The sequence below is a fragment of the Glycine max genome, chromosome 14, assembly GCF_000004515.6.
Source record: "Glycine max cultivar Williams 82 chromosome 14, Glycine_max_v4.0, whole genome shotgun sequence".
Lineage (NCBI taxonomy): Eukaryota > Viridiplantae > Streptophyta > Magnoliopsida > Fabales > Fabaceae > Glycine > Glycine max.
In genome coordinates this window covers 3,625,048-3,697,136 of record NC_038250.2, presented here as the reverse complement: position 1 = coordinate 3,697,136, position 72,089 = coordinate 3,625,048, and the positions used below count along the sequence as shown (strand labels likewise).

At 33.8% G+C, this 72,089-nt stretch overlaps 3 protein-coding genes and 1 long non-coding RNA gene across 11 annotated transcripts; 2 read left to right on the top strand and 2 right to left on the bottom strand.

Annotated features, from left to right (window-relative positions):
- The first annotated feature begins 4,153 nt into the window (after positions 1-4,153).
- On the top strand, positions 4,154-4,413 carry LOC121173477 (uncharacterized). The gene is made up of 2 exons (XR_005888434.1): positions 4,154-4,216; positions 4,314-4,413. It is a non-coding gene; the product is annotated as an uncharacterized lncRNA (long non-coding RNA).
- Positions 4,414-32,974: 28,561 nt separating this feature from the next.
- Positions 32,975-36,038, top strand: LOC100305449 (receptor protein kinase-like protein). Its single transcript, NM_001248625.1, has 2 exons — positions 32,975-35,579; positions 35,692-36,038. The coding sequence occupies exons 1-2, from the start codon at positions 32,975-32,977 to the stop codon at positions 36,036-36,038; spliced, it is 2,952 nt and encodes a 983-aa protein (NP_001235554.1).
- Positions 36,039-45,525: 9,487 nt separating this feature from the next.
- On the bottom strand, positions 45,526-54,225 carry LOC100794135 (subtilisin-like protease Glyma18g48580). The gene is made up of 11 exons (XM_003545144.5): positions 54,073-54,225; positions 53,841-53,950; positions 53,456-53,553; positions 53,177-53,341; positions 52,298-52,421; positions 51,267-51,810; positions 47,682-47,776; positions 47,310-47,585; positions 46,961-47,075; positions 46,669-46,882; positions 45,526-46,219 (listed from the first exon to the last, which is right to left on the bottom strand). Exons 1-11 carry the CDS (start codon positions 54,157-54,159, stop codon positions 45,684-45,686), a joined length of 2,364 nt encoding a protein of 787 aa, XP_003545192.1. The 5' UTR covers positions 54,160-54,225; the 3' UTR covers positions 45,526-45,683.
- Positions 54,226-61,194: 6,969 nt separating this feature from the next.
- LOC100801589 (nucleobase-ascorbate transporter 1) lies at positions 61,195-69,902 on the bottom strand. Of its 8 annotated transcripts, none has more exons than XM_041009239.1 (14): positions 69,534-69,902; positions 69,011-69,182; positions 66,146-66,243; positions 65,867-66,046; positions 64,324-64,424; positions 64,160-64,235; positions 63,624-63,683; positions 63,175-63,540; positions 62,821-62,907; positions 62,595-62,653; positions 62,400-62,491; positions 62,157-62,234; positions 61,910-62,070; positions 61,195-61,702 (listed from the first exon to the last, which is right to left on the bottom strand). In XM_041009239.1, the coding sequence occupies exons 2-14, from the start codon at positions 69,084-69,086 to the stop codon at positions 61,490-61,492; spliced, it is 1,647 nt and encodes a 548-aa protein (XP_040865173.1). In that variant the 5' UTR covers positions 69,087-69,182; positions 69,534-69,902; the 3' UTR covers positions 61,195-61,489. The 8 variants fall into 8 exon arrangements, with proteins under 8 accessions (XP_040865173.1, XP_003545573.2, XP_006595823.1 ...); XM_003545525.5 differs by lacking the exon at positions 69,534-69,902 and having other exon boundaries at positions 63,175-63,271; positions 63,353-63,540; positions 69,011-69,321; XM_006595760.4 differs by lacking the exon at positions 69,534-69,902 and having other exon boundaries at positions 69,011-69,324.
- Positions 69,903-72,089: the final 2,187 nt, after the last annotated feature.

The window sequence follows — 72,089 nt, the reverse complement described above, 5'->3', positions numbered from 1 at the left end:
ATCATACATTAACGTCTACCTAATTCGTAACAATTTTAATTCATAACAATTTTAATTAGAGCATGGAAATAAAGAGAACTAATTAATAATGGATCATCATACGAGTACTTATAAGAAACAAGATGCATACTTTATCGGATATATTTGGGAGTTGCTACGTGCACCCAGCATTATTGCTGGGGCACCCAGCAAACAGTGAAGTGGCAAAATTGCCCTTCAATAATTCTTCTTCCGGAAGAAGTATTTCCGTAAACTTTTCGGAACAAGCTTTTCCGGAAAGTTTCCGGAAAAAGACTTCTTCCGGAAAAAGAATTTGGGAATTCCGGAAGTACTCACAAACTTCGTCCGGAAGATCGTCATCCGGAAGTTTCCGGAAGAACCTTATTCCGGAAACTTCCGGAAGAACCTTCTTCCGGAACTGAACTTTTTTTAAAAAAAAAATTAAATAATATTTAATGCGTATGTAATGACGATTTTGCCCTTGTGTAATTTTCTTTAAATTAACGCGTAAACGCTTCTTTCTACTGCGCTTTCGCTTTCTTCGCTTCTTTTTACTGCCTTTCGCTTTCTTCTGCTTTGTTTCTTCCGGATGCTTTGTTTCTTCCGGTGCGCTTTCGCTATTTTGGTGTCTTACGGCGGTGCTTTCGCTATTTTGGTGGTGCACCCGTGAAGTATTTAGAGCTTCGGTGGTCCCGTGTTCGGTATTTGAAGTTTTGTTAGTGGCTGTTCTTCCTATTTTGTCGGAGGTACGCTTTTATGGGTATTTTTTTTCTTTTCCGGAAGAAAAGTAGTTTTGTTAGTGGCTGTTCTTCCTATTTTGTCGGAGGTACGCTTTTATGGGTATTTTTTTTCTTTTCCGGAAGAAAAGTAGTAAAAAAAATGTGTATGCGGAAGAAATTTTAGGCACTGACGCCTTTTCCGGATGAAGTGTTGCCGGAAAACACATCCGGAAGACGGTCTTCCGGATGTGTTAAATTATTAGATTTTTTTTTATTTATGTTTTATAATTTATATATATATATATATATATTTGTTTAATAATGGATTATTTGTTTAATTAGGTATAATGGTATATATTGTGGACATTAAAATTTATAACAATAAAATTCATTTAATAATTTTTTTGTTTTATATATATATATATATATATATATATATATATATATATATATATATATTTCTGTTTTATAATTTTTTGTATTTCTGTTTTATATATGTTGTGGATAATTTAATTAGGTATAATGGTATAATATTAAATGATTTAGGTAACTTAAATGTATAATGGTACAAAAATGTTTTATTAGTTGTTTATTATAGTGATAAGTTTAGTTTAAGTAAATAATGCAGTTATAAATTTAGAATATAGTGATAATTTTAATATAGTCGTGTATGATGCATATGTCCTATTAATATGTTTGTTATTTAAGGTGTAGTAAATTTTTGGATGTGGTTATATGATAATTTGAATGTACTTGTGTATGATGCATATGTCCTTAAGATGGACGAAGATTAATGGAGGTATGACTTTGCGATGTCACAAGAAGTTCATATGGATTATGATTATGATAATCAAGAAGAATGTGGAGTGAATGAACCACATGTCGATTGTTCAAATGCTTTTAATACATCTCAGGTAATCATAGATAATTTGAGTCATTGGTTGAATTGATGGTTTGTATGAAAATTAATGTGTTAGGGTTGCGTTGTAGGTATTCGCTACTCGAGATGATGTTTTGCAATGAGCTCGAACAGTTGCCCATGAAAATGGATTTGTTGCAGTGATTATGAGATCTGACACAGAGACCGGTAGCAGAGGAAGAAGTTCATTTGTGTTAATTGGGTGTGAAAGGAGTGGTACGTACAAGTGTAGAAATAAAGAATTCGTTAGAAAAGACACCGGGAGTAGGAAATGTGGTTGTCCCTTCAGGCTTCGTGGGAAACCAGTGCGTGGAGGGGAAGGTTGGATGGTGAAGTTGATCTGTGGGATTCATAATCATGAATTGGCGAAGTCCTTAGTTGGACATCCATACGCCGGGCGATTGACTAAGGAAGAAAAGAAAATTATTGCTGATATGACAAAGTCGATGGTGAAACCGAAAAACATCTTGCTAACGTTGAAGGAACACAATGCCGACAGTTACACCACGATAAAGCAAATTTACAATGCAAGAAGTGCATATCGTTCTTCAATAAGAGGAGCTGATACCGAAATGCAGCATCTGATGAAGCTTCTCGAACGTGATCAATACATTCATTGGCATAGATTGAAGGATGAAGTTGTGGTGCGTGATCTGTTTTGGTGTCACCCAGATGCAGTAAAGTTATGCAATGCATGTCATCTGGTGTTTTTTATAGACAGTACCTACAAAACAAACAGGTACAGACTCCCACTACTTGACTTTGTTGGAGTGACACCAACGGCGATGACATTCTCTACTGGGTTTGCATATCTGGAGGCTGAGCGTGTTAATAATATTGTATGGGCTTTGGAACGATTTCGAGGCCTATTTTTAAGACACGATCGCCTCCCTCTTGTTATTGTCACTGATAGAGACCTAGCACTGATGAATGCAGTGAAAACTGTGTTTCCCGAGTCTACTAATTTGTTGTGCAGGTTTCATATCGATAAGAATGTGAAGGCGAAGTGCAAATCTTTAATCGGGGAAAAAAATGCGTGGGACTATGTAATGGATAACTGGGGTACTTTGGTTGATTGTCCGTCCGAATACGAGTTCCATGAGTCACATCAAAAGTTTCAAGTTGCTTGTTCGCCTTGGCCGATGTTCGTTGACTATGTTAACGACACATGGATTATCCTCCACAAGGAAAAATTTATTACAGCATGGACGAATAAGGTCATGCACCTAGGCAACACAACAACAAACAGGTATTAACAACTGATTTTATTTGTTAGTAACGATTAATATTAAATGGTATTTAATTGTTGTATATTTTCATGTTTGTTGTGTATTTTAAATGTAGGGTTGAATCAGCTCATTGGGCTCTCAAAAGAGTACTACAAAATAGCGTTGGAGACCTATGTAGTGTTTGGGATGCCATGAACAACATGATCACGCTGCAACACGTCGAAATTAAAGCATCCTTTGAAACCAGTACGCATGTGGTTGGCCATGTATATAAAAAAACCTTATACAAGAGGCTTCTTGGGATGGTTTCGAGGGATGCTTTAAATCAGATTGCTTCTGAGATTGATCGTCTACGTTATCTCGGCAACAATCTCTCTTCTTGTGGTTGTGTGATGAGAAGCACGCACGGGCTTCCTTGTGCATGTGAGCTTTCTAGGTATACTGCTAGCAGCATCCCATTAGAGTCAGTCCATCTTTTTTGGAGGAGACTTTGCTTTTCAGACCAAGGGTTATGTGAGACGGAAGTCACCATCAAGGAAGAAATAGAGGTCATATCTAAAAGGTTTGATGAACTTGATGTGGCTGGCAAAGTAAATCTGAAGAGTAAACTTCGAGAAATCGCATACCCTGATCATAACTCTATGTGTCCTCCTCCATCAAAGGTGAACACTAAAGGTGCACCGAAGAAACCGATGAAAAGAAGTCAAACATCCACAAAGCGTGATCCGTCTTACTGGGAGTATGTTGATGCTTTTCATTCTGTTCAAAGCAGCAACTCTCCAGTGAAACGAAGTGCATCATGTTCTCAACCGCGTCAGCCAACAAGGATCATCCCGATGTTGGATCAATTTGCGTCATTCTTTCAAGGTTTCATTCGTGACGTTGTGGATGTGAAAGCGGACGGTAACTGTGGATATTGGTCCATTGGCGCTTTATTAGGTATGGGGGAAGATTCGTGGCCGTTAGTGCGTAATGAATTGCTTAAAGAACTTGGCAGGTGGTCGCATGAGTACGTGAACCTCTTCGGTGGCACAGAGAGATTTGAACAATTAAAGTTGTCCCTACTTGTTGATGGATTTTCAAAGGTATGTTTTTAGGTTAATTTTTTTTAATAACAATGTTTAAATTACTTACATGTGTATGTTTGGTTCATTCAGGTTAGTGTGGACAAGTGGATGGATATAACAGACATAGGATATGTGATTGCTTCACGGTATAACGTAATCCTTGTATCGTTGTCCCAACAACAAAGCATGACATTTTTCCCTCTTAGAAGTCAACCACCACCTGACTCTTCTGGCCACCGCATCATATGTGTCGGTCACGTGTTTGGAAATCATTTTGTTCAGGTACATTGAATATAGTTAGTGTAACAATTATGCAATGACTTCGCTTGTTCGTTTGGCACGGTCAGCGCATGATATAATGTTTGTTCATGTACAACAGGTTTATTTGAAAGACCATTGTCCGTTGCCGCCCCCAGCGCTGTTGTGGTCAACCAATTGTTATTCTCAGGCAAAGCAATGGGCAATTCCATATATTAGTAGAATGCAGGAATACACAAGCTTGATGTCATTCAAAACACACTATGTAGACCTAAATGAAGACTAAACATTCATTGTTTATTTATTTGTATTCATTATGCGATATAATTCGTTGTAACCCGTCACTAACCAATTAATATTATCAACTACTCGTTTGGTTAAGCAAGGAAATTGTTGGTCCAACAAAAATCATTTACGCGTACAGCATACATCATTGTCATAATTGACAACACATAATGACATGCATGCGTGTTACAGTTTGAGCGTGACAACACATTGGTTGACTTCAGTACACATTTTGAAACTAGCAGTCGCTCAACAACACATTGGTTGACTTGACTACACATTAGCGACAACACATTGGCTGACTTGACTACACATTTACGCGTGTCTATTTTTTTGTAAACAAAGTTAAACAAAGGCTCGGTCACAACCATCTATATATATGGCAGACTAGGCTACTAAATCACACATTATCTTGCTTTCAAATAATCTCCCAACTGATACACAAACTATGGCATTTCTAGGAGAAACTAGCAGTCAGACGATTGTCAACTCAAGGTTGGCTTTCATTTATCCAAATGGATCGATTATTCACAATGATACTGGGGTTTACTTCCAAACTTCAACTCCGATGCCCATTCGAGTACCAAATAGGTGTGATTTTGCAAGCCTAAAAACCAGAATACACAATACCCTTCAGCTATCCGACAAACAATTTTTGGATGAAATTCACTATCGGAAGCCATTCACCGATACAGGTAACCAAATTCGCTTTGAGTGTATCAAATTGATAAATGATGACGATGTCAACACAATGTTAATGTGTAATGATCAATTTTCTTGTGTTGGTCCGATTGAGTTATTATGCACCGTTGGAAGAACACCAGATGGAATAATAAACTTACTTGAACGCACTATGCCTCGTATTCATGACGCGATCCTGTATTACAACGGCAAATGGAACATGCCACCGCAGAACAAATTTGTTGGTTGTGCGTTCAGAGGAAAAAATCCTAAGAAATTTCAAATTCCTTCAACATGTACCATCGACGAACTGAAGAATTTAATCAAGCAAGTTGCACCTAAAGGGATCCCCCCTCTTGGAATTCACGAATCACAAACGGTAAGACGATTGTTTTTCCGCCAACCAGCTCGGTTTGAGTATTCAGATACGGTTATAAAATATGAAATAAATGAGCTGATCACCAACGAAGAACTGCTGAAGGTGTTAGTACAATCTAACTACTGGAAAAAATATGGACCAATATAAATTTTAGCTGTCTTTACTAAATATGTTGAAGACGAGGTCAGTGGGACGTCGCTAAACAACTGAATGTCATGTTTAATTTTTTGTTTTTTTGTTGATGTAACCTTTATATGTTTACGGCGTGTTTAATTCCCATAATAAAGTTGAATGCGTTGTTTCAGTGGTCCAAAAATTTAATTGTTAAAAGGGTTCATTTCGTAGTTTTTTGGATTTTGAGACTTTGTTTTGACGTGTTAGTTGACGGAACTGGGGAACGGGACTATTTTTTTTGGATTCTTTGACGTCCAAACATGAGAAATGGCCGCCCTCCATTGTCTCAGGGCACAGGCACACCCACGCAAAAAAATCCCAAACATGGGTACTTGAACATGGAAAAAGGGTTCATTTCCTATTTTTTTGGATTTTGAGGCTTTGTTTTGACGTGTTAGTTGACGGAACTGGGGAACGAGACTATTTTTTTTGGATTCTTTAACGTCCAAACATGAGAAATGGCCGCCCTCCATTGTCTCAGGGCACAGACACAGCCACGCAAAAAAATTCCAAACATGGGTACTTGAACATGGAAAAAAGATTCATTTATGTAATTCTTACAAACAAAACTCATGATTCTAAAAACTTATGTTTTTTATGTAATTCTTACAAACATGGAAAAAGGGTTCATTTATGTAATTCTTACAAACATGGGTACTTGAACATGGAAAAAGGGTTCACTTATGAATTATTAATCATTTTAAAAACTTTTATTTTTTATGTAATTCTTACAAACAAAACTCATGATTCTAGGTTCCCTTTTTTTAAAAATAAATTTAAAACAACCGTAAACTTCGCTTAAGGGCCACAAACAATCGGAATAACAAATTATATTATAAAATAATAAACTGTGCAAAACACGTCAACTATATTAAACAAAAACTGTAATAATTACAAATATTCATGTCAACTACAACACAACAAAATAAATACAATGATCAATGGTCCGTGCGGCGTCTCTGATGAGCCCTGACCGTCCCATCAGCACTGCGTCCCCCTCTCGCGATCGTCAGGCAGTCCTGCATAATGTCATATAACTCTGTGCCTGCAGTGACTATCCTAAGGTTGAGCACACGCTCCAACCTCTGTGCAATCGCCTCATATCCCTCGTAATCATCCTGTCAAAGTCAGTAAAAACATTTATTATGAAATTCAAAATAAACAACAACTCATAAAACATTAAACGCGCAAATAATCTTACCACATATGGAGGGGGTCAAATGCCACTGGAACCTGGGGGCTGGGCGGCTGTATGTAGTCCTCAGGGTCTGCAGCTGGTGCATCCCTCTGCTGGTCAGCTGCCTGGGTCGGTGTCATGAAAGGGTGAGATATGCGAAAAAACCACTCAATGTAATCCGCAGATACCTGCCCAGGCACTAAACAAGGCTGACCCGCAGGTAGTAAGTGATCCGCAAACTCCATCCACCTGTCATCTATCTGCTCCTGTGACAATCGTGCACTAACAGACGGCGGAGGGATGCTCTGGATGTAACCGAACTGGCGTACCACCCTCTCCGGTCGAACTGCGACGATCATAGGACCCCATCTGAGCTGACCCTGGAACGATGAAATCTCCTGAAACGCCCTAACACCCCGATGCTCCGTGTACGGCAACCAGGACACATCTGTGACGGTCAAACCATCACAACGTGCCCTGTAGGGTGCTCCTGTGATGCCCTTCATGTGCGCCTTCGACGTCAACCACCGGGAAGCACGTGGGGACGTCTCCTGGTATGTGTCGTCAGTCACGCACTGATGCACACTAGGGAAGTGCTCATAGATCCAGCACTACACAATAATTGAGGTTAACATAACATAAAAACATGTTTAAATCATAATCGAACCTAACATATTAATAAACACAAAATTTACCTGAAATAGCGTCAAGTACCCCGCAAGCTGTCTGGTGGTGGTCCTACAAGCCTCATCTAACTGGTCGTACATATGAACCAGCGCGGCAACCCCCAAGCGTAACCACCACTATGAGCGAGGTCCCGGAAAGCGTCAAGATGGACCACATGCACGTATGTTGCACTCTTATTAGCAAAAAGAGTGCAACCGACAAGGTGCAGCAAATAAGCGCGAGCTGCGACAATCCACCGCCGGGCCTGACATCTGGTCTCATAAATGTCACGAACCCATCCTAATCGTACATATGCTCCACGTGTGAGCGCTGTCTCGGCTCTGGCCTCCTCCGCAGACACTTCCAGCAACTCCGTGAGCAAGAATCTGGCCTCCTCCGTAGAAAGAGCGTGGAAACTGTGCAAGGCGCCAGTGATGGGCAAATGTAGAATGGACGACACATCATCCAATGTGATCGTCAGCTCTCCTACTGGAAGGTGGAAGGTGCTAGTCTCACTGTGCCACCTCTCCACAAATGCGGATATAAGTCCAGGATCGCCAGTAATAACTGAACAATCTATCAGTGGACTTAATCCTGTGGCAGCCACCAGGCCTTCAATCTCAGGCACTGGCCTCCCAATCAGTGTCAGCTTCCTCCCATGTGACACTAACTTCAAATCAGGACGTTCCTGATTTGAAGTACAAATTATACAATTATTAAAAAAAATTAATCATAAACAAATAAATAAACAATGACAAATAATTAACAAATTAAAATACCTGTCCACTCCACACGGCATGTGCAACATGCTCGGCAAATGATGTGAGCACTGACGGGTCACGTGGACCACCAGGGAATCCCTCTGCAGCATCATCACCATCTGACCCCTCACCACTATCAGCACCCTGTGCGTCCGCACGCATCTCAGGTGCCTCCGTAGGCTGCTCAGGGACATCATCAGTCATGTCAGCGACGTCCTCAGCCATATCACGTCCCTCCGTAGTCATCTGATGAACGCGTAGCCTACGGGCTGAGGCAGTAGGCCTACGCCTCTCGGGAACATCGCCAGCATCCTCGCCAGCAGCTCTATCTCTGCCTACAAATCTACCTATGGCACGACCTAAACCTCGTGTTCTGGCCATGATCTGTAAATCATGTCGAACACGTTTTTTTTCGGTCAAAATATACACAATTTTCTTTATAAAAAATCAACTTTATTTATAAACAAATAAGACTAACTTAAATCAAATCATTTTCACACATACACGACCTAATTTTAAAAAAAAAAATTAAACAACTTCATTTATATAAAAAAAAACAACTAATGTAAAATAAAATTATTAATAAACATGCACAACTTAATTTTTTTTAAAAAAAATTAAACAACTTCATTTATAAAAAAAAAAAAACACAACTAATATAAAAATAATTCATTACTAAACATCCACAACTTAATTTTTTAAAAAAAATAAACAACTTCATTTATAAAAAAAAACACAACTAAATTACTTAGTAAACATCAACAACTTAATTTTTTTAAAAAAAAAATAAACAACTTCATTTATAAAAACAAAACACAACTAATATAAAAATAATTCATTACTAAACATCCACAACTTAATTTTTTAAAAAAATTAAACAACTAATGTAAAAAAAAAATTATTTAGTAAACATCCACAATTTTTTTAGTAAATAAAATACTTCATTTATAATAAAATAAACTAATTAATTATAAAAAATTAGTATTTTTATAAAACTTCCAAAACACACAACTTTAATTATAAAAATAGACAACTTCATTTTTAAAGAAAAAACACTAATTTAAAAAAAAACAATAAACAAAAACAAACACAACTACTTTTATAAAAAAAAATTAATTTACAAATTAATATTTAGTAAAAATACACAATTTAAATTATAAAAAAAATATGACATCAAAAACCCAAACTTCATTTTTCATAAAATCTAAAAAACAAAATAACCAAAATAAATAAAATAATTCATTTAAAAAAAAACAAAACAATTTCTGTTTAAAAAAAATTTTAAAAAAAAAACACAAAAAAAAAACAAAAAAACCACTTCCGGAAGAAGTGGTTCTTCCGGAAACACTCCGAAGAAGGGTTCTTCCGGAAAGGTCTTCCGGAACTTTGAAACTTCTTCCGGAAGTGCGCGTCTTCCGGAAGAAGTGTTCTTCCGGAAGACGTTTGGTTACTTCCGGAAGAACACTTCTTCCGGAAACTTTCCGGAAAACGTTCTTCCGGAACTTCCGGAAGAACCCCTAACGGGTCTTCCGGAAGATTCCTCCGTCAGCCATTTTCGCCATTTTTTCCGGCGTACTCTCGTCTTGTCCCCTCTCGTCTTCTACCCTAAGGTTCCATTGCTATGCTAAGGTTCCATTGCTATGCTAACAGTGATGCACATTACAAGCTAAGGGTAAGGGGAAGGGGAACTAACCTGTTCGCGGAGAAGAAGAAGAAAGCCTTGGCGCGCCTCGCGGAGAAGAAGCTTCACGGAGAAGAGAAGAAGCAGGTTCCGGGAGAAGAAGAAGCTGTTCCGGGAGAGAAGAAGCTGTGTTCCGGGACGGGAGAGAAGAAGAATTTGTTCGAAAAAAAGTGTTCCGGAAATGATTTGCGTTTTTTATAATTTTATTTTAAAGGGCAAAATGGTACTTTCAATCAATTGCTGGGTGCACCAGCAATATTGCTGGGTGCACCTAGCAACTCCCGATATATTTTCTCACTATAGACAAATGGCCCAAAAGAAATTAACAAGCCAGCTACAAATAATTGTGAATCCAAGCCATCATCACTGGGTCAAAGACCATAAGTGTTACTCCTACAGTTACAAACGTTGGGCCTCCAAGCACGTATGTAGTGAATACTCACGGGCCAAAGGGGATTAAGGTTCTTGTTCAACCATGTCCGTTGACTTTTAAGAGAAGGGTCATGCTAGGTGCACCCAGCAATTCATTGAAAGGTCAATTTTGCCCTTCATTTAAAAAAATAAAAAGCTTTTTTTCCCCTCTTTCGGAAGCATTCTCTCTTTTCACTTCTCTCTTCTGCGAAAGCTTCTTCCCTTCTCTCTTCCGCGACGAGCTTCTTCTCCGTGAGGCTTCTCCGGCAGCCCTTGGACCCATTTGCATTCGAGGTAGGTGGCCTTCTTCTTAGCTTTGGTTTTGTTATGCACTACATTTGTAGCATTTAGGGTAGGTTAGTGGAACCTTAGGTTAGTTGAACCTTAGGGTAGAAGACGCCGGAAAAAATGGCGACAGCGTGGTGACGGTGGCGCCTTCCGGAAGACCCGTTAGAGATTCTTCCAAAACTTCCGAAACCACTGAAACGTCTTCCAGAAGTACTGGTCTTCCGGAAAGGTTCCGGAAGAAGTGGTTCTTCCGGAAACATTCTGGAAGAAGGGTTCTTCCGGATGACCTTTCAGTGGTTCCGGAAGCACTTTCTAGAAGACCCCTTCTTCCGGAATGTTTCCGGAAGAACCACTTCTGCCGGAAGTGTTTTTTTTTTTTTAAAATATTGTTTTTGTTATTTAAGTTTGTTATTTTTGTTAATTGTTTCAGTTTATTTTTTATATCATTTTAGTTGAGTATTTTACTAATTATTTAATTTTAAATTACTTATGTATTTTTTATGAATGAAGTTGTTAATTTTTATAAATAAAGTTGTGTATGTTTGGAATTTTTTTTCCCATTTTTGTTTTATTGTTATATATAATTTAAGTTGTGTATGTTTACTAATTATATATTTTGAAATTAGTTGTGTTTTTTTGGTCTATAAATAAACTTTTTTATTTTATTATAAATAAAGTTGTTTATTTTATTATAAATGAAGTTGTTTAATTTTTTTTTTAAATTAAGTTGTGTATGTTTAATAATTAATTATTTGTATATTAGTTGTGGTTTTTTAGAAATGAAGTTTTTTTTAAATTAAGTTGTGGATGTTTAGTAATTAATTATTTTTATATTAGTTGTGTTTTTTTTTATAAATGAAGTTGTTTATTTTTTTAAAAAAATTAAGTTGTGGATGTTTATTAATTCATTATTTTTATATGAGTTGTGTTTTTTTTTTATAAATGAAGTTGTTTATTTTTTTTAAAATTAAGTTGTGGATATTTAGTAATTAAGTATTTTTATATTAGTTATGTTTTTTTTATAATTGAAGTTGTTAATTTTTTTTAAACATTAAGTTGTGGATGTTTACTAAATAATTGAGTTGTGTTTTATTTATAAATGAATTTTTTTAAATTTTTTTTTAAATTAAGTTGTGGATGTTTACTAATTAATTTTTTTTACATTAGTTGTAGTTTTTTATAAATGAAGTTTTTTTTTAAAATTAAGTTGTGGATGTTTAGTAATGAATTATTTTTATATTAGTTTTTTTTTATAAATGAAGTTGTTTATTTTTTAAAAAAATTAAGTTGTGGATGTTTACTAAATAATTTAGTTGTGTTTTTTTTAGAAATGAAGTTTCTTATTTTTTTTTTAAATTAAGTTGTGGATGTTTACTAATTAATTTTTTTTTACATTAGTTGTGTTTTTTTTTTTAAATGAAGTTGTTTAATTTTTTTAAAAAAAATTATGTTGTGTATGTTTTAAAATAATTTGATTTAAGTTAGTTTTATTTGTTTATAAATAAAGTTGTTTTTTTTATAAATAAAATTGTGTATATTTTGACCGAAAAAAATACGTGTTCGACATGATTTGCAGATCATGGCCAGAACACGAGGTTTAGGTCGTGCCATAGGTAGAGTTGTAGGCAGAGATAGACCTGCTGACCAGGATGCTGCTGATGTTCCCGAGAGGCGTAGGCCTACTGCCTCAGCCCGTAGGCTACGCATTCATCAGATGACTATGGAGGGACGTGATATGGCTGACGACGTCGCTGACATGACTGACGATGTCCTTGAGCAGGCTGCGGAGGCACCTGAGATGCGTGCAGACGCATAGGGTGCTGATAATGGTGAGGGGTTAGATGGTGATGATGCTGCTGAGGGATTCCCTGGTGGTCCACGTGACCCGTCAGTGCTCACATCATTTTCCGAGCATGTTGCACATGCTGTTTGGAGTGGACAGGTATTTTAATTTGTTAATTATTTATCATTGTTGATTTATTTGTTTGTGATTTTTTTTAATAATTGTATAATTTGTACTTCAAATCAGGAACGTCCTGATTTGAAGTTAATGTCACATGGGAGGAAGGTGACACTGATTGGAAGGCCAGTGCTGAGATTGAAGGCCTGGTGGGTGCCACAGGATTAAGTCCACTGATCGATTGTTCAGTTACTACTGGCGATCCTGGACTGATATCCGCATTCGTGGAGAGGTGGCACGATGAGACTAGCACATTCCACCTTCCGGTAGGAGAGCTGACGATCACATTGGATGATGTGTCGTCACTCCTTTATTTGTCCATCTCTGGCGCCTTGCACAGTTTCCATGCTCTTTTTACGGAGGAGGCCAGATTTTTGCTGATAGAGTTGCTGGAGGTGTCTGCCGAGGAGGCCAGAGCGGAGACAACACTAACACGTGGGGCACATGTACGACTAGGATGGGTTCGAGACATTTATGAGACGAGATGTCAGGCCCAGCGGTGGATTGTCGCAGCTCGCGCTTATCTGCTGCACCTTGTTGGTTGCACTCTTTTTGCTAATAAGAGTGCAACATACGTGCATGTGGTTCACCTTGACGCTTTCCGGGACCTTGCTCAGAGTGGTGGTTACACTTGGGGAGTTTCCGCGCTGGTTCATATGTATGACCAGTTAGATGAGGCTTATAGGACCCTCACCCGACAGCTTGCGGGGTACTTGACGCTACTTCAGGTAAATTTTGTGTTTTTTAATATGTTACATTCGATTATGATTTAAACATGTTTTTATGTTATGTTAACCTCAATTATTGTGTAGTGCTGGATCTATGAGCACTTCCCTAGTGTGCACCAGTGTGTGACAGACGATACCTACCAGGAGACGTCCCCACGTGCTTCCCGGTGGTTGACGTCCAAGGCGCACATGAAGGGAATCACAGGAGCACCTTACAGGGCACGTTATGATGGTTTGACCGTCACAGATGTGTCCTGGATGCCATACACGGAGCATCGAGGGGTTAGGGCCTTTCAGGAGATTTCATCTTTCCAGGGTCAGCTGCGATGGGGTCCTATGGTGGTCACAGCTCGATCGGAAAGGGTGGTACGCCAGTTTGGTTACATCCAGAGCATCCCTCCGCCGCCTGTTAGTGCACGATTGTCACACGATCAGATAGATGACAGGTGGATGCAGTTTGAGGAGCACTTACTACCTGCGGGTCAGCTTTGTGTAGTGCCTGGGCAGGTATCTGCGGATTACATGGAGTGGTTTTTCCGCATATCTCACCCATTCATGATACCGACCCAAGCAGGTGACCAGCCGAGAGATGCACCAGCTGCAAACCCTGAGGACTACATACAGCCGCCCAGCCCCCAGGTTCCAGTAGCATTCGACCCCCCTCCATATGTGGTAAGATTCTTTGCGCGTTTAATGTTTTATGAGTTGTTATTTATTTTAAATTTCATAATAAATGTTTTTAATGACTTTGACAGGATGATTACGACGGATATGAGGCGATTGCACAGAGGTTGGAGCGAGTGCTCAACCTTAGGATAGTCACTGCAGGCACAGAGTTATATGACATTATGCAGGACTGTCTGACGATCGCGAGAGTGGGACCCAGTGCTGATGGGACTGTCAGGGCTCGTCAAAGACGCCGCACGGACCATTGATGATTGTATTTATTTTTTGTGTTGTAGTTGACATGAATATTTGTAATTATTACAGTTTTTTGTTTAATATAGTTGGCGTGTTTTGCACAGTTTATTATTTTATAATATAGTTTATTATTCCGATTGTGGTCCTTAAGCGAAGTTTACGAATATTTTAAATTTATTTTTAAAAAAAGTGAACCTAAAATCATGAGTTTTGTTTGTAAGAATTACATAAAAAATAAATGTTTTCAAAATCATTCATAATTCATAATTATGTATTAAAAAAAATTACATGACAATGAAATGGCCATATAAGATACTACAAAGATGACTTTAAAAAAAAATCATGTTTAAGTACCCATGTTTTGGGTTTTTTTGCGTGGATGTGCCAGTGTCGTGACACAATGGAGGGCAGCCATTTTTCATGTTTGGACATCAAAGAACCCCAAAAAAATAGTCTCGTTCCCCGGTTTCGTCAAATAACAACTAAAAACAAAGGCTGAAAATCCAAAAAAAATAGGAAATCGACCCTTTTTCATGTTCAAGTACCCATGTTTGGGATTTTTTTGCCTGGGTGTGCCATTGTCGTGAGACAATGGAGGGCGGCCATTTCTCATGTTTGGACGTCAAAGAACCCAAAAAAAATAGTCCTGTTCCCCGGTTCCATCAAATAACAACTAAAAACAAAGCCTGAAAATCCAAAAAAATAGGAAATCGACCCTTTTTCATGTTCAAGTACCCATGTTTGGGATTTTTTTGCCTGGGTGTGTCATTGCCGTGAGACAATGGAAGGCGGCCATTTCTCATGTTTGGACGTCAAGGAACCCAAAAAAAAATAGTCCCGTTCCCCGGTTTCGTCAAATAACAACTAAAAACAAAGCCTGGAAATTCAAAAAAATAGGAAATCGACCCTTTTTCATGTTCAAGTACCCATGTTTGGGATTTTTTTGCCTGGGTGTGCCATTGTCGTGAGACAATGGAGGGCAGCCATTTCTCATGTTTGGACGTCAAAGAACCCAAAAAAAATAGTCCCGTTCCCCGGTTCCATCAAATAACAACTAAAAACAAAGCCTGAAAATAAAAAAAAAATAGGAAATCGACCCTTTTTCATGTTCAAGTACCCATGTTTGGGATTTTTTTGCCTGGGTGTGCAACACATTCAACTTTATTATGGGAATTAAACACGTCGTAAATAGATAAAGGTTAATTCAACGAAAAGCAAAATAATAAACATCACATTCACTTGTTTAGCGACGTCCCAGTGACCTCGTATTCGCTTTTCACAACATATTTAGTAAAGACAGCTAAAATTTCTATTGGTCCATATTTTTTCCAGTAGTTAGATTGTACTAACACCTTCAACAGTTCTTCGTTGCTCATCAGCTCATTTATTTCATATTTTATAAGCGTATCTGAATACTCAAAGCGAGCAGGTTGGCGGAAAAATAATCGTCTTACCATTTGTGATTCGTGAATTCCAAAAGGGGGAATCCCTTTAGGTGCAACTTGCTTTATTAAATTCTTCAGTTCATCGATGGTACATGTTGAAGGAATTTGAAATTTCTTAGGATTTTTTCCTGTGAACGCGCATCCAACAAATTTGTTCTGCGGTGGCATGTTCCATTTCCCGTTGTAATACAGGATCGCGTCATGAGTACGGGGCATAATGCGTTCAAGTAAGTTTATTATTTCATCTGGTGTTCTTCCAACGGTGCATAATAACTCAATCGGACCAACACAGCAAAATTCATCATTACACATTAACATTGTGTTGACATCGTCATCATTTATCAATTTCATACACTGAAAGCGATTTTGGTTACCTGTATCGGTGAATGGCTTCCGGTAGTAAATTTCATCCAAAAATTGTTTGTCGGATAGCTGAAGGGTATTGTGTATTCTGGTTTTTAGGCTTGCAAAATCACAGCTATTTGGTACTCGAATGGGCACCGGAGTTGAAGTTTGGAAGTAAACGCCAGTATCATTGTGAATAATTGATCCATTTGGAAAAATGAAAGCCAACCTTGAGTTGATAATCGTCTGACTGCTAGTTTCTCCTAAAAATGACATACTTTGTGTATCAATTGGGAGACTATTTGAAAGCAAGATAATGTGTGATTTGTTAGCCGTGTCTGCCATATATATAGATGGTTGTGACCGAGCGATTGCTTAACTTTGTTTAGAAAAAAATAGACACACGTGAAAATGTTTCGTGATTATGTTTCCTTTAAAATGTGTAGTCAAGTCAGCCAATGTGTTGTCGCGCTCAAACTGTAACACGCATGCATGTCATTATGTGTTGTCAATTATGACAATGATGTATGCTGCACGCGTAAATGATTTTTGTTGGACCAACAATTTCCTTGCTTAACCAAACGAGTACTTGATAATATTAATTGGTTAGTAACGGGTTACAACAAATTATATCGCATAATGAATACAATTACATAAACAATGCATGTTTAGTCTTCATTTAGGTCTACATAGTGTGTTTTGAATGACATCAAGCTTGTGTATTGCTGCATTCTACTAATATATGGAATTGTTCACTGCTTTGCCTAAGAATAACAATTGCTTGACCACAACAGCGCTGAAGGCGGCAAGGGACAATGGTCTTTCAAATAAACCTGTTGTACATGAACAAACATTATATCATACGTTGTCCGTGCCAAACGAACCAGCGAAGTCATTGCATAATTGTTATACTAACTATATTCAATGTACCTGAACAAAATGATTTCCAAACACGTGACTGACACATATGATGCGGTGGCCAGAAGAATCAGGTGGTAGTTGACTTCTAAGAGGGAAAAATGTCATGTTTTGTTGTCGGGACAACGATACAAGGATTACGTTATACCGTGAAGCAATCACATATCCCATGTCCGTTATATCCATCCACTTGTCCACACTATCCTGAATGAACCAAACATACACATGTAAGTAATTTAAACATTGTTATTAAAAAAAATTAACCTAAAAACATACCTTTGAAAAGCCATCAACAAGTAGGGACAACTTTAATTGTTCAAATCTCTTTGTCACACCGAAGAGGTTCATGTACTCATGCGACCACCTGCCAAGTTCTTTAATCAATTCATTATGCACTAACGGCCACGAATCTTCCCCTATACCTAATAAAGCGGAAATGGACCGATATCCACAGTTACCGTCCACTTTGACATCCACAATGTCACGAATGAAACCTTGAAAGAATGACGTAAATTGATCCAACATCGGGATGATCCTTGTTGGCTGAGGCGGTTGAGAACATGATGCACTTTGTTTCACTGGAGAGTTGCTACTTTGAACAGAATGAAAAGCATCAACATACTCCCAGTAAGACGGATCACGCTTTGTGGATCTTTGACTTCTTTTCATCGGTTTCTTCGGTGCACCTTTAGTGTTGACCTTTGACGGAGGAGGGCACATAGAGTTATGATCAGGGTATGCAATTTCTCGAAGTTTACTCTTCAGAGTTACTTTGCTAGCCACATCAAGTTCATCAAACCTTTTAGATATGATCTCTATCTCTTCCTTGATGGTGACTTCCGTCTCACATAACCCTTGGTCTGAAAAGCAAAGTCTCCTCCAGAAAAGATGGACTGACTCCAATGGGATGCTGCCAGCAGTATACCTAGAAAGCTCACATGCACAAGGAAGACCGTGCGTGCTTCTCATCACACAACCACAAGAAGAGAGATTGTTGTTGAGATAACGTAGACGGTCAACCTCAGAAGCAATCTGATTTAAAGCATCCCTTGAAACCATCCCAAGAAGCCTCTTATATAAGGTTTTTTTATATACATGCCCAACCACATGCGTACTTGTTTCAAAGGATGCTTTAATTTCGACGTGTTACAGCGTGATCATGTTGTTCATGGCATCCCAAACACTACATAGGTCTCCAACGCTATTTTGTAGTACTCTTTTGAGATCCCAATGAGCCGATTCAACCCTACATTTAAAATACACAACAAACATGAAAATATACAACAATTAAATACCATTTAATACTAATCCTTACTATTAAATAAAATCAGTTCTTAATACTTGTTTGTTGTTGTGTTGCCTAGGTGCATGACCTTATTCGTCCATGCTGTAATAAATTTTTCCTTGTGGGGGATAATCCATGTGTCGTTAACATAGTCAATGAACATCGGCCAAGGCGAACAAGCAACTTGAAACTTTTGATGTGACTCATGGAACTCGTGTTCGGACGGACAATCAACCAAAGTACCCCAGTTATCCATTACATAGTCCCACACATTTTTTTCCCCGATTAAAGATTTGCACTTCGCCTTCACATTCTTATCGATATGAAACCTGCACAACAAATTAGTAGACTCGGGAAACACAGTTTTCACTGCATTCATCAGTGCTAGGTCTCTGTCAGTGACAATAACAAGAGGGAGACGATCGTTTCTTAAAAATAGGCCTCGAAATCATTCCAAAGCCCATACAATATTATTAACACGCTCAGCCTCCAGATATGCAAACCCAGTAGAGAATGTCATCGCCGTTGGTGTCACTCCAGCAAAGTCAAGTAGTGAGAGTCTGTACCTGTTTGTTTTGTAGGTACTGTCTATAAAAAACACCAGATGACATGCATTGCATAACTTTACTGCATCTGGGTGACACCAAAACAGATCACGCACCACAACTTCATCCTTCAATCTATGCCAATGAATGTATTGATCACGTTCGAGAAGCTTCATCAAATGCTGCATTTCGGTATCAGCTCCTCTTATTGAAGAACGATATGCACTTCTTGCATTGTAAATTTGCTTTATCGTGGTGCAACTGTCGGCATTGTGTTCCTTCAACGTTAGCAAGATGTTTTTCGGTTTCACCATCGACTTTGTCATATCAGCAATAATTTTCTTTTCTTCCTTAGTCAATCGCCCGGCGTATGGATGTCCAACTAAGGACTTCGCCAATTCATGATTGTGAATCCCACAGATCAACTTCACCATCCAACCTTCCCCTCCATGCACTGGTTTCCCACGAAGCCTGAAGGAACAACCACATTTCCTACTCCCGGTGTCTTTTCTAATGAATTCTTTATTTCTACACTTGTACGTACCACTCCTTTCACACCCAATTAAGGCAAATGAACTTCTTCCTCTGCTACCGGTCTTTGTGTCAGACCTCATAATCACTACAACAAATCCATTTTCATGGGCAACTGTTCGAGCCCATTGCAAAACATCATCTCGAGTAGCGAATACATACAACACAACCCTAACATATTAATTTTCATTCAAAATATCAATTCAACCAAATGACTCAAATTATCTATGATTACCTGAGACGTATTAAAAGCATTTGAACAATCCACATGTGGTTCATTCACCACACATTCTTCTTGATTATCATAATCATAATCCATATGAACTTCTTGTGACATCGCAAAGTCATACCTCCATTGATCTTCGTCCATCTTAAAGACATATGCATCATACACAAGTACATTCAAATTATCATATAACCACATCCAAAAATTTACTACACCTTAAATAACAAACATATTAACAGCACATATGCATCATACACAAGTATATTCAAATTATCATATAACCACATCCATAAATTGACTACTTATTAACTAACAAACATACTAACAACTAATACAAATATATTCTAAATTTATAACTACATTATTTACTTAAACTAAACTTATCACTATAATAAACAACTAATAAAACATTTTTCTACTACAACAAAATACAATTAAGTTACCTAAATCATTTAATTTAATATTATACCATTATACCTAATTAAACCAATAATCCACAACATATATATATATATATATATATATATATATATATATATATATATATATATATATATATATATAAATATAAATTTTAAAACAGAAATAAAAAAATATGTTAGTAATGTAACTTCCAGAAGAAGTTCTTCCGGAAGTTACTAAGGGTCATTCCGAAAGAAGTACTTCCGGAAGTGTTTTCCGGAAGACCTTCTTCCTGAATGACCCTTAGTAACTTTCGGAAGTTACTAACATTCTCATTCCGGAACTTCTTCCTGCTGTCCCTAAAATTTCTTCCGGATACAATTTTTTTTACTGTTCTTCTTCTCTAAAAACTAGCCGGAAAACGCAAAAAATACTCATAAATGCGTACCTCCGACGAAATAGGAAGAACAGCGACTACCAAAACTTCAAATACGGAACACCTGTTTCACGGGAACCACCAAATCTTCAAATACTTCACGGGACCACCAATGGAAAGCGCAAAAGGGACCACCGAAAGCAACACAAGATAGAAAGAAACCAGACAAGGAAGAAGTAAGAAGGCGCAGTAAGAAAAGTAAGAAACACAAGCGTGAAATGGAAGCGTGCAGCGCAGTAAATTTAAAGAAAATTACACAGGGGCAAAATCGTCATTACATATGCATTAAATATTATTTTATTTTTACTTATTATTATAAAATGAAAATTATTTTTTGTTGACATTGTTATAAAATAATAATCATTTTTTTATTATATATTAACTTTTGTAATAGAAATTAAATGTTATCATAATAAAAATTTTATATTTTTAATGAAATATACGAATTAATTAATTTTTATGGTTTAAATTATACTAAATTGTCGTACAAATTAATATTTACAATTACATGCGCGTAAAAAACAAATTATAAATATTAGTCATAATTACGTTCACTAATTATTTAATTATTTATGTATAATAATATTAATTATTCATTAAAAGTAAATTATTACAAAATAAATCATTTTAAAAAAAAACTAACTTCTGGAAGACCCTTCTTCCGGAAGTAAAAGTATATCTTCTGGAAGAAGCTTCTTCCGGAAAAATTTCGGATGACGTTCTTCCGGAAATAGTGTCTGAGTACTTCCGGAAACAATATTTCTTCTTCCGGAAGAAGGTTCTTCCGGAAGGTTTTCGGAAGCAGAGTCTTCCGGAATGATTCCGGAATAAGGCTCTTCCGGATACGTGTTTCCCGGAAGGGCATTTTCGCCACTTCGCTGTTTGTTGGGTGCCCCAGCAATAATGCTGGGTGCACGTAGCAACTCCCTTAAGAGAACCGGAGAAAAGAAGAAGTTTCTGGTTATTTTGTTGGCAATTAATGATGCACTCCATCATGGGTTACCTTTATTTGGGAATTTGCCTTGGACAGATGGCAAGCACAGAGTAACCAGTCCTATCACCTGATAGCAATACCATACAGAGGGGTGTAGATAGCAGCCATAGGCCCATAATCAGACTAGCTTTGCCTTGGTATTATCTTGTCAGGAGTTTGTTATAACTAATAGGATAATTTCAAAAATTCTGTTATATTCTTGTCCCCCACTATCAAGTGTATCAGCCATTATAAATACCATGAATGAATGAAATAAAGGAAGGGAAAAGTGTTATCAGTATAGTCTCATAGCAGTAGCAGTAGAAATTAGCTAAGTATAGAAGTCTATTCCTAACAATTGGTCTGACCTGCCATCCATGACCGCCTTCCATGGTTGCCTCTACCTGCCGGAACCACTACCTTCCACCATACGCACTCCTTACAGCCACCTATCGCCTATGGCTGCCTCTCATGGCTGCCTCTACCCCTACTCCTGCCATGCTATAACACACCACCCGCAACTACCCCTACAGGAGCCATCTCTTTCGTCTCAGCACCCACCTTCTCTTTATGTACATCCAGCTCAATCCCTTGGGATTGATTTTGAGAGTACCTGGATCCGCTTGCTAGCCTTGTGCGATACTCGGATCTGCCTTAGAAATTAATCTCGATCAGCATTGTTATGTTATCATTGTAGTCTTTTGAGTGTGTTTGCATTTGTTGTTTTTTAGGATGTAATATAAGTGTGTTTCCTACTCCTATTGCATTAAGCTTTGTTTTTTTTATATATAAAACTTTGTCATAAATAAGGTATTTTTAGAATGCTGATGGAATTGGAGCTATCATCAAAGAACTAGTAATGATTGGAGGGAAATCAAGCAAATTTAAACCACGTTTTTTTCTTTACTCTTTAATAAAGGAACCACACAACATCCTACGCGAACATCAAGCAAAAATAGTATCACTTCATATGACCGTCATCCATCTAAAAGCTTATCATTTAAACACAACTAGCAAACGAGAAAAAGAAATATTAAATAAATAAGATTTTGGTTTGGTGTCTGTCACAGTTCAAGATTTTGAGGTAGCCACCCTGATATTAATGGTACCCAAACATGCAGTAACTACTAGAAAAAGTCATTAAAGACCAACCAATTCGGTCTCTAAATTGGGTAATAGGTCTACATATATTAGAGACCGAAGAGGAGTAGTCTGAACAACCCAAGTCGATACGTGTGTTTGATTTGCATTTTCATTTTCTGTTTTCATTTCTTGTTTTAATTTTCTGAAAATTGTTTTCATTTTCAAAAGATTAAAATTCTGAAAATATGTTTGGTTTGATTTCTTATTTTTTGTTTTCAGAAAATAAAAACACTGAAAATTTATGATATATTGACTTCTTGTCTTTTTTTATTTTTATATTTGCTTAAAATTACATTCTTTGTCACCGCGTTTGCATTTTACCCAAAATGAGGTTCTATTTACAACTGAAAACGATATTTTATTGTTTTCATTTTCTGGTTATTTCCTGTTTTCATTTTCACTGAAAATGTTTTCAAAAATCCAACCAAACACATTTTTATCATCATTTTCTGTTTTCAGTGAAAATGAAAACCGAAAACAACCAAATCAAACACCTCCTAAATCCTTATTGTAAGAAATTTATTTCTAGTGAAACAGAGACCAAAACACAAATCCGTCGCTATGTAACAAATTCTTTTATCTAGCAACCGGACCTCTTTCGGTCGCCAAGGATAACATCATTAACTGTTAGGAACGAAAATTGTTCGTTGTGTCAATTTCGAAGGTAATTGCAAATTCAACCACTAGAATTTCTAGAGCAGAATTTTCATTATTTAAACAACGCTGCGGCTGAATTAGCGAGGAATTTTGTTGCCACCGAAAACTTGAGTTGCAAAAGTGGTCACTGTTTTGTGCAAATGACAAAGGTTACCATCCATGGGTAAATCTATCGCAGTTTGTGACTAATAATATTCAGTCACTAATTATAGTAGCTAATATGCGTTTTTCCTAGTATTGGAAACACACACTTATACAACCTTTCCCGTACCATGTTATTTCCTAAATAATTGCGGAAGTGTGAAAACCTTAAACAAAAATCAGATATGTATCCAAAATTAGCGTGATATCTGCTTAGCATCCTAAGATCAATTAAAAAACAAACACAAAAATATAAAGGGCCTTGGGGATCAAGCGTTCGGTTAAACATGTTTTTTGGGAAAACAAAACAAAGAGATGTAATAGATGATACATTAACGTCTACCTAATTCATAACCATTTTAGCCCCCTGCAATTTTATTTTTTTTGGGATAAAATTGATTTTTGGTTCTTGTATTTCATGTCAAGGTTGATTTTAGTCCCTGCAATTTTAAATCGATTAATTTTGTTTCTATAGTTTAAAAAAATAGGTGGATTTAATTATCCCTCAATCATCACTGAGCATGGACTAATATTTTTTAAAGTATACATAGGAATCAAACTGGTGGATTTAAAACTACAAAGACTAAAATCAAGTTTGATAATAAGTACAAAGACTAAGATACATATTTTAACTTAAATTTAAATTATAATGTACACATGAATCAACAAAATTTTGTATATGGAATTATTAAATATAGAGTCAAACTATTATTTTGTAATAAATATATTAACTAATTAGATTTAAATTATTATTTAAGATACAAATTTCAATCTCATAAAATAAATATTAGTCAACAAAATATTTATTTATGAAATTATTTAAAATTATTTTAAAATAATTTATAGGTAAAAATGATTTTATGGGATTTAAACTTAAAAAATATATTGTTGACTCTTAGGTATGTAGATCTATTCAATACTCAAACTTAGAAATTTGTCACTTATAATGGTTTTACCTTAATCTAATATTACTGTTTCTCGTGAATGAAACTTGTGGTTTCAACTATAAAAGAAAAATTAAAACTAACTCAATTTATAATTGTATTGATGAAGTAATTTAAAATTATTTTTTAATAATAATGTTTTTTTATGAATTTAAAAATATTTATAAAAAACAATATTATTATATAAATATTAACAAAAATTATCGTTATATATGAAGTTTTTCAAAATATAGTCAAAATATTATTTTATAATAAATATATTAACGGATTAGATTTAAATTAATATTTAGTACAAAAATTTCAACTTCATAATATAAATATTATTCAACAAAAATATTATTTTAATTTAAAACTATTTTTAATAAAAATATATTTTTTAGATGAATTTTAAAATATTTATTATATATTTATATAAAAAATTAACATTATTATATAAATATTCATGAACAGATTTTTGTATGTGAGGTTATTAGAAATAGAGTCAAAATATTATTTTACAATAAAGATGTTAACTAATTAGATTTAAATTAATATTTAGTACAAAGTTTAAACTTTATAATATAAATATTATTCAACAAAATATTCATTTATGAAATTACCTATAATCATTTTATACAATTTCTTAGTAAAATTGATATTTTTGTAACATTTCAAAGTAAAAACAAATATTGTTTAGTTTGGAATATGTAGTTGTATTAAATATTCACAGAAAGAGTTTTGTTTCCTAAATTGATCTCACCTAACTCGATTATGATTGTCTTCCGTAAACGATATTTGTAATTTCTATCATAAAAAATAAAAATAATTTAATTTATGATATTACTGATGAAATAATATAAAATTATTTTGTAGCAAAATTGTCATTAGCAATTTTATTTTAATATATTTATGTAATATATATATATATATATATATATATATATATATATAAAAGGAGGGATCAAATTATAACGGTATATTTTTTACAACTATTTCACCATTCTATAACTTTTAATTTAATAATATTTTCTTAAAATTCACCGTTTGATTGGAAGTTCCTTTTACATAGGTCAGATATGCAAAATTTGATATTAATCTAAAATCAGTTGATGCCTTGTTCATATAGATTAAAATCAACATAATATAAACATTTTAAAATATATTAAAATATAAATCATTTAATTATCTTTTTCTTGTTGTTCAACTTTGACAAAATTTGATATAGACAATCTTGATAATATGTAGATATAATTCAATAAATAAAGAAAAAATAAAGAAAAGAATTAAATGAAAAAGAAATAAACTTTAGAAGAAAAAAACTGAGAAAGAATAAAGAAAAAAAAAAGAGTAGAATAGATAACAAAAAGAAATTTATTTTCCTATATAAAATAGATAAATAAAGAAAAGATAACTAAAAAGGAATATAGAGATTTTTTGAAGGGATTTTTTTGTTGGATGGCCACATGTGTCCCACAAGGAACCAAATTTTCTTATATTAAATAATAGATTTGGTTAAAAGACAAAAAAAAAGGATACGTCTTAAAATGAAAAAGGATTAGTACTGTCTTTTTGTTAGCCAAAAGATTTCTTATATAGATAGTAGACTAGATACCAAAATGGAATTATTTCAAAATTTAATAGAGTTTGTGACTTGTGTCATGTGAGGGATAACATTGTTTATGAATATTTTAATGACTTTTCTGTCAAGTTAAATTTGTTAACCAAATTATTTAGTCTGTTAACCATCCACACACATATATATATATATAAACTCTTGAGAGTATCTTCAATGGAGAACCTCTTGAGCATCGTTTATATGACATTGTTTATCTATACTCTTTTTCGATGTAAGCACCTCATAAATACCTAATATCTCAAACCCAACACATTTTGTTGGGTGTTTAAATAGACTTCACCAAAAACCTCATATCCTTGCAATTTATCAATGATTTTTATGTGCTATTGAGGTGCTGACATTATAGATGACCTAGTAGTTTGACATATATGTCGACATGACATTGATAATTTGTTAACATGATAATAAGAAAAATTTTAAAATTTCAATGTCACATAAGCATGTGCAGATATCAAATTGCCACACCATTTATCATGTTAGTATGTGAGTGTGATGTGTTAACTCGTTGACAAGTGCACCAATTTGTCACAAATAGTAAAGTACTCGAAAGTCCGAGTGTCAAATCCACACGGACTTTGTTTGTACTTAGAAAGATAAAAGATAAGATAAAGATTTAAAAGGAAAGATAAGAGATAAAAGATAGATAAGATAAGAAAAGATAAGAAAAATAAAAGATAAAAATAGAAGATAAAGGAAATTAAATCAGGACGTGATAATGTTGGGACTTGGCCTGCCTTGTTTACCTAGGATATATGATTTTATGATTTTTCTTTATCAATTTAGGTGATTCTATTTTACTCACATTTGTTCATTTACTTGTCCCTGATTTCTCACGATGACAAGCCTATTTTATTTATATTTATCTCCCAACTTCCTTTGCAAAGACTCAACAAATAAAATGCATGAAGTATGAATTCTAGATGTTTGCAAGAATGCATGGGCATAAAATGATCATTCTATGTCTAGCAATGACTTTCTTATGAAATCCTTTCTTTTTGTCCTATTAGAAGTTACCCTCTCCCAAGTTTCTAACCCCCAAAACTAATTCATGCATACTTTCTTTAAATCTTATTTAGAAGTCACCCTCTCTCGAGTGTCTAACCCCTAAAAATAAAGAAGAATAATGTAACATAAAAGCAGAAAAGATAATAGTGTTACAGATTTATCATTCAAAAGTTAAGAAACAAAATGTGCAACCTTTTAGCCCACAAGGAAGAAGAAGAATAGGAAGTCAGAAGAAACGAACACAGCTTGGTGAAAATAGGGAGTTTTTCACTTATTTTATCAGATGCAATGAATACAGAGTTCAAAATCTATCTTTGCAGCTAGTTATAATGCCCTATATATACACAGGCAGACCCTAACTAACTAACTCTAATAGTTACAACAGAAAATAATAGAAATGCAGAGAGAATGCTTGCCATCTCTACAAATCTCCACCTTGGCAAGTATCCTTTCTAGACACAAACGCCTAATCCTTCCAGCAGTCCACATTGAGTAATTCAAGACAATGCATGAACTTACTCTTTGGAACAGGCTTGGTGAACATATCAGCTGGGTTGTCCTTGGTATCAACCTTTTGCACTTCTATCCTCTTCTCTGTTCGAATGAAATGATAATGGACGTCAATGTGCTTGGTCCTCTCATGGTGGACGTTGTCTTTGGCCAAGCAGATTGCACTCAGGCTGTCATAGAAGATGATAGCCTCCTTCTATGGAAACCCTAGTTCAGAAATCAGACCCTTCATCCAAATCCCTTCCTTTGCAGCCTCAGTCAAAGCCATGTACTCAGCTTCAGCAGTTACAGAGCAACTGTAGGTTGGAGTGTTGCTTTCCAACTAACAAGAGAGTTGCCAATTGTGAAAGCATATCCAGTCACAGAACGCCTCGCATCCAGATCAGCAACAAAGTCAAAATCTGAGTATCCAGTAAGTGAACAAGAGTTGTCACCTCTGTATACTAGCCCGATGTCAGGCGTACCCTTAAGGTACCTGAGGATACGCTTCACAGCAAACCAATGCTTTTTTCTCGGATTGCTCATAAATCTACTCACCACACCAACTGCTTGTGCTAGGTCCGGTCTAGTGCACACCATAGCATACATTAGACTACCCACAACACTAGTATAAGGAATACGAGCCATGTATTCCTTCTCTGCTTCAGATTGAGTATGATTGAGCTTAGACAGACGAATGGATGATGTCAAAGGTGTAGAGATAGGTTTTGACGCGTTCATTCCAAACCTCTTCAGCACCTTCAGAATATACCCCTCCTGACATAAGAACAACTTCCTTTGAACTCGATCCCTCCTGATCTCTATGCCAAAAATCTTCTCAGCTGCTCCCAAATCCTTCATCTTAAATTCACTACCAAGTAGTGACTTCGGCGTCTGGACCTTAGCCTTGTTTTTGGACGCAACTAGCATGTCGTCCATATACAAAAGGAGGTAGATGCGAGAACCATCCTCCACCTTCTTATAATAGACGCATGAGTCATAAGGACTTTGAATGTACCCTTGAGCGATGATGAAAGCATCAAACCTCTTGTACCACTGTCTTGAGGACTGCTTCAAGCCATAAAGAGACTTCTTCAACCTGCACACCCAAGTGTCCTTGCCAGACTCTACAAAACCTTCTGGTTGGTCCATGTAAATCTCTTCCTCCTAATGCCCATGGAGAAAGGCAGTTTTGACATCAAGTTGCACTAGTGCCATGTCCAATGTTGCTACTAGAACAAGTAAGACCCTAATGGACGTGTGTCTTACTACAGGAGAGAAGATCTCATTGTAGTCCACCCTCTTTTTCTGACTGTAGCCCTTAGCTACCAGGCGAGCCTTATACTTGACATCTACAGGTTCAGTTTGTCCAAGAATGGATGACATATCATTGGACGCACCAGGCCTGGAAACTCCACTATTGGACGAACCAGCAGTGGATGACCCAAATTCAGACGACATTGAATTTGTATGTCTAACCTTCTTCTTGTAGATCCACTTGCATCCAACGGTCCTTCTGCCTTCAGGTAGCTTCACAAGATCCCATGTCTCGTTCTTCTGAAGGGACTCCATCTCCTTGTTCATAGCCACAATCCACTTATCAGACTCAACACAAGTGATTGCCTCTCGAATAGAGGTTGGCTCGAATGTGTCAACTTCCTCAGCTACTTGTAATGCATAAGCCACCATGTCCTCGAAACCATATCTTACGGGGGCTCTAATTTGCCTCTCAGACCTCCGAATTACAGAGTTTCCTGGTTGAGGAGTAGTCTGGCTAGACCCAGCACCAGACTCTCCATGGATTTGCTGTTGGATGCACTCCTAAGGGTATCGTCCAGCCCCACTGGACCCATCAGACTGAGGTTGCTCCTGGCGTTTGCTGATAGTGGTCTCCACCTTCACCTGTTGAGTAACCTCCTGGGACTTCCTTTTATCCTCTTCAGATTCTGTTGAACGCAGCAGAGACTTTTCATCAAAAGTAACGTCTCTGCTCAGAATTACCTTACCTTCAGATGGTGACCATATTCTGAATCCCTTGAGTCCTCGTCCATAGCCCACGAAAATACCCTTCTTGGCTCTAGGCTCCAACTTACCCTACATCACATGATTGTAGGCTAGACATCCAAACACCTTCAGTATTGAGTAGTCACCTAGTTGATCAGACCAGACCTCAACAGGGGTTTTGAATCCATTAACAGTGGACGGAGACAAGTTCACCAGATAGCAAGCAGTGTTAACTACTTCAGCCCAGAAGCTGGCATCCAGATGCGCGTTAGACAACATGCACCTTGCCCTCTCAAGCAGGGTTCTGTTCATCCTTTTAGCTACTTCATTCTGCTGTGGAGTATGACGAATAGTGTGTTGTCTAGCAATGCCTTCCTCATTGTAGAAGTTATTAAACTCCTTAGAGCAGAATTCCAAGCCATTATCTGTCCGCAAACGCTTCACCTTTTTACCCGTCTGGTTCTGCATAAGCACCGTCCAGTGCTTGAAGTTCTGGAAGGCTTCAGATTTTTGCTTCATCATGAATACCCTAGTCTTCCTTGAGTAGTCATCAATGAAAGATAGGAAATATCTAACTCCTCCTAGAGATGGAACTTTCGAAGGCCCACAACAATCAGCATGGACGAGGTCCAAGGTTGCCTTCGCTGTGTGTACTCCCTTTGGGAACTTGAGTCTGTGCTGCTTCCCATACACACAATGCTCACAGAACTTAAGAGCTTCCATCTTGAGGTTGCCTAGCAAACCTCTCTTGCATAGAATTTCCATACCTCTCTCACTCATATGGCCCAGACGCATGTGCCATAGAGGATTATTAGAGGCTTCAGATTGTGACACGGATGAGGAATTTCCTATCATTGTGGCCCCTTGCAAGATATAGAGATTACCTTGTCTCGTTCTCTGCATTACTACAGGCTTCACCTTTTTGACTTGCAACATCCCTCCTTCAACACAATAGACGAACCCTTTTGCATCCAAAGCACCCACAGAAATGAGGTTCTTCTTCAGATCAGGGACGTGACGAACATTGGTCAATGTTCTCACCACACCATCATGCATCCTGATCTTTACAGACCCAATGCTAACGGTCTTGCAGGGAGCATCATTGCCCATCAACACATTACCACCTGCCTTCTCCTCATAGTCGTCCAACCACTCCTTGTGTGGGCACATATGAAAAGAACAGCCTGAGTCCAGAACCTACTGTTCAGAATGACGCTGCTGGTGTGAATTAGCAGCTAACACCAAACCTTCATCTAATGAATCATCCTGGACGATGGCAGTTGAAGAATTCTTGTTCCTCTTCTTGGGGTAGTCCTTCTTCCAGTGACCCGACTCCTTGCAGTAATTGCATATGTCCCTATGATCAATCTTGCCTTTCTTGACCTTCTTCTTCTTTTGTTTGTCCTTCTGAGAGGCTATTAATCCAGAGGCAGACTCATCACCATTCCTAGACGCCTTGTGTTGGAGCTCCCTCGAGAAGAGACTGGACTTCACTTCCTCGAGGATGATGCATTCCTTTCCAACTGTTAGAGAACTCACAAAATTCTCGAACGAGGGAAGGAGAGAGGCTAACAGAATCATTGCGACATCTTCGTCTTCCATCTTCACGTCTATGTCGTGCAGCTCCATCAATATTGAATTAAGCTCATCCAAATGCTCTTCAGAGATGCACCTTCCTTCATGTGAAGTCCGAAGAGTCGTTTCTTTAATAGCAACTTGTTGCAGATGGACTTCGTCATGTAGAGTTTCTCCAGCTTCAGCCACAACCCAACAACAGTTTGTTCTTCAGCCACCTCGTAGAGAACTTCATCTGAGAGAGACAGAAGAATCAGCGAGTGAGCCTTTTCTTCTTGTTGCTCCAGAAAGGATGCTTCTAGGTTGGAGGATCTGCTGGAGAGTGGTGCCCAGATGCCCTGTTCCTTCAACAGAGCTCGCATCTTGATTTGCCACTGATTGAAATTGTTCTTCCTTGTGAACTTCTCGATCTTGATTGTGCTGGCCATCTTTCAAGAATAGTGAAACTTGAATAGGAAACTAAACACAATGATAGAGCAATCGAATGCGGAAGCCGGATCAGAGCAAGCTTTGATACCAGTTTGTTACAGATTTATCATTCAAAAGTTAAGAAACAGAATGTGCAGCCTTTTAGCCCACAAGGGAGAAGAAGAATAGGAAGTCAGAAGAAACGAGCACAACTTGGTGAAAATAGGGAGTTTTTCACTTATTTTATCAGATGCAATGAATACAGAGTTCAAAATCTATCTTTACAGCTAGTTACAAGGCCCTATATATACACATGCAGACTCTAACTAACTAACTCTAATAGTTACAACAGAAAATAACAGAAATGCAGAGAGAATGCTTGCCATCTCTACAAATAGAATAGTAAAACTTGGAAAAAGATCATGTTGCATTGATAAATATGAAGTACACTATATCGCTTTGGCTTGTTAGGCCTGCCAGGCCACTCATAGCCATTGAGGGGGATTTACAATGAGAGGGGATGAAAGAAAGTAAGGGAGTAAATGAAACCCATACTAGAAGGGGGTTCTGTGTTAGTTCTTCTTCTTGACTTGACTCCCTCCTTATAGTTGTTGGAGTGGACTTGAGCCTGATGCTGAAAATCTTTCTTATTCGTATTTTTGATATTTTTTCGATCTTTTTCTCTACAAGTCATAAATAATAAAAATATCAATTTTTATCATTTAAGCCAAAAATAATTGCTAAATAAATATTTTTAAAGATATTTTTAATATATTTTTGTTATCAAAATAGCTCATATTTAGTTGTTATCATGATGTCATCACTTAGATGTTACATTAATAATTTTTGCTAAAAAAATTGATAACAAACTAAAAGTTTACTAAATTGCTAAAATTAAAAAACGTAGACAACCAAATGTGTAATAAAAATTTTCAAAGGACTAAAATTGTACCATCATAAAATTTTAGGACCAAAAGGCCTTTATTAATTTCATGAACCAATTTGATCGATTTCACAATTTCAGAAACTAAATTAGCAATTTCCTTTGAAAGAGACAAAATGATGACAATCTTAGATACAATAAAGACTAAAATATTTGTGAGATTCACTTTTCTAACATTTTTTACTATATTTATACCTTTTTTTAACATTAGTTGAGTTTCATAATATTTTAGATAAATATAGTAGAACTAGTTTCATGATTTGAATTAGTAAAAAGAAAAGGCTTAAAATCGTGTAAAATGTTCAAGAACTGGACGAGTGACAGTAACAAATGGGCGAGTGATTATAGGATCACCATCCATCATGGAAAAAAGAAGGAGCAGCTATTCTGCTATTTAATTGCATAACTAGCTCAGAGTGTCCAACATCTTGTACTATACGACTATACCACAATCACATGTGCTTCACCAAAAAATAAAACATATTCATCACCCTGTAACTCAAACATGGTGTTCATTAAGCTTTCATTAATTCGTCTAATTCTCTGCTCACTCTTAAGCCTCCATTACTCCCATCTTTTCACATTTTCTTCTTTTGCCTTTGCTGCCATCACTGCTAATGAAGTTGCAGAAAACCAAGAGATGGAAGCAAGTGAAAGTGCTCTACTTGAGTGGAGAGAGAGTCTTGACAACCAAAGCCAAGCTTCTCTGTCTTCATGGACCAGTGGTGTCAGTCCTTGCAGGTGGAAAGGAATCGTTTGTGACGAATCCATCTCTGTGACCGCTATAAATGTTACAAATCTTGGGCTACAAGGTACTCTTCACACTCTCAACTTCTCATCCTTTCCCAAGCTGCTAACTCTGGATATTAGTCACAACAGTTTTAGTGGAACTATTCCTCAGCAAATTGCTAACTTGTCCAGTGTTTCTCAATTGATAATGAGTGCTAATAATTTTAGTGGTCCAATCCCCATTTCCATGATGAAGTTGGCTAGCTTGTCAATTCTAAACTTGGAATACAATAAACTTTCTGGCTCTATTCCTGAGGAGATTGGAGAATTCCAGAACTTGAAGAGTCTAATACTTCAATGGAATCAACTTTCTGGTACCATTCCTCCAACAATTGGAAGGTTGTCCAACCTTGTTAGAGTTGACTTAACAGAGAACTCAATCTCTGGTACAATCCCCACTTCAATTACAAACTTGACAAATTTAGAACTCCTTCAGTTCTCAAACAATAGACTTTCTGGCTCCATTCCATCCTCCATAGGAGACTTGGTCAATTTGACTGTTTTTGAAATCGATGATAATAGAATTTCAGGTTCAATTCCTTCCAATATTGGAAACTTGACAAAGCTGGTCAGTATGGTCATTGCCATTAACATGATTTCTGGATCAATTCCTACCTCCATCGGAAACTTGGTCAATCTACAGTTCTTTGTCCTTTATGAGAACAATATCTCCGGAGTTATTCCTTCCACCTTTGGAAATTTGACAAACCTCGAGGTTTTCAGTGTCTTTAATAACAAACTTGAAGGCAGATTAACACCAGCATTGAATAACATTACCAATTTAAATATCTTTCGACCAGCCATCAATAGTTTCACTGGCCCCTTGCCACAACAAATTTGCCTTGGTGGGCTACTTGAAAGTTTTACTGCTGAAAGTAATTATTTCACGGGTCCAGTTCCAAAAAGCCTGAAAAATTGTTCCCGTCTTTACAGACTCAAACTAAATGAAAACCAGTTGACCGGAAATATATCAGATGTTTTTGGTGTATATCCAGAGTTGGACTACGTTGATCTGAGTAGCAATAACTTTTATGGCCACATTTCACCAAACTGGGCAAAGTGTCCTAATCTCACAAGCCTTAAGATGTCCAACAACAATTTATCTGGTGGTATACCCCCAGAACTCGGCCAGGCACCCAACTTACGAGTACTAGTCTTGTCTTCAAATCATCTAACAGGAAAATTTCCAAAAGAACTTGGGAACTTGACCGCTTTGTTGGAGTTATCAATAGGCGACAATGAACTTTCTGGCAACATTCCTGCCGAAATAGCAGCCTGGTCCGGCATTACACGTCTCGAGCTTGCAGCAAATAATTTAGGTGGCCCGGTTCCAAAACAGGTGGGAGAGTTGCGCAAGTTACTTTACTTGAACTTGAGCAAGAATGAATTCACAGAAAGCATTCCATCAGAATTTAGCCAATTGCAATCTCTTCAAGATCTCGATCTTAGTTGTAATTTGCTAAATGGAGAAATACCAGCAGCACTTGCGAGTATGCAAAGATTGGAAACACTAAACCTCTCACACAACAATCTCTCAGGAGCCATTCCTGATTTTCAGAATAGCTTGTTAAATGTTGACATATCTAACAACCAATTGGAGGGCTCAATTCCTAGCATTCCAGCCTTTCTTAATGCTTCATTTGATGCATTGAAAAATAATAAAGGCCTGTGTGGAAAAGCCTCCAGTTTGGTGCCTTGCCACACCCCACCTCATGATAAAATGAAAAGAAATGTCATCATGCTGGCATTACTCCTTTCTTTCGGCGCTCTATTTCTATTATTATTGGTGGTTGGAATTTCTTTATGTATTTACTACCGAAGAGCAACAAAGGCCAAAAAGGAGGAGGATAAAGAAGAAAAAAGTCAGGATCATTATTCCCTTTGGATTTATGATGGAAAAATAGAGTATAAAGATATCATTGAAGCCACAGAGGGGTTTGATGACAAATATCTCGTTGGAGAAGGAGGAACTGCATCTGTTTATAAGGCAAAATTACCCGCAGGACAGATTGTTGCTGTGAAAAAACTTCATGCTGCACCCAACGAGGAAACACCCGATTCAAAAGCTTTTTCAACTGAGGTTAAAGCCTTGGCCGAAATCAAGCACCGTAACATTGTGAAGTCACTAGGATATTGTTTACATCCACGTTTTTCCTTTTTGATTTATGAGTTCCTAGAGGGTGGTAGCTTGGATAAAGTACTAACCGATGATACGCGTGCAACAATGTTTGATTGGGAAAGGAGGGTGAAGGTTGTTAAAGGTGTGGCAAGTGCTTTGTACCATATGCATCATGGTTGCTTTCCTCCTATTGTTCACCGTGACATATCAAGTAAGAATGTTCTTATAGATTTGGATTATGAAGCCCACATCTCTGACTTCGGAACAGCTAAAATTCTGAATCCTGATTCACAAAATATAACCGCGTTTGCAGGCACATATGGGTATTCTGCACCAGGTTAGGCCATTTTTGTTCTTAGGAATTTAATCCTATATATCAATACTTGTTTGAATAATAAGTCCTGCTACTTGTTTTATAATACTATTTTTATTATTTTGATCAATTACAGAGCTTGCTTATACTATGGAAGTGAATGAGAAATGTGATGTCTTCAGTTTTGGAGTGCTTTGTTTGGAAATAATAATGGGAAAGCATCCAGGGGATCTCATTTCTTCATTGTTTTCATCATCTGCGTCTAATTTGCTATTAATGGATGTGTTGGACCAGCGACTACCTCATCCAGTGAAGCCAATTGTTGAACAAGTGATCTTGATTGCAAAATTAACATTTGCTTGCTTAAGTGAGAATCCACGCTTTCGCCCAAGTATGGAACAAGTGCATAACGAGTTTGTGATGCCAAAATCATCTTCTTTGGATCCACTCCCCATGATCACACTTGGTCAACTATCTAAATAATCGAAACTTGTTTTCTGGTGTGTTATGTGTTTTTTAGTTTTTTGGTGTACAGTGTGATTAAGCCTTTTGGGATATTAATGTTTTTCTCTTGCATATTCTGCATGTTTCTAATTGAGTGGAGTGCTTTGTATGTTCTGTTCCGTTAAAGACTTGGAAAATAATTGTAAGTTGTCTTATGTCTTTTGTAAGATCAAATAAATAAAGTGTGATTTTGAAGGGAGACAGTCATGTTTTTGGTCTTTATAAAATAAATAAAGTCACTTTGCATAAAAATAAATGAAAAGCCACTTTTATCAAAAGAAAAAAGTAATGTTTTTTGGTAAGATAAGGATATTTTGACTGTATATTTCTTTGAGAATTATTTGACGTTAACGATTAACCACTCGGTGAAGTATATTACAAATTGAAGACACTCCCAAGTCCCAATATATATTAGGACTTTAGTAATCTACAAGAAAACTCATATAAGGATATTTTGAAGAATAAATTTGAATACAAATGTTATATATTTTACACAAAACTATTATGCGGATCATTTTTTTTTCAAATAGAAAAAAATTATGTTTATTTATGACTGATATCTGCAACAAAGTTTAATCAATTAAAATTTTTATTAAATCAAATGTCAATTGATTAAAATATTTATTTTTATAAATACTGTCCTATACATTATGAATTTTAATAAATAAATGTTATATGAAATTTTCATAAAATGAGAAATTAATTAAATTAAATTAAGTAGTTTGATTGCTTCAAAATTAAAACCTTTATTCGTTATTATAAAATATAAGAAACTAATATATTTAAGAGACAAAAACATATTTAAGATTAATATATTTATAAAAATAAGAAAGACAGTAATTTTTTTTTTGTAAAATTGATTTCTGATAAATATTATGATATTGGAGTAATTATTTTTCTTAGTGTATGTAAAAAAAATCCTTATCCATATCCTATTATACATCCCAAAAGGAAGTCGTTCCTCATAAACATTAAAAAAAAAAAAAGAGAGAGAGAGAAAGAAGTCGTTCCTTTGGGTCTACAAAAAAGAAAGAAGGAAATCGTCTTTTGATAAATCAATCTACGACTTGTTGTGCCTTGTTCGACCAACCTTAGGAAAATATAACTCCATTTGTAAATTTCTTTAGCCTTAACAAAATATAACTCCATTTATAAATATCTTTAGCCTGAACATGTGCGAGGCAAATTTTTACACTCTTAGAATATGAATTTAGATTTAACTAAATCTTACAAAATCAATTTATAAAATAAAATTATCCTTCATTTATATATTTTATATTTTGCACCATCTCTAATGGATATGATACTTTTTTTTTCTCAACAATTACAAACATATTAATTGCAAAAAGAAATGATACTTAGGTTTATCCATCTTCTTAAAATATTTTTGTATTTGGTATGTGGATAATATAATAGGTGACATATTATCCTAAAATATGAGTTTAAATTTAACTTAACCATACAATATTGACTTATAAAGTAAAAATTATCCCTTCCTTATATATTTATCTTGATATTATTTTTATTCAATATATGACTTAATTTTGTTCAATCCTATATGAGGCTTCATTGTTTATTCTATATCAAATTTCATTTTATTTATTTATTTTACAAAGCAGTGTGATCTATCTGATTAGGGATATTTTTCTAAAGCAACTGTCTCTATTTTTTAAGATAATCCCCCCCCCCCCCCCCCAAAAAAAAAATTAAAATAGGATAAATCAAATGCAATATTTTTTTTGTGAAAAAACTAACTCGAGAAAACCCCAAGAACACTAAAATCCGCAAGAAAACACGGTATTGCAACTTATTTCAGCCAAAACGGCATTATACAAAAAGGAACGAGACAAAATCAAAGACGTTAATTGCCTAATCAAATGCATTATTTCAACACATGCTTCTTTGCTTCAAGTTCACGTACTTCTCTCCTTTTTATTTTTCCACTTAAATATATAGTATCAATTTAGTATTTCTATTTTATATCTCTCTTTTCTCTTTTATCCCACTCTATTTCTCTTCAAACAAACAAATAAGATAAACTTATTGAATTATAAACTTGATTTTGAATCTTATTAGTCTAAAGAAGAAAGTCCATGTTTATATTTAACTTCATTGCCTAATATGTCTATTCAATTTAGCTTAACAAACAAACTAGATATTAATGCTTACATGATATATTTTAAATTATAAACATTATATTAATATATAAATATTATTAAAATACATATTTCAATATTAATTAATAATATTAGTACTAAATTTACTTCTGTATAATATTAATTAAATTGAAAAATACATGGGTATGATTTCCTAATTATTTAGTGATAACTAATAACATCAACCATGTGGTGATAAATGATAACACCACCATAACTGATAACAATAGTTATAATTGAATAAGGGATCTAGCATTTATTTGAGTAAAGTTATTGTAAATCTTATAATATTAATCTTAATTATTAATTTGCACTGTGTAGAGTTGTTTCAATTGTCTTAAATATTAAGAGAAATAATTATTATAAAATCAATAATTTTGTTTTATATATATATATATATATATATATATATATATATATATATATATATATATATTTATTTGATGTATTTAAATTAAGAATTGTTCAAATCTTCAGACTCCCCCAACGTATCCTAACCATGCGAGGCTCAACGGTTCATGGTTAGGACAATAACCACTTCAACTCTATAGAAATGAAAGACTTTCAATATATAGAATTTTCAATATGGAATGATAGATATTCTCTCCATTGTGTTTTAGATGACTTTTAAACACAATTTTTTTTTTTTACAGTTTTAGCACAACTATTCAAGAAATGTAGTAAATATTTCAAATTTTATAAAATATATTATGTACCATTCTAATATATCCTTTATTTCTTTGACTGATTAGATTTTTTCTCATTTGTTATAGAACAACAATTATTCTTAATGAGGAAAGGTTTGTTTCATGGAATCTTTTTATTTTAAAAAAAATATATGGTTGATTACATTTTAATATCCCTTTGAATATCTTTTAGAATTTAAAATAATTTAAATAAAAAAATAAGTTAGAAAAGAAATTAAGAGTATTTTAGCAAATAATTCTCCTGATTCCCATGAAAATATCTCATTCCCATCTCTTCTCATGAGCATGGAAGTGTAGGAAAAGTGTGAAAAAAATAAAAATTATTAACATGTAACAAACATGAGTATGCAATATTTTCATGTAGCATTCTTGAAAATAAACTTTTATTTGATGAAACAAACATAAATGGACTCTGTGTGTGTGTGTGTGTGTGTGTGTGTGTGTGTGTGTGTGTGTGTGTGTGTGTGTGCTATGAATTTTCATAAATAAATGTTAAATGAACTTTAACAAATGAACAAATCAGTCAAATTAAATTTAAGTAAAAAGATACTGTAATTAAACTTGGTAGGGTAAATGAAGTGTTACTATATTTTTTTAAAGTAGTCTTCTTTATTTTATTTTATTTTTTTGAAATAATTCCTGAAAAACTTAAAGTAAAATAGGCTAAATCAAATGCATTACTTCAACACATGCTTGGTAAGATAAGGATATATTTAAGAGACAAAAACATATTTAAGATTAATATATTTATAAAAATATAAGAAACTAATATATTTAAGAGCTTTATTCAAGACAAAAACTCTATTTATTAAATTAAATTAAGTAGTTTGATTGCTTCAAAATTAAAAGCTTTATTCATTATTATAAAATATAAGAAACTAATATATTTAAGAGACAAAAACATATTTGAGATTAATATATTTATAAAAATAAGATAGACAATAAAAATATTTTTTTGTAAAATTGATTTCTGATATATATTATGATATTGGAGTAATTATTTTTCTTGTTGTATGTAAAAAAAACTCCTTATCCCTACCCTATTATAAATCCCATCTCGTGGTTGTTACAAAAGGAAGTCGTTCCTCATAAACATTAAAAAAAAACAAAAACAGAGAGAGAGAGAAAAAAAGTCATTCCTTTGGGTCCACAAAAAAGAAAGAAGGAAATCGTCTTTTTTGATAAATCAATCTACGACTTTTTGTGCCTTGTTCGACCAATCAACCTTAGGAAAATATAACTTCATTTGTAAATTTCTTTAGCCTAAACATGTGATATGCAAATTTTATACTCTTAGAATATAAATTTAGATTTAACTAAAATGAGAAGACACAACACGTTAGGAATCTTTTATCCCTGTTAATATTATTATAGATATTTTCTTGTCGGAATTGCAATTGCAGTATCCTTTGTGCTTGACCTTGTTAAGTATTTCTCTATTTAAATCACATTTCTTCTACCTTTTAGAAGATACTCTATTTACTATAAGCAATTGCACTTTATATATTAATGCTTGTTTATTTTGTTTGAAAAAGAACACTACTAAAAATCAGTCTTTTTATGTCGGTTCTTTTCCCCATTTTATTCAATTTCCAATTTTAGACATTGAAATATTGTAACATGGTTCTAATGTACCTGCAAAGGCTTCCGAATTTCTAGGGATAACTTTTTTTATGTCGAATACTTTTATAATTTTCATTGGACTTGATAGCATGGACTGAACACCAATGACCAATATTTTTTTTACACAATACTTTTCTCAGCCCAAATTTAGCCGAATATGGTCGAATAGTGCATATGGATGTTATTCAATGACCAATACCCAATATTTTTTTGCACAATAATCATTTATTATGTAGTGACCAATGACCAATTCTTTTCTAATATTTTCTTTATGTCTTCTATCCCTATATATTCTTATGGATGTTGTATAAATTGACCAATATTTTTTTTATTTTTTTTTTAAAATACATTCTAAGATGGTTTCATGAGAAAATTATCTTAAAACCATTTTATAATCTTCAATATATTTAATTTTTAAAAAAAAAGAAATACATTATAAGATGGTTCTTGAGAGAACTGTCTTAGAATTCTAAACTTTTTTTTAAAAAATATATATATTCTAAGATGATTCTTGAAAAATCGTTTTAGAAAAACTGTATATTCTAAGACGTTTCTCAAGAAAATTATTGTCTTAAAATGTGTAATTTTTTTAAGACGGTTTTTCAAGAACGTTGTAAAAAGACTTTCTACTTAGTTTGCTATAAATAATGTTCAAAATTATTTTTAAAAGTACCTTAGAACCAATGTAGAATCATCTTTTTGTAGTAGTGTAAAAAAAATATATGATTTATTACATTTTAATATCCCTTTGAATATTTTTTAGAATTTTGAAATAATTTAAATAAAAAATAAATTAGAAAAGAAATTAAGAATATTTTAGCAAATAATTCTCCTTATTCCCATGAAAATATTTCATTCCCATCTCTTCTCACGGGAATGGAAGTGTAGGAAAAGTGTGATAAAAATAAAAATTATTAACATGTAACAAACATGAATATGCAATATTTTCATGTAGCATTCTTGAAAATAAACTTTTATTTGGTGAAACAAACATAAATGGACTCTAAGAGTACATCTTGGAAAAGAAAATAAATTTAATATTTCATTTGTTTTGTAAAACAACAAAATATATATATATATATATATATAACAAAAGTTTAATTTAATTGATTGAACATAATGTGTGAGTTATAAATTCTTTGACATTGTGTTTAATTCCAACAAATAAAAAATAATTATATATGTTATATAATTTAGACAAAATTATAGCATATATGGATTAAATTTATTTCAAATATAAAAAATTGAAAACATTTGTAACTCATGTTTGAAAGAAATTTTAATCAATTAAATAAAACTAATTTTAATTGATTAAAATATTTTTTTCTTCAATGGTCTACTATGAATTTTCATAAACAGTTAAATGAACTTTAACAAATGAACAAATCAGTCAAATTAAATTTAAGTAAAAAGATACAGTAATTAAACTTGGTAGGGTAAATGAAGAGTTACTATATTTTTTTAAAGCAGTCTTCTTTATTTTATTTTATTTTTTTGAAATAATTCCTGAAAAACTTAAAGTAAAATAGGCTAAATCAAATGCATTACTTCAACACATGCTTGCTTCCTTGATTCCAATCAATTAGAGCATTCTTGCAACTCCAATATATATGAATGTAATTAAGTAATTAAGTAATCGAAGTGCTGTTGGATTAACTGAAAATCAACTAGCCCCTTCTTATTTTCAACCGTTGGAATATAGTGTGATTATTATCTCAAACTCACCCAAATTGAACCAAATTGCAATTGATTGGTTAATGGTGGACCATGCAACTCCAAGAAAACCTGATCAAGTTGGTGTCTTTTCAAGGCAAACAGATAAGTTGATACAGATTTGGTGGGAAGATTGTATTGAATGGCAAATTATACAAATCTTTCAAATATTTAGCCTTAACGTTTTAAACTTCACCCCACTGCGACTCATGTTTGATTTGTCTATATCAAACCCATCTTAGATAAAGACTGACTAGTATCATAAAACCAGCAAAAATCTTAACAAATCTGCCACTTCCTACTGGTTTAGTTATTCCAACAATCTCTATAATAAAAGGTCATGATGCTCAACAAGGTATTATTGAATATACAATGAGCATATTTCATAAGCAAAAGAAGAGTGAAACAGAACTTACACAGAAACAGTCCAAAATAAACAAGATTTGACCTATAAAATAACACCATTTAACAATAATATGCTTACTGCTTGAGCAGACACAAATGTATCTAAAGTCACATGACTATCTAAACTGATGGAACTGGGTTAACGTATTAGGCAATTTCATTGTAAATAACTGGCATGTGCCTAGTCATGCTGCCTTGTATGCACTGGTTGTATGCAACCAAGGTTTTAAATTACGGTCAGGTCCCATTAGAGTTTCATTGCAGTATTTGATGTTGTGGAAAATTTCAGATAAATGTAACTGATGTGGCTGCGTTGATTTTATACTGCAGCAGAAATTGTCATTGGATACCATTTTTTAAAACCTTGGCTGCAACAAGAAGAGCATGGTCAAGGAAAATGGGACTAATATGCCAATGTATTTTACATTTTGTTTCTTTAAGCATTGTTTCCTGAGGGAGGAGGAAGCTAGCAACATTCTAAAATGTGAAAGTTGTAGTAACAAAACAAACAAAAGATATAAAGTTAGGGACGGTGCCTAAGATTGAAGAAGTCCAAACTCCACAATGTTGTACTTGTAGACCTAAATTTCAGATGCCTGACAGACTCACATGGATGTTTGCTTTGAGCATATTCCACCCCTGGCTGCTGGGAAATATATGTAGAACTTGAATTGTGTTGTTGTCTGAGATAGAAATGGAAGATGGGGTCAAGGTGATGATATGAATGCGATGTTTCACCAAACCGGTGGATCCCTGTTATCCAACATTGGTGAGTTCCACTTGTGGATTTGCATTATAGTAAGAGTTTAAAAAGTTTTCCCTTTGGAGAGCCTTCTCTTATTCGCTAATATAAAAGCCTCTTCTTATCAAAGAATGTACACATTCTTGAGTAAAGTCTTCAAGATAATAGTGGAAGACTAATTAAGGTCTTCAAGATATACATAGTAGAAGACTAAGATTCGGGCATTCAGCTTTTACAAGTAAGCTAACGTGTAAAGTGAGAAAGGAAAGAGTATTGACTGTACCCTTTAATTACTTTCACTCTTTATTTTATCACTTTTATTTTTTTATTCATTTTTAAAAAGGCAAATGAAAAAAAAAATGGAATGCCCAAGTTAATGCATTTCAGACGATGATATGATGTTCTTATTTCTAGCGTGGTGACCAGGCCGACAAGTTTGGTTTTGAAAAATAATTATATCTATATGATATATAAAATTCACGATGCATGTATATATTTTAAATATTAAAATGATTCACTAGTGTTCAATATAATCACTATATTTAACTTAATATATATATATATATATATATATATATATATATATTAGTAATTGCAGCATAAATGTAAGTTATGAGAAATTCTAAATAATAAAATTATATTACAGGAAACAAATGTTACAATAATATAAGCTAAATAATAAAATAAATTTATATTTAACTTCATTGAGTAATATCTATTTAATTGGTGTGTACACGATATATTTACAAATTATAAATGAGATTAATAATTTATATTCATATATAAATATATTTAAAATATTTATTAAAATTTTCATAGTACTAATTTTACTTCATGTATAATTGTTGGAACCTAAATTTTAATTTTTAGTAGCCCAAGCCAAAAGGCCAAATTTGAATAGGCAAATATGACTGAGTTAAGTCAGCAGCTCTTCTAAAAAAAAGTTCAGCAGCTAAATGGACCAAAATAAATTACATAAAGCCCAAACAAGATGTTTCTGGTATCAATGAGCAGAATATTAAAAAAATATTTTGATAAGAAAACTGATGATAAGGTTGTTACGGTTTATCATAAGGAGGCCAAGTCAAAAGGTTGGTTAATAAGATAAACTGCATCCTTGTATATAGCATACATTTAGAAAAGAAAAGAAACTTAGCTCTATATAAACTTGCATCATTGTATGCCGCACAGAGGAAATGTCTAAAGATCATGAAATTTAATAAATTCTGAAACTCTGTAGGTTTTTAGTATAAAGGTTGAGAGCCAACATCTATAATTTATATATGGAGGAATTCTACTTTATTTATCATCAGCCAACATTTATACTACTTGTAATAAACATAAAATTTACAACTTTTCTATATTATCTACAGAAAAGGAAATAAAAAACATTTTCCCAAATTTTTTTTTTTAAAAAAATACTGACTTGAAAGACTTATTCAACAAACGAAAATAATACAGAGATTATGTTCTGCTTCTGCAATCCTAAGGTAAATATTAACAGATTTGCTGCAAAATAAGAAACCAAGGCCCAGCAAAATACATAACAAAGATCCGCTGGATGCCTGGATCACAGTTATATACAATGGATAACAATTTGCTGACTTAAAAAGTCCATAACGATAGATAATTAAATCACTCTCACTGAAAGCAATACCAGTAGTACACTAGCACTTCCTATAGTTTTGAAAAATAATACAAAAAGACAACATGAAAGTAGCTAGAACACAACTAAATTCGGGGTTTAATTATCATATAGAATCTGATCTTAACTCCACAAAACTGTGAGGTGAAGAATGCCAAAGCTTTGTAAGACTACAATTGGGTGACCCAAATGCCCAATAACAGATTTAGGATATGCTCTATAGCTATTTTAAAATTTAGGTTTAAGGCCTATCGATCTCACAAAATTAACTTGTACGCTAGAGACTGTCTAAGCCTTATAAGAAGTAAAGTAGTCATATCTTTATTCGACGTGGAATTTCAAGAAATTAGGATTAAGAACATTGTACAATTCATTAATGTGAATAATTTTAATCAGAAAGAAAATGTTTCATTGATCAGTTTTACGACCGTATGTTACTACTTGTTAGAATTATCCTTGCATATAAGCTCCATACATGATTGTGAGGCTGCCTAATACAAACACAGCTCCAATTAAACGATGTTCGATCGATACAACATTCCAATAATAAAAAACACCTAAGAGTTTCTACCTAATAACATCAAACACAAACACAAACGACAATGATAACATTTCTGAGAGTAATTTCTAAGGTTACAGGATTACAATAGGACTGGTTACTGTGTGATTACCATCTGTCCAAGACAAGTTCCCAAATACTGGAAAACCATGACTAGGCCAACTGGTTCCCTCAAGAATAACACGAAAGCTCTTCTTTTCTCCAATTGTCTTGAAAGCCAATGAACTTGGTTGAACAAGAACCTTAAATCCTTCAAGTACGTTAGCTTTCACAACATATGTGCTATTTGGAGTCCCCACATTGGTAACTGTACGAGTAACACTTATAGGTTTCATCCCTCGATTTGCTACTGTGATCGAAGGATAGTTGAGATTTTCGATGTTGTAAGACTTTGGACAATTGTAAGAGCTTCTATGAAAGTATTTGAGAAAATATTGGTTGTGATCATGGGCACATATGAAGTTCAAGTAATCCCTTGTTCTCATATCATAAACAAGTCCAGGGTCCATTGCAAGGTTAGGCTGAATATGTCCAGAGCCATAATCAAATGGAGTTGCTATCTGATCAAATGCGTCCCGAATTGGTAGGTGGTTGTTATCTTGTGTGGTAGCTACAGGAATATAGCATAATTTCTATCAGATTTTTTTTCCCAAAATTTGAAGTAGAATGTTTTTTTTTTCAACATCTATAACATTTTTTATTTTGCATTTTCAGTTCCTCAGAGGTCGCAAGTGTGTGATTTGAATTTTATTCCATTTATCATTAGGTTCCTCTATCCTCATTCTATACAATATTTAACAGAATGAGCTAATGTGGCATACTGACATGACATCTTAAAACTCTATTTACTTACTGATAAATCATGTCAGTTTGTCACATCTGCTAATTCCGTTAAGCGAAATGCTAGTAATTATCAATAGATGCCATTGAAATTTAAAGGTGAAAAACTGAAAGACTAAAAATACAATAAAGCCTTAATTATATTTGTAACAAAGGTAAAAGGGTAATCAATGTTTCTTTTGGTAAATGCATATAGATGTATTATTTTTGCCAGCATACCAGTAGTCATAATGGCTGATTTAATGGCTGCTGGACTCCAATCAGGATGAAGTGTTTTGAGAAGACCTACGACACCAGCAACATGAGGGCAAGACATAGAAGTTCCCTGTTGTATATTGAAAGGAACACGACGTCTATCTGATGGTTGATTTGATGGACTTGCCGCTAGTGAATTAGCCGCCAATATGTTGACACCAGGGGCAATTATGTCAGGCTGAAACAGAAAACAAAGTATTGAATCTAAGAAAATGGAAAAGAAAAATATATCATGATGATGAAATGAAATGTAGACCTTGAGTATCAATGGTTGCACTGCATTGGGACCCCTGGATGAGAATCCAGCCACAATTGGAGCAGGCTTTATTCCTAAATATGTTCTTGCTACAGTCATGTAAGCAACAAGTTTCCTGCAGAGAAATTTATAGATGAAGTTTTTCATTTGCTGCATGTATTTTTAGAATGTAAGAAACACTGAAATGAAATGGAAATGGCTTAGTGTCTGTTTGAATTCATGTCAGATCATCAAAAATGACCTTGAAATACCAACTTTCCTGATTTTAAATAAATATGAACATGTTTGGTCACCCGTTGGAAAATTGATTCTGAATCCCAAATAAAACCATTAAGTGATATATGATTACCTGCTATTGTTAGTGTCGGAACCTCCTTTTTCAAACCATTCGTGTTCATCAATATCCTTATCCTGACTGACATCCACATTTGCACCCGGTATAGGATAAGGCTCAGCTAGAAGTGTACCGCCACTTTGCTTGCCATTGACCACAAACACTCCTACTGCGCCAGCATTAGCGGCTTCGTAACCCTGAGCTACTGATGTTGTTTTATCACGTCGAATGCAGACCAATATGTTTCCCTTTATTTTTCTAGGATCAAGTGCTCCTGGCTTGCAAAGACCACTACGGTAGTAACACACTCATATTAGAAACAAGAAGTAATAAAAATCTAACCAATGACGTAAATATTTGAAGCAAGTTAGGGGAATTTGAGCTTACGCATCTTCAATTGTGGCATTAGGAAGTCTAGCATTGACAGCATGAACCAATGGATAAAATTTCCGGGATGGTAAGCCTCTATTAAGACTGGCTCCCTGATGTACATAGACATGCAACCCAATTAAATTAAATTGATATACAATATGGTTTTCCCTATATACTAATCATATAGCAAAAAAATAAATTTGTTGTTTATCCTGTGATTCAATCACAAATTGTGTTAAAGATATACTTTTGTAACTACATAATATTTTATTTTTCAATTTATAAAATAGGATTTAGTAGATAAGTTGGTTTCCTATATCTTAGGAGTAAGTCAATTCCAATGAACTAGTCTAGTCAATAAGTGGTTGTTATCTTTAAGGGAGCAAGTTAGTTTTAATATTCTGTTTTGATGAAATCTTATTATCTAATTAGTTTATCTTTTGTTATTTATTGTATTGCGGCTGAGAACAATTTGATTTAGAATAGAATAATTCTATTTCCTCCACATACGTATTGTCTCTCTTTGTTTTTTATAATTTTATGCCACAAAACTTACCATTGGTATCAAGAGTCTTTTTCTTAGAGGGACCTGTGAGTGAACCAATACAACCCACACACAAAAAAAGCCTGTCAACTTTGCTTCAATTCATCAAATAGATGGATTCTGAAACTCCTTACATAGCACTAGCACCACCTGTGTTTGATGGTGATAATTATCACATCTGGGCAGCACGAATGGAGGCTCATATGGAGACTCATCTGGAGACAAATGATCTTTGGGAAGCTATTGAGGAAGACTACGAAGTTTTTCCTTTATCGGCCAATCCAACTATGGCTAAAATTAAAAATCAAAAGGAGAGGAAAGCTAGAAAGTCAAAGGCGAAGGCTACCTTATTTGCTGCTGTTTCACATGACATTTTCACCAGAATCATGACAACCAAATCAGCATTTGAAATCTGGAATTTTCTCAAGGATGAATATGAAGGAGATGAAAGGATCAAGGGAATGCAAGCCATGAATCTGATTAGAGAATTTGAGATGCAAAAAATGAAGAAGTCTGAAACAATCAAGGAGTATGCAAACAAACTTCTTAGCATTTCTAACAAGGTGAGGTTGCTAGGTTCTGAATTTTCTGATTCAAGAATAGTTCAGAAAATACTGGTGACTGCCCCTGAAAAATTTGAAGCTTCTACTGCTTCATTGGAAAATACTAAGGATATGTCAAAGATTACATTGGCAGAACTTGTAAATGCTATGCAGTCCCAAGAGCAGCGGAGGTTGATGAGACAAGACAGTGCAGTTGAAGGTGCTTTACAAGCCAAGCACCATCATGTTAAATCCAGTAGAAAGAAATATGTCAAGAAGAATCAGCCAACAAGCAACGAAAATAATGCAAACAACCAAAACAAAGGTAAGGGTAAAAAGAAAAATTATCCACCTTGTCAGCATTGCGGAAAATTAGGTCACCCACCATACAAATGTTGGAAATGACCAGACGCAAAGTGCAACAAGTGCAATCAGCTTGGACACGAAGCTGTAATTTGTAGAAGCAAAATTCAACAGCAAGAAGCTGATGCCCAAGTTGTTGAGCAGGAGGAAGAAGATTATATTTTTACTGCAACATGTTATTCGATGAGGAGTAGTTTTGAATGTTGGTTGATTGATAGTGGTTGTACGAACCACATGACATATGATAAGACTCTATTTAAGGATTTGAAGTCAACTAATGTCTCAAAGCTCAGAATTGGAAATGGTGGCTATATTTTTGTAAAAGGAAAAGGAACCATTGCAATTTCAACGTGTTCAGGTACCAAATTAATATCAGGTGTTCTTTATGTGCCTGACATTGACCAAAACTTGCTAAGTGTAGGTTAGTTGATTAAAAAGGGCTTTAAAGTGTCCTCTGAACCTCAACATTGCCTTATCTATGACATTGTTGGCCGGGAAGTTCTAAGGGTTAAAATGAGAGGTAAAAACTTCTCATTTGATCCAACAGAGGAGGAGCATGCAACCTATTTCACTCAAGCCACACCCACGAAACTCTGGCACAAGAAACTTGGTCATTGCCATCTTGAAAGAATGCTAAACATGAAAAAAAGGACATGTCAAAAGGTCTACCAATACTTTCTTATAGTTTGCCAAACTGTAATGCTTCTCAATTTGGTAAACAAAACAGAAAATCATTCCCCAAATCAACTTAGAGAGCCTCTCAAAAGTTGCAGCTAATTCACACTGATGTGGCAAGACCTCAAAGAACACCATCACTACAAGTGGCTGAAGTATTTGTGAAGTTCAAGAAAATGGTGGAAACTCAAAGTGGCTACAAGATTCGATGTCTAAGATCTGACAAAAGGAAAGAGTATACATCATCAAAATTTAATCAATTTTGTGAAAAAGCTATAATCAAACATCAACTCACAACCCCCTACACTCCAGAGCAAAACGGGGTTAGTGAAAGAAGAAATAGATTGGTGATGGAGATGACTAGATGCATGTTGCATGAGAAGAAGTTGCCTAAAACATTTTGGGCGAAGCCAGCTAACACAACAGTTTTTCTTCAAATTCGTCTTCCAACCAAAGTCTTGAAGTATAAAACTCCATTTGAGGCTTGGTATGGCTATAAGCCTTCATTAAATTTTCTTAAAGTGTTAATCTGTCAAAGGAAATATGCAAAAGAAATTTTGAAGAAGTTTCAAATGGAGGAATGCAAATATATTAGCACACCAATGAATCAAAAGGTGAAGTTAACCAAGGAAGATGGTGCTGATAAAATTGATGAAGGATATTATAGGAGCTTAATTGGATGTCTAATGTATCTCACTACAACAAGACCAAATATTATATTTGCTCAAAAGAACAAAATTGGAATTTTTGTTGACAACCAGGCAGCCATTGCTATTGCAAACAATCCAGTGTGTCATGGGAAGACTAAACATTTTAACATGAAGCTCTATTTTTTGAGAAAGATGCAGCAAAGTGGAGAAGTGAACTTAATTTACTGCAAGTCTAAAGATCAACTGGCTGACATGTTTACAAAGTCACTGCCCATCAACAAATTTGAACTCTTAAGGCAAAGAATTGGAGTTTGCAGTTCCAAAAACAAGGAAGAGTGTTAAAGATATACTTTTGTAACTATATAATATTTTATTTTTCAGTTTATAAGATAGGATTTAGTATATGAGTTGGTTTCCTATATTTTAGGGACAACTCAATTTTAATGGATTAGTCTAGTTAATAAGTGATTGTTATCTTTAAGGAGGAAGTTAGTTTTAATATTCAATTCTGATGAAATCTTGTTATCTAATTAGTTTATCTTTTGTTATTTATTGTATTGCGGCTTAGAATAATTTGATTTAGAATAGAATAATTTTATTTCCTCCACATACGTATTGTCTCTCTCCTCCCCTCTTTTTTATAATTTTCTGCCACAAAACTTACATATACGATAAATTTGTTGATTTTTATATTAACTATCTTACAAGTTAGATTAAGAATGAATTTTCTAATTGGTCGATGGTGTAAATTTTTTTTAAATAAACCACATATCTATTAATTAAATTCTTCTAATTAGATATAAAAGAAAAATGTTGTTCATGTTACCTTTAGGTAATGTTTGTTACCAAGAGAAATGTTGCTGAGAAAATCCCTGTCTATTGTACTAGCAGCAACTGTGAAGGACCAGGGTGCCACATTTGTGACAGTTCTAGGTGCTGGTCCATCATTGCCAGCAGAGCAAACCACGACTATATTTCTAGTAACTGCATGGAATGCCCCTATGGAAACCCCATCTGTGAAGAAAGCTTCAATATAAGGATTGGAGCCACCCACAGAGGCAGAAATGACATCAACACCATCGTATACAGCATAATCAAATGCTTGTAGAATATCTGCTTCATGGCAGCTACCAGCATCATTTGTAGACCAACACACTTTGTACGCCGCAACACGAGCCTTCGGGGATCCACCCTTTGCAGTGCCATTGCCATTGCCAAAGAAGGTTGCACCAGGAGCAAAATTACCAGCAGCAGTTGACAGGGTATGTGTACCGTGGCCAACAAAGTCACGTGCAGTGCGTTTTAAGGGATCAAGTTTGCCATATTGTGCCTCGTAAGCTTCACTGAAGACTCTTGCTCCAATCAACTTCCTGATTCATCATCATAGCTGTGTAGTATCTATATTTCTTTTTCTTGGAATATTTAACACACCAACATATAAAATGCTTATATAAAAACAGATCCGCAAAAGTCAGTGGAAATAGAAAGTGCATATTGGGCTTCATGTGTGTGTGTGTGTATATATATATATATATATATATATATTGTCACATGCTGATGCACACACAAATGTGCCTGGTTTATGCATGTACTGTCACATTTGCTAAGGAACTTTTTCATTTGCTTACAAATGTTTTTAATTAATTTTTATGTATTTATTTAGTAGATTTAGAGGTTTGAATTTATAAATTCTTACAAACTACTCAGATTACACTAACTTTATTAACATTTTAAAACTGCACATAAATAATCAAATATTCAAAGTTATATATCTATATATAAGTGTTTCATTTGGCATTTCTTTAGAGACACTGGTTAGTGAAATTAAAGAAACAGACAAAAAATGTAAAAAATGACCTGTTACAGAATGTTTTGTTTGAAGGTCTAAAATGGTCAATCTGACAGACCCCGTTCCCACGCCACTTTGATGGCACTGGACTGTATCCATTGTCGTTGAAACTTGTGTGTTCGGGCCAAACGCCTGTTCAACATGTAAACAGTCAGTAATTCAGTTACAACCACGCGTGTGGACGTGCGCACACACACAAAATAACAACATCAACAACAATAACAAATTAAAATTTGATTGGGGTATAACTATAATGAGTTCATTTCTAAAGTATATAAATAGAAGTATATCTGTTCTTGAAATTTAATGAATTAAAATTATAAAGTACTTAATATTAAATGAAAAATCATTTTTTCACATCTTAAAAAAGTGTGTGTATACTTTTGAAGTGTGGAGGAAGAAAAAAGCCAGATGAGATAATTGATATGACAAATAGGAAGGAAGAAATAAAGAAAAATACAAAATAAGTATAAAGATTAAGATGTAAAAATGTTTAAATTAAAAAAATAATTTTATTTCTTTGTATGATATGTTGTTATTATTATAAAATATATATATATATATATATATATATATATATATATTTAATGCCTTAAAAAATAAAAAATAAAATCAATATTTTCAGTTAGTAATTGGGAACATTATTAATCAATTCAGAACAAAAAAAGGAATATATATTGTAAATAGGGAAAGATATAAAATTAAAGGCAATAGAAATAGAATAACACATGTTCCATTACATTCTTTCTTTGGCCCAAAAATAAATAATGTGTCAGAAAAAATTATAAAAAAACATGTTGATATACTCTTATCTAAGAAACAAATTCAGTTTAGATATGCCATATCCGAAATCTCTTGTATCAAGAGCAACTAAAAGTTTAGTGTACCTGAATCAAAATTAGCAATGATTGTATTTTCGCCAAAGTTTCCGTTCCACCAAGCGGATTCTGCAGGAATTCCTCCATATTTTTCCAGCCCAAGAAAGTCCCATGATCTGGTAGTGTGCAATTTATACTCTTTGCTCATGAAAACAGAAATTACACTTGCCTTTTCTGCACCAATAGATCCAAATACATATATATATGCGTACAGCATCAAAATGCGTAGTTATAATTTATATATATCGAAGATCTAAAAGAAACCATGGTAATCATTTATCAGCTCACTTTCAATCTCTGACGCCTCTTCCTCTTCAAGTAGTGCAGCAAAGCCATTGATGTGCTTATTGTACGAGTAAATGACTGCTTCCTTTGCTTTCTCGTGGCTGTGAAAATAATAAATAAATAAATAAAAATATTTTAGTCATCAACTAGCTAGAGTCACAGAATAAAGATTCTTTTTTTTACACGTATATGATTGCATGGAATGATAGCGAGTCCTGGTAGAGGACTCAGGACTTATGGTGCCGAAATATGTATGTTGTTTTTTCACTGAGACAAATCTCCTTCAAAGATTTTGGAGGTAGGCAAAGGTTAGTTGGTCTCTTCGAACCAAGTTTTCTTTATATACAAAAGTTAGAATTCGAACTAATACACTAGATTTTATATATACCTTCCTAAGACTGAGGCCAATAAATCATAATGGGAATTTGTGGCTGACTCAAGATCGCGAAGTGAAGGACTTGGACCATGAGAATGCTCTCCCAAGTATACAATGTAGGTCTGCTAAAGAGAATCAAATCAAAGCATAAATATGTGAAATATAGTATATCCAACAGCAAAATGTGAATTTTGTAGTTGAAGTTATGTGAAATTAAACAGTGACAACTGTATTAGATACTTGCCTTTCTAAGAGCATGTGTGTATGGCTGCAGTATAGTGCAAAGCATGATTGATGATAGGAGAAGTTTGAATAGGGAGGATGCAGCCATCTTCAGCTGGTTTAATTTTCTGGAAGTGCTGATAACGCGCTTCCTTATATAAATCTTTTCACCACACTTTATTAGAGGCAAACATGGTTACATTGTATCTATTGATCTGTATCCATTGGTCTTAGTATATTAGTTAGGAAACTAAAAAAATATTTATTTATATATTTTCATTAAAAATTCTTTTAGTTTTTTAATCAATGCTAATTAAGGGTATTCATTAATATTTAGGGTATCTTAAAACAAATCCTAACCAATGCATTTAGGGTATTTAGGGTATTGATTAAGAAATTAAAAGGAGAAATATATTTATTAGAATTTGTAAAATTATGTTGTCTATAATTTTTTTTTACATTTTTTAAGGTCTCCACGGTAAAAAAAAAATTCTTTTAATTTCTTAACCATTTTTTAAAAACACTACCATTATCTTAAAAATCCCATTAAATTCCATGTATTGTTACTACTTATTAGTGTAAAAAATTCTACACGTGTATAACAGTTAAACATTTTTTATTATACATACAAGTTTAGGGAATGCAAATGGCACCTTAAATTTAGACTAAAAAATATTTACAAGGACTTAAACCGTCAACTTATCAAAAGTTGTTTTTTGTGTGTGATGATCGTCCTATGGTTCAATTCTATGACGTTAAATGCACTGTCTCTACTCCTACTACTAGACCTACCCTAGTAAGTTTACGACTTGCCATAATTGTTTTCCTTCGCTTGACCAACTTCATAAAATTAAAAGGAAAAAAAGTTCATTTTCATTTATTATAAATTTACAGAAACTTTTTTGAGTTATTAGTTAATTAGAAATTAATATTTTATTATGTGCAATATAGTTATTCTAATGTATATATAAAAGATGATATTTTTAATTATAAATTTTAAAATAATTATTATAAAAATTAATTCAAACCATCAAAATGAGTCGAAACTCATGAGTCAATTGGTCCCGCCATATTTTGTATCAGGATAGGTTAGAAAAAATCTAAGACTTAAATATGATTTATTCTAAAATAGGATCATTTTAATTTTGGTCCTTTAATTATTTTATTTTATTTTTTATTTATGTTAACTAATGACATGATAACTCTTGTAACCAAGTGACTTCTTATGTCATTAAAGAATCTGTGAGGGCAATTATTAAAAAGGAAGGTTTGCACGGACTAGCTCGGATCACCTGTAGAGTTCAGAAAAATTGCACAGTTCTGACTCCTAAAGTTGCATCCAATTTATATAATGTAAATATATTTTCTACGTTCAAATTATATGAAGAAAACATTTTTCATGGCCTATATTTTGTGTAGTTGTTATACCTATGTAGAGTATTCGGATATCCTCTATTTGCTTATTTTGTATGTAGTTAAGGATACATTTGACAAAATAAACCCATATATTATTGAAAATTTAGAAGTTGGCTGAAAGTTTATAACGTAAAAGTTAAGAATTAAAACCTGAAAATATATAAAGTAATTGATTGAACTAAAAGTGTTTGGTGAGTTTAGCTACACTACAACAAAAATTATTTTTAGTGGCAATTAATATTTCTTTTACCGACAACAAAAATGGCTACTACATGTTTTACCGACAATATACCATTAGCCATTGTATCATGCTTGGGCTGGAAGTAGAAGTGGTCCATGGCGCCAACATTCCCAGTTTATTTAAACTTAAAATATGTAATTTTAAAATAAGTATTTAAAAAAAACGTTGATTTAGTAATCAGATAAAAGTTCTTTTTTAAGATACGTAAAATTTATTTTTTAAGAAAAAATGTTTAGACAAGTACATTAAAAAAAATAATACTTATTTTATTAAATAAGTATTTTTTTTTCACTACAAATGAGTTTAAATAAATTGGTTCATTAGGCTGATAATATGGTATGTTTAAAATTCAAATATAAATAATGAATTTTTATTAAAAAGAAAACGAATTACACAAAATATTTCTTTTTTTATCCTCACACGAAAATTAAAGAAATAAAAAAGAGAAAAATTAATTTTTAAAAATAAAAATAAAAATTATCTTTTCTTCTATTTTTTTCATTTTATATTTTATTTTATTTTCCCCCTCATGCTTTTCATTTTCTCTCAAGTCTCAACAGTTCCAACTTCCGAATAGATAGTGCAACCAAAGTTGTTGAGAGTTGAGACAATTCAAAGCATTCTGCATGATAAAATAATAGGGTTAACAAGCACATTACATATAATAATTGAATGCGAAAAATATTAAAATTAAATATATTTAATTAAATATAAAATATGAAATATTACGCAAGTATGCAGCTGTTTAAAAATTAGGCAATAAAATAGTTGGCAATTTAAAAATGGCTAAAATATCATTTTGATTGATTACATTTTTACATTTTTTTTTAAATTAGTCATTTATATTTTAAAATCTTCAATTTAATTTTTTATGTTTACAAATGGATTTATTTTGATCCCTTTCATGTTAATAACATGGTTAACTTTTATATTTTAAAATAATTAATTTTAACATAATGTGACACTTCAATTGGATCTTTTATTTTTATTCTGTTTTTTTTTATCAAATATCAATATTTGCATTCATTTTTTATTTCTTTTTTCACCTATTTATTTCTATTCTCTCTATTTCCTTTAATCATTTCTGCCAAATTATATCATAATTCTTGCGTCAGTGTCGTCACATGTCACATGGAGCCAAACAGGCTTGACTAAATTCCTCGCAAGTAATGGGTTGAATTGCATTGATTGATCCTGACGTAAAGTTGAGCCGTGAAACTCCAAAGCTGTTGAAACACAAAAAAATAAACATAACTCGCAAACATTAATTAATGAACTACCCAGAAATAAAGCAATCATCTCTTCCTATAAATGGCATAATGTCACGTGCATTGTGTTTAATTTGTTGGTGATTACATTCATTGTGTTTACCTATCTATGTGTACTCAAAGATTTCTATCGTTCACAATATAAATGTTACTGAAACATTTTAACATTCAGGCCAACTGTCATAAATAAGAATTAAGCAAAAATTAAAAAGATCCAGTTGGAAAAGAAAATTAAGATAAGAAATTTTTTTCAAAAGTTATAAAATAAAAGGATGAATTACGAGAAATGAAAAAAGAAATCTGAACCATAAACCAACTTATGTGAATGTACAAAGAGTACCTGAGATAACTTATATACAGTGTGATTCTTTTATATAGTTGAATATACAAATATTTAAAATCATTAATATATTTGATTAATTAATAAAATTTTATAATTATAGTTGAAAATAACTTAAAATATATTTATTTTACTTGTACGCCTTAAGAGAAATCCATCTAATTGTACCTGGATTAATTAGTTGTGAAAATAACAAATAATTATAAATACAATCAATTATATGAAATAAGTTGGCCAAAACTAAACTTTCGTCCTCTTTTCTTTTCAATTTTGTAATTTTGATCTCTATTTTAAGATATAAATATTTAATCCTTTAATTTTAAAAAAATTTAAAAATTTTAATCCAACTCTCAATTTTGCTTATATTTACTCATAACTTATGAAGTCAAACCTCGATCTTGGTAGCCGCGGAAAGGTTTCATGATGGGCACCTTATGTATTTGTCATCTGGATCTCCTTGTCATATGAGTTCAAAGTTATCCAAAGTGTGTTGAGATTTTACTTTTTTGAATAAAGGGACCTTAGCAGTTAGCCAAACTCAAAATCCACGATGGAAAGCAACAAAACTTATATTAACATCAATTAGTAAAATGAAGGAAGATGAAATCTGGAACAACGTTGAAAACACGAATATATACAAGTAGTAGATAGTATATAAACCAAACTTTGTCATGGGCTCATGGCATCATCACATTGATTTTCTTAATGAGAAATGTTATCCCATTGAAAAACAACACCCTTCTCTTAGTACGAGGTGTGGATCTAGGCCATATATAGCATGCCTGAGATTTATTTCTAGAGGAGATTGATCACCTAAATTAAATAGAGTCAGACTCTATGAAGATATTACGAAGCCCCCTTTGCCAAACAAGTTTTGTTTCGTACAACTTACCCCAAAGCTCAGCATGCAACATATTACACTCTCCCAGAAACGAAGCATAGGCTGCAACAAGTGATCATTATGGTCACGTTAGATGCTTCCTCAAGCAACTTGTTTGCTATGGAAGTTGCATGAACTACCTTAATTAATTAGTTAACTTTGAACCACGCAAGGGCAGGGTTGGCTCAACTAAATTTTGAGAGACTTTTTTATTTTAAATAAAATATTACTCACATATATATAACAAATAAATCTAAAACTTAAACTTTAATTGTTTTAATCTTAATCTAATCCTACTAAAGTGAAAGAGCCTTCCACGAAACCACCTGAAAATAGAACTAGTCTCTATCAAGTTTTTATGTTGTGAACTATCAATTGTTTTTTATCTATGACGGAAATAAATTATGTAAGATTATCCTTATTATGGTTAGAGCGAATGAAAAAGAGTGGAGTAAAATAGGAGACAGATAGAGAAGAGAGACAAATAGAAAATATGAAGGAATTTTGGGTAGTTTAGTTTCAGAAAAATATATTAAAAAAAAAAAAAAACAACATCATGAGGTTGTTTGGTTTGAATGAAATAGATGAGAGAAAAATTAGATTAGTAGTTAAAATACCATTTTACCCTTTATATATAACATTGACTTATACACCATTATTTTTCTAGCACCACTGAATCCATCTAATATTATATTAAGAATACAATCGATTATAGGATGATATAATCAATTATATGGCAGCAATAATTTTTTATTATTCAGTCAACGACAGACACTTCAGAGAGATAGATTTGTCATGCATTTTGTTAGTCAATAATTCCCTTCTATTTCTTCCTTGAAGTGAGAACAAAAAAAAGATTGTGGTACCATATTTTTTACATTTCTCTCCACTCTATTTCAATTATACCAAACAATACTCATTTTATTTTAAATTAAAAAATATTTTTATCCCTAATAAATATTTAAATTTTATCTTTGTTATTCAATAAAAAATTTATCTGTTTTTGTTCCTTGATAAAACAAAAATTTTATTTTTTTTCATTGATACCTTAATTAACAAAAAAATTATATATACAAAAAAAAACAATCATAAATCATGATAGGTATACTTTTTAAAATAATTTTTATAAAATTCAATTAACTTACCATATATTATAATTTGTGATAGGATGATGGTTTAAAATTTTACACTATTTGTATATAAACTATTGAGAAAAATAGCCTATAGCCAATGCATTATAAAATAATTTTATATTATTATTTAATCACAAATAAAAAATATATGATAAAGTTTTTAATTTTTACAATAATTATTTTAATATTCATACTAAAAATAATGTTTATGTTGTATTGTGTAGGTATTAGGCCCAAGCAATGGAAATTTTGTTGGCATCTACCTACCAATATCAATGCTTAGTTCAATGAGAATTGGTGCATTATACGAAACGTACCATCAAGATTACAACATTTAAGATGGGTTTCATGGCTTCTATGATGAAAAGAGACATAATGACATTAATTTTGATTGTTTGGATATTCAAAAACTGAAACAAATTAATTTTATACAGTAACTTAAGGTAAAATAATTTATTTAAGATGTGTTTGATTGAGTTTTTGTTTTTTAGATTTTAAAACTAATTTTTAGTGAGAAGTGAAGGAATATGTAAAAGTACAAGAAAAAAACATGAATAACATGGAACTAAAAAAAATCCAAAATAACAGATGTTTTGGATGAGTTTGATTTTTATTTTTAAAAATTACTTTTAGTTTTCAAAAACTAAAACAAACAAAAAAAACATTTGATTTTGACAATTCTAAGGATGTATTTGGTTGAGGGAAAAAGAAGTGAAATAAAGAATAAATTGTATGAATCTCAAATCTACACTCTACTTTAAATTCAAAAGAAATTTTTAATTTTTTTTATCTCTTAAATCAAAGGCTCTGTAAGCGAAACCTGAATGGATGGAGTAGGTGGTGACGACTTTAGCCTAGGAAGCATTGAGAAGCTTGAAGATTTTGGTGGCCATTGACTGACAATGGTGATAAGAGTGGCGGTGCAAACATGGAGGTGACCATGAATGAGAACATGAACTCAAGGGAGCTCAACAGGAGAATCATAATGGTGTGGTGTCACCTATTAAAAACTAAAAAATAATTTTAAAAACAGTTTTCAAAATCTATTCTTTACCAACCATGTTTTTCTTTTCTAAAACAAAATCCGTTCTAAAAACCATGAAACAAACAGGGCACTGAGTTCATTACAATAATTTTATATATTTATAGTTGTATTCATTTTATTTCATTTCATCCTTACACTGCGTGGAAATATTGAAAGACGAAAGAACAGGAAAAAAATAAAAAAATAATACCTCCAATTGGTAATTGATAAATAACAAAGTATTTATATCTCGAACCTTTTTGTTAACATATATAACTTTTTATGATTTAAAAAATTGATAACAAACAAAATTTTATTGGTTGGCAAAAAGCTTAAACTTTAATTATCATACCCTTGGGCAACCTTGCCAAACAAACCACCTCAAAATTATCTAAAATTATTATACTCTTTCCTTCCTTTCCTTTTCTTTACTTCCACTTTGTTAACCAAACAAACCCTTAATAACACAGTCACACACTTCTAAATAAAAGAAGGGAAGTAGACTACATTAAAAAAATATATATGTTGAAGGCTATCAACCTATACAATATGCCTCTAGTAAAAAAATATTCTAGGCTTTAGACAGAGGAATCGTTTCATAGCATGTGGCATTCAAGGCTTTAGTCAGGGTAATCACTTCATATTAGTCCAGCTCAACTTCAGAGAGTAATTTTGTTGCAAAATAAAGACTGTCCTTGGAGCCAGGAATCAGCATTTTTTATTTTTCGTTTTGGGCTTGTAGCACCTTTCAGTCAGCAATTTCTTTTTTTTTTTTTACCTTTAGTAAATGCAAAACCTGCTCTGCTATCTATTAATGTTTGCACATGAAATATCAAGAATCGTACGTAAACAAAAGATGCTTAGTCAGAAGGACAATTATAGAAATCTATACAGTAAATTCACTAAATTCAGTTGTCGAGGCATGAAAATCTTGGAACAGAACTCATTACTCATTAGCACTAGCAATTATTATATCTAGGGAGCATGGACCCAATGCATTAGAATCCATTGTTGGACCAAGATTTCACATGCGGTCCACAAAAAAATTGGATGGTAGCTTTTGTTAGTCCTAACTCATGAATGCTGGAATGTGCAACTCCAACAAAATCTTACCTAGCCTGATCATCTTCATTAAGATCAAGTAGGTGGGAAGAATCTATTGAGATTGAATGGCAAAGTATAGAATTCTTCATTTCTATTATCTCCTTTGAATGTTCTAAACTTCACCCACCATGGCATCCCTCGATCTTTCTTTGACCTTTCTACCTCGAGAGTGTTGTCAAGAAACACTGCCACTATCAAACCCACTGTTGGAGGTGATGAGAATAAGGTATTTAAGAATGCATTGAACTGCAAAGATGAAAATTTTGCATTCAGAGCAAGTAAACTACTAAAAGGCTATTGATGTTGACAAGTATGAAGAACAGGTTAGGTTACATATCAAAACAAAAATTGAAAGTACAAATTTCTTGAAAGAAATCTAAAAACATATAACATGACGCTAACACGTTAGTTGATAAAGCATAATATAGATGGCTGCGGAAAAGTAAAACTCACCCATCCAGCATTAGTATGAACAAGGCCACGTCGCGAGGGAGTCCAGTATTGATTGAAAAATTGAGGAACAGATATTCCAAGGAAAAGTGTGAGTCCAATGATAATAAGATTTCTTATGGAGTTCATGTTTGTGAACTGAAGAAATGATATTCCAATTGAAGCTGATGAACAAGGGAAGGTAATTGTAAATAGATGAACAAGAGAAAATGTATTACAATCAAATCTCAGTTGAGATTATATGGCATACCCACAAGGCCAAAGAGAATACAGTACAGTGCAGCAAATATTGGGAAGGGTATAGAAGCAAACACGGCTCCAAATTTTCCTACAGATGATGACAGAAAAGGAAAACAAAAAAACCTCATGTAAGTGGAACTATCTTTTCTCGTTTATAATTTATCAGAGTAAAACAATTTTTATGAATAACATGATGAGGAACTGGTTTACTTCTATTGTAACCCAGGCTCATCTTTGATTTGTCTCTACCAACCTAAAATAGAGAAGAATATCATAAAGCCAGCAGAAATCTGAACAACTCTGCGACTTCCAACTCGGGTTAGTCCAAGGAGTCCCACATTTTCCCTAGAATAAACAACCATGATGCTCATCAAGCTATTATAGAAAGATACATGGATCATACACAAGAAGCTGATGCAGTTAAAACTCAATGAAGAGTTAGACTTACACAGAAATAGTGGAACCAATCGCTGTTCCATAAAGACCATCAAGTAAGACGCCAATCCCCTGGATAAAATAAACAATCAGTTCCATCTCAGTCATATCAGCCTCTACAATATTTTTAACTTTTAATGACTGGTCACAGGATTGAAGTCTTAAAACTATTCAAATTAATACACAGGCATAAGCTAGGCAATTCAATAATAATAAATGACTTGTGCCTTGTAACTAACCTGCCAACCAATGCCTCGACTTAATACATATGCAGGAGGTGGAGTAGCAATTGCTAGCCGAGAGGCCGCCATGTATGCACCAGTTGACTGCAACAAGTGCATGGTCAAGATGTCAAGACATTATAGAAAATTCACTAAAACACAATGAGACAATTTATGGTGATTGTAATCAGTGTTTTGTTTCTTAATCATTGTGAATTTTTTGGGGCCTGAGACCCCTTGGTCAAATTTTAAAATATGAATCTGTAGTAACAACTAACAAGTACCGGGATAGAACATACAAATACTAACTCTGCAGGTGAGACTGAAGTCAACCAGAAAAATAAAAACAAAATCAGGAAAGAAAATAGATACCTCCACCATTGAGACAATAACTGCTGACATCATGGCAAATGAATGGCCAACAGAAAATGTAGGTGGACCCCATTGGAAAGGATATGGGAACATGAACCTAGAACAACAAGAAAAAACCTCAGAAGCAGCAAAACCTTTGAACCTATCAGAAGAAATTAGTACAGGTTTTTTCAGGTACCATGGGGCAGTTGATATCAGATTTGCTCTGTCTGTTCGACAGCTATGTTGTGTTATGTCTGGCTTGTGTCGGTAAGCTCCACTGGCGGTCAAGATAACAGCATAGATCCAAACAAATGGGACACAAATCAACACTGGAAAACGTTCAAAGATAGGGATATCTCTAAATGGTCTCACGTGCTTTAGATACTGCAATTTATAGCAAAATTATTTGCCTTAGGGAAAGAATTATAATTTGATGCAAACCACAATTTTCTAGTTAGAGCACTTACTTGTGACAAACCAATTACTAACAACAGCATTGGTATACCAATTTCTACACAGTCCCCCAACTGAAAATGAAAATAATAAAGATCATTGAGTAAATTTATGAAGATGGTATGAAACGTATGGCATCCATCAAGCTATAGTGAGCATGCTCAATTACAAGATTCTGAAGAAGAAAATGGCATCAATATTTGCATGCAAATTAAGCATTATGCCACTATCAAATAATTCAGAAATATAGTTAGCATGTTGAATGAAAGGATTTTTCTACAGAAAATGCCACCAATATCTGTATACAAATTAAGCATATGCCACTACAAAATAATTCATAAGATGAAAAGTAGACAAAACCCTCAATCCATCATATATACTGATAACAAGGATCAAATTTCAGCATTGAAAATTGGATTCACTTAAATAGGTGACAACTCGGAGATTGGATTCAAGATAAGTTCCTTAAATATTATTATTTATCACCATTTAATCAAAATTTTACTACAAAGATCATGAAAAATAAGATGGAGATTTGAGCCACACCTACCACAGGGAATCCACGTTGAAATAATCCTAATCCAACCAATCCAACTACAGGTGCCATGCCAAGGGGACTGAAAAATCTGGATAGAAGATCCACAAAACAAAAATGCTTCAAAATTTTAATTAGACACTGTCAACTCACAAACATGTCACATGATACTAGTATACCTCGAAAAGAGTCCCCAGACTTGGCTGTAACCCAAGATTATCTGAATACTTGATGCTACAATCAAAGCTCCTTGTATTGCTCGCATTGTTTGTATAAATCTCTGCAAACCAATAACATTGAAAGATCTCTTAAACCAAGAATAAGAAAGAAATTTAAGTGTGTTTCTAAGAAAGTTTATATAACTTATGTTGCTCCCTAATAAGAACCTTATGAGAATCACACAAAAAAAGCTAGTAATTGTAATTAGTGAGCCTGAGGCCATATAAACCTCACAATAAAATCTCATACTTCCAATGTGGGACTCAAGTTCCATATCTTTCAACTGGATCCTAACATCCCACCACACTCCACAGTCCCAGCACCCATTCGGGCTGGCAGTGTACTAGTCCTAGAACAACACTGCAATGCTGATGTCACTACCTGTGTCGCTTGATTGCAGCTGAGAGACATGGTGGAAAGCTTTGACACCAACTAATAAGAACCAAATCAGAACAGAGGAAAATATAGCGATCAACAAAGAACAGTTGGATGTATTATTAAGTAGGCTTTTACTCTGATCAATGTGATATAGAAGAAGATGAAATATAATGTATTAGTCCACAGGGATTCGAGATAGCCAAATGCTCTCCCCTATTCCAACCTTTATTTCATTCCAACCTCATTGTTTCCCTCCTACTCCTATTTAACCTCCCCCTCCCATTCTAACTGCTCCTAACCAATACTGACCAATGAAATACATTGAAGATGGTATAATCCTCTGTGCTGCCGATTTCAACTGGTGTACACCCTTTTTATTATTGATCTCTTATCAATCCCCAAATTATATGTCATCGATCCAAAACCAAGTCCAAATATTCAGTGGAAGTTTAAATCATAAATGATAGCAAAAATATTATATGCTATGAGGAATGCTAGTAAGTAGAACACACTATTATTGGTTGAAATTTACTGAGACTCACAAAATCATGTGAGACTCATAACTCATTGAATAAGGCATAGGATCCTTAAAATTTCGTGAATCCCAATAAATTTCAAAAAATAATATAGAGTGTGCTAGAAAGAGCATGTCAAAAAGTATGCGGCTAGCATTTTTCTTTACACTAAATTTGAATTTTATAATCTGGGGCTAACCTATTACCATTTGGCAGAAAGCCAGTGGATTCTCACTTTAAACTTCACAAACAACCTCATACTATGGATATAGCAAAGTTGGTAAAAACTAAATATTGATTTTTCTGGTGATCAATAATTAGCATATCTACAACTAAAATCCCAGTGTGTTTCACTCAAGAACAATCGTTGAATTTTGTCCAGAATAATAAATCCTTGGTTATATGTTTAGGATTGTTGTGGGTCTAAAAGCTCCCATAGAGGATTCAGTGCTTATAGTTACATATAGGTATGAAAGGTTCCAAAATCAATGAAGGACAAAGGATTATCATTGCAAATGGTTATTAAATGTGTTACAAATCAAAAGAACAATGCATAGTTTAATGTGCTCTCAAACTACTGGTGATGAAGAAATGGAATGAGGAAACTTACTTCATGAGAGTCACTAATTTGTTGCAACGATGAGTCAGTGATGATATAAGCAATTGGATATATATACGCAGATGAACCTCCTCCAACGACTGTAGGCAATCTGGTTCCAAAAAGCGTTTGGAGAAGTGTGTTAATGCCAGCTACAAAAAGCAGAGTCTGTATTACCCGTGCCTTGTCACCCTGGTTATATCAGAACCAAAACACTAACAAGTAAATATCAGCAATAAATGTGTGGCAAAGGCAACAATTATTTTACACACAAGCAGAAATTCAGCATACGTCACTTCCTCCCATGGCATGAACAATCCATGATGGAATCATCACACTTGTTCCCAGCATCAATATATAATTTTGAAATGCTAGTAGGATAGCTTCAGCTGCAAGACAAGGTATTCACAATGAGCCAATAAGAAAGAGAATGTAAAGGAAATTGGAAACATTAATATCCCACCTCACAGTCTAAATTGCACTGCTAAAGTAGAGCACAACAATTGAAAACTCAAAATTACTTAGAGCAAATCAAACCATTGATTAGAATACAAGAAACCAAGAACTTTATGCCAAATTTGTGTGTATCTAGCCATAGATTCTTTTATGTTAAATTTTCATTTGACCTTGTTATGCCAAATTTTTACAAAACGAAAAAATGTTGAGTACATATAAATGCTGAGTACTAGGAAGTTCTAGAGATTGCCTTAGGTGGGAATAGTAGAGCATTAGCTTTGCACTAAATCAAGTCACATAGTAAGGAATGCATGATAATTTCAGGTCAATCATTGTGGTAGATATCATAAAAGATAACCATGCACCAATTTTTTATATATTTAAGTGTTTGCTTTGTAATTAAAGGATTGAGGATTAAATGCACAGTATATAGAGGTCTATTCTAGAGAGAAATGCATTGGGACTAAACAAATCAGGAAGCTGACAATGGTGCTTGTAAAAATTAAAAACAAAAAATAGATAGAGTAAGCACAGAGGATGATGATACACAAATCTAGTCAATAAAAAACACAAAAGCTAAGTGCATAGATTGAGTGGGTGCTTTATGGACCCAGAAGTCCAAAAACAATAAATTATCCACCAGCAATGATCAATTAGTGTTAGTAAATAATTTCTTGTCTCTGGGTACATAAAGCACCTACTCAATCTATGCACTTCATTTTTATTATTCTTATTGATCTACATCTAGATCCATATATCATTATCCTCTCTGTACACTCTATATATTTCCTGTTTCTGATTTTTACATGCAACATTGTGAATTTCCTAATTTATGTAGCCCCTATGCATTCTCATTCTCTTTCTGGAATAGACCTATGTATATTGGGCATTTAATCCCCAATTCTTTAACTACACATCTCACACATAAATACATAAAAATTTAGTACAAGGTTACCTTTTATGATATTGATATCTAGCAGCACCAATCAACCCACAATTATAACATCATTCCTTACTCTCTAGCTCTTCTATGCCCACAGCAATGAAGCACTTCTCCTGATCACAATTAAATTATTTGGTTGCAGCTCCGAGGTGGCTTATCTTATCATATTCTACATTTTGTGCACCTCCAGTGCCAGAGTGATCTTTATATGTACTGGGCAATTCTATAAAGCATAGACACCTATGCAAGAATGGCATGTTGGTGTGTCAGCATGTGGTTTTAGACATGATATTTGTCAAACATGCCTTGAGCAGAACGCCGCCATGTCAGTGAATCAATTTGTCAGTGTTGGACACTTCCCATTTGTCAAACATGCATAGAATGTGGGGGACACCCTTCGCGGTGTTACAATTAAAAAGAAAGAAAGTATTTTTCTGGCTTTGACATTGCTTGGACCCTTCTAACTTGAACACAGGTCAAGAAAGTGAACCAACAAGGCAACACCTACTATTGGCTAAACACTCCTTTCATAAAAATAAAAAAAAGTTAACTTATAAATATTGCTGAGACTCATACTATTTTTTTAGGCCCATTACCATAGGACTTTTTTTTTGTTATTTTAACTTTTTAAGAATTTCTTATCTTGTTTTTTTTTTGTGTGTGAAGATTGCACGGTGAAATGATATCCCTTGGTATTATTCTTGTGAGTCATTATCATATGAAAATTGAAAGGCTTAACAAGTTCGCTTTTAGAAGACACACATATATATATATTCTTAATATAAACTTTTGTCATGTTGATTATATGTATAGTGTCATGTTGATTATATGTATAGAGTCACGCTATTACGAACAAAACAAATAAAAAGTGCATGAATTTAACATGTAAGGCCGAGTTTTTTTTAACATAAAATTTAATCAAAGTAGGTGCTTTGTAATTCGTAGCAACAATTTCTCCAACACATAAGGTAAAAATGGTCGATTAGTCATAAATTAATATGTAGGACCACTTATTCTGAATCTAACGTCATTAATAAGTATATATTTGTTTTCATTTAACCAGGCCAGAAGAAGTACGGTAAAGTGGTAATTACAAATAATGGTCATGACTCATGATTGCAAGCCTTCTTAGAAATAGTGATCACTATCTCACAGCGCTAAAGGACATGTTAAAATGATGATGAGAAACAGAGGAATTCAATACATCTATTTAAAAAACCAGAATGTTATAAATTATAATACACATTTTATGTTTAAATTAAGAACTAACCCAAGGAGAAAAAGACTAAAACAGAAAAGTTCAAACTTCAACGTTGCACTCTATCTAAAATAGCATAAAAATCTCAAATTTTTATTCCATATAACCAGAAACAAAGTAATATAGCCTAGTCTCAAACTTTTGGAGTAACGCATACAAAAATAACAAACCAAATGGAAGAAAACCCAGCTCATGCAATCGCTTCAAGACAAAAAAAGAAAAAAGCTTTCTATCATTTCATCCATATGGGTTTGTAACTAAAGTTGGAGAAACTACCAAACTGGCAAGCTTCCTCTTTCTTTGATTTTTACCCACTAATGATCATTAAGTTCAAATCCAAATATTTAACAAGCACCCTTTTTTTTTGCTTATAAAAGAAAAAGCACCCTTTTTTCGTCAAATTGGCAACAGAAAATGATGAAAAGGAATAGAAAAAACTCGGAGATTATAATAAGAGGGAAAAACAAAATAGGGAGAGAGAGAGAGAGAGAGAGCATACCCCAAGGAGGATTAGAGTCTAAGCAGCATTCAAGGTCCTGAAGCTGTTCCATAGGGAGATGGGTAATGTCTGCCATTGTCGTGGCTTTTGAAGAGAAACAAAGAGGTATCGAAAGAAGAAAAAGGAAAGGATGATGAGGAAGAAGGTGAAGAAGAATTCTCAACAAAGTAAACTGCAACAATAAAGTGAGCAAAAGCATAAATATTTATTAGTCAAATAATGGAAAGTGAAGTGTGTGTGGAAGTGTAACATAACAGCCTCAATTGTGATCGATAAGCTAGTTATTATTTTTTGGTTTTGAAATTGGACGTGGTTTACGAAACTAGCCCTTGATCAGCGTTTATGAATAGGAAAGTGTGTGGGGAGGGGGCCCACAAATTCCCAAGTGGGGTCATTGATATTCGACTATGAAGTTGAAGTGTCCTTACTGGGGAAACCAGCGAAGCACTGTGCGTGACTATGGTCCCCTGATGGGACTGTACGGCACCCATTGGATGCATAATAATGTTGGTCGAAATGGTACCTTTTGTGAGTGAATAACTCTGTTTCCATCGTCATCAGATTCGTGGAATCATAAATTTTCAACTTAGGATTTGAAAATAGGCATGGCAATAAAAACCTAAGCCATGAGAATTTGTTTGATCTTGCTCTGACTTTGGGTTGGAGTGTCCTATTTGCCACACCCATCAGGAGTCTATCATCCATGCCATGCGTGATTGATTCGCGTGTGGCATCAGGAGTCTTATGGAATCACAGTGGTACTTAATATATGGGTTCATGACCAGGATAGAAAGTTCTTTTATTCTTAAAGCAAATTCAAAGTAAAGTCCTACATCCAAATTAAATATATGACAAAATAACTCATAAACCAATTAAATATATAAAAAATAACTCATAAACCTCAATCTTCATTATTCAAGGCTCACTTAACATATTCTTAACACTATTAATTTAATTTAGACTGAAATTGAACAAATTTTAAAAATTAAGAAATTTAATTGAATTTTAAATAAACTAAAAAATCAAATTAAACTTTAAAATAAATTAGAAAAGTAAAAAGTTAACTTATCCTTAATATGTAAGACAACTGATTCTGAATCAAACGTCATTATTGATTTTAATGTATTCTTTTAATTAAGGGTTAAGGTTTTAATTAAAATTAGATTGAATAGACATGAGGGGATCCAAATCCCCATGTTCATGAAAATAATTGTTTTAATTAAAATTTTCACCTGAATTCTCTCTGGTGATTTCGTTAAAATTCTGTTTCTTTCTTCTTTTTATTATATAAATTATCTCTGTCTTGATTTTAATGTATCGAAACAGAATTATATATTGAGAGCTTTGTTAGGCATCTAGCAATTTATATATTCATAAAGGCATATAAAATTCAAATCTAAATTCACCTTTGAAATTAGAGAGGATTGGTGATGTCATTCTGTATTGATAATTTATCCATTATTTTTATTATTTTTTAAAAACATCATAATAAGATTAAAAAAAAAGTTTAACCTAGAAGATCCTGGCACATCTTGATAAGGATGGTGAAAGGTTCAATTAGAGAATTATTAACGCATTAGGCAGCACCATAGTCCATATATTTAATAGTCTATCAAGATATAACTATAATCAACCATAGCTCCTAACCTCATCAAAAACTACAAATCCACACATTCTAACCCACATATATACATATATATATATATATATATATATATATATATATATATATATATATATATGAGAGTCCAAATAAAGTCAAATAAAATCCGTAAAACAAAAAAACTTACAAATGACTATCATTGCGTTAATGTTTCCATAATCATTTGTTAGAGGTTTAAAACTAAGAAAACAATGCTCAGTTGCTCTCAGATTGCCAGTGATGAACAAATGGAATGAGGAAATATATAATTTTGTAGGCAGTCAGTGATAATATAAGCAATTGGAAGAGTACATATGCAAATGAACCTCCAACTTTTGTAGGCAATTAATTCCAAAAGTGTTCGGAGAAGTGTGTTAATGCCAGCTACAAAGAGCAGAATTTGCATTACCATGCCTTACCACCCTGGTTATATGACCAACCAAATCACAATTAGTAACAAGCAAATATGTGTTTCAAAAGCAAGATTTGTTTTACACGAGCAGAAATTAAGCACGCATCACTTCTTCCCATGGCATGAACAATTAATGAAGGACTCATCAAACTTGTTCCCAGCTTCAATATATATAATTTTGAAATGATGGTAGGATAGCCTCACACTTCAGCTGCAAGACAAGGCATTCACAATGAGCCAACAAAGAGAATGAAAAGGAAACATTAACATCGACACAGTCTAAATTGCACCGCAAAAGTAGAGCACGACAAGTGAAAACTCAAAACTACTTAAAGCAAATCAAACCATTGATTAAAATACAAGGAGCCAAGAACTTCATGCCAAATTTGTGTGTATCTTAGGCATGGATTTTTTCATGTTAAATTTTCATTTGACCTTGTTATGCCAAATTTTCACATAACGTGTAAAAATGTTTGAGTACTAGTAGGTTCTGGAAGTAGCCTTAGGTGGGAATAGTAGAGCATTAACATCGGGTTGAAGCAAGCCACGGAGTAAGGGATGCATGACACTTTTAGGTTGATTGTGCTGGTAGATATCATAAAATGTAACCCTGCACCAAATTTGTATATATTGTATGAGATGCGTCATCAAAGAATTCAGGATTAATTGCACAAAAGTATACAATAGGGGCTCAATAAATCAGCAAGAGACAATTCTGCCTGTGAAAATCAAAACCAATAACTAGACAGAGTAAGTAGAGAAGACAATGATATACAGATCTAGATAGATCAGTAAGAAGAACACAAGTTAAGTGTATAGATTGAGTAAGTGTTCTATTTGCCTAGAAGGCCAAAGACAAAATTATCTACTATCACTGGTCAATTGAAATTATCTTCAATACAAGCAACATGATCAACTTACTGGTCTATTGAGCCTCTATGCATTCTCTTTCTAGCTATAATAGACTTCTATTGTGCATTTAATCCTAAATTCTTTAACTACACATCTCACATGAATATATAAAA

Bases quoted from the DNA above. Each gene is read 5' to 3' on its own strand.
- LOC100305449 (NM_001248625.1), top strand. From the start codon at position 32,975: ATGGAAGCAAGTGAAAGTGCTCTACTTGAGTGGAGAGAGAGTCTTGAC. The intron at 35,580-35,691 runs GTTAGGCCATTT...GATCAATTACAG, and splicing joins ATATGGGTATTCTGCACCAG to AGCTTGCTTATACTATGGAA.
- LOC100794135 (XM_003545144.5), bottom strand. From the start codon at position 54,159: ATGGCTGCATCCTCCCTATTCAAACTTCTCCTATCATCAATCATGCTT. The intron at 52,422-53,176 runs GTACACTAAACT...CATGTTGAACAG, and splicing joins CATTGCTAATTTTGATTCAG to GCGTTTGGCCCGAACACACA. The intron at 46,220-46,668 runs GTATGCTGGCAA...ATATTCCTGTAG, and splicing joins ATCAGCCATTATGACTACTG to CTACCACACAAGATAACAAC.
- LOC100801589 (XM_006595760.4), bottom strand. From the start codon at position 69,209: ATGCTTTTGCTCACTTTATTGTTGCAGTTTACTTTGTTGAGAATTCTT. The intron at 64,425-65,866 runs GTAAGTTTCCTC...ATTGGTTTGCAG, and splicing joins AAATTAGTGACTCTCATGAA to AGATTTATACAAACAATGCG. The intron at 62,071-62,156 runs GTATGCCATATA...CTTGTTCATCAG, and splicing joins TATTCTCTTTGGCCTTGTGG to CTTCAATTGGAATATCATTT.